Source organism: Perognathus longimembris, chromosome 7, assembly GCF_023159225.1.
Source record: "Perognathus longimembris pacificus isolate PPM17 chromosome 7, ASM2315922v1, whole genome shotgun sequence".
In the NCBI taxonomy this organism is placed as follows: Eukaryota; Metazoa; Chordata; class Mammalia; order Rodentia; family Heteromyidae; genus Perognathus; species Perognathus longimembris.
This window is the reverse complement of record NC_063167.1, coordinates 56,014,331-56,086,419: the sequence shown is the minus strand read 5'-3', so window position 1 is coordinate 56,086,419 and position 72,089 is coordinate 56,014,331. Positions and strand designations below refer to the sequence as shown.

Here is a 72,089-nt window from a genome sequence, read left to right as displayed (position 1 = left end):
GAGCATTCAAATGTATAACCTCTTTGAACAGCTATCTTACAGTATAACAAAATGAACATGAGAAAGCTGGTACGTGAGGGGGATGAGGTCCAGGGGAAAGAGGTTGATGAATAAAGAGAGGAATGTTGAAAAAATGCAGTCACTTTATTCAAGGCATACATGTGAAATGGAACTAGGAAAATTGAGGGAATGGATGAGATCGAGAGAGTTGGGGAATATGACAAAAAGGGTGACATTGATCAAGAGGGATTGTACCCATAAACCAGCATGGTAAATTGAAACCAGCTAGAGATAATTAAATAAATTAAATTAAAATAGGAAAGAAAAATAGATACATTACATACAATAAAATTTGGGTTAAGATTATGTTTTAAGGCTGGGCACTGGTGGCTCATGCCTATAATCCTAGCTACCCAGGAGGCTGAGATCTTAGGATCTTGGTGCAAAACCAACCCAGGAAGGAAAGTCAGTGAGACTCTTATCTCCAATTAACCACCAGAAAAGTGGAGGTGGTGCTGTGGCTCAAGTGGTAGAGCACTAACTTTGAGGGGAAAAGCTCAGGGACAGCACCCAAGCCTTGAGTTCAAGTTCCATGACCAAAAAAAAAAATTACATTTTAAAATTCTTTTCTGTGGTAAAGGCATAATAAGCCCCCTCTTTCCTCATACTTTACATTGGGTAGAGACAATGTGAAGTAAGCTTGAGATTCTTGGAGTGAGAAATGCCATTGTAGCTAAGTCACAAGAAAAAACCTACAGTCATAGCCAGCTTGCATTCCCTTGTAGATAGGGAAAACTTTCCTTCCTCTTGAAGAGTGACTAGTGAAATCATCCATTTGTAGCTGACAGTTTCTAGTCCTGTTTCACTCATTCATAGGTTGATGACATTGTTCAATCCTTTTTCCTTTGTCTCAAGCTCTCAAAGAATCCATAGAAATACACTAAAACTAGTAGTTATTTCCAGAAAATGGTGAATAATTTGATCTTTCAAACACCTCAAATTGTAGATCAGGCCTGAATTAGCCAATTTAGTTGTTTAATTAATTAACCATGACCACAAGGCTTGACAACTATGATACTGTAATTGTGATAAAGACTTTATTTTGTCTGGCATACATTATTCTGACATATCTGACAGTGAGTAATATTTAATCTTTGATATTTTAAGAATTCATGTTTTAAAGGAACTCCAAAAAACATAAAAAGCACTCAGAGGCATAAAAGAAATTTGTCAGCCTAAGAGAAATATTATATATATCGTTCTGAATTTTTTATTTTCTGTGCTCTATTTTTACTTTATTTTTAAAAGGCACATTTTATACAGCATGTTTTCCACCGGTCACCTTAGCTTATTAATTCTGGAAAACTGGTTCCTTGAATTCCTGGGCTAACTTTACATACTTTCAGACCAATGTTTTGACATGATTTGCTATGGGAAAAGCAATTTGAAAAATTAGGTATAGCAAAGAAAAGGACTGCAGACAGGGCCTACTTTGTAGTAGATAAACATTGGCTACAGATTGCTCATATCCATCTCAAGAGTAGTCACATTTCCTCCCTAGTTTTTTCCATTTATCATCCTCTCACTTAGTTAACGACAATCTCAGACACAAAGATGAAACCATACTTCTTTGGAATGTGAGAACAAAGCACATTTTTTTATGGAACAAGCATGTAAATTTTAAAAATAAAGCAATCATATAAATCATTTCATCTAGTCTTCTATGTGGTTTGATTCAAATCTTTCTTATTTGCATCCTTTTTTTGAGGCAGGATTTGAAAACTGGCTATGCTTGAACTCTGGATCCTCCTTCTTCAAACTCTCAGGTGATGAGATTATAGACATATCCTCCATACCAATTTATTCCCTTGAGTCATTCTTTCAAAGATCAAGAATGAATAGTTGCATTGATAAATTGACCAGCTGAATTGACCAATTGACTATTTTATGATTTCCTGCTCTAAAATTAAAAAAAAAATGTAACTAAGTTAGTTGTATTCAGAAGCAGATCAGAAATTACAACCAAGAAAGGATATAGTTTGCAAGATAAACAGAAAGCCCACAGATTGGGAGATATTTACCAGCCATACAACAGACAAAGGCTTCATATCTAAAATATACGCAGAACTCAAAATATTCCTCCAAAATTCCTCCAAAATAAATCCTCAAAAAACCAACAACCCCCTCAACAAGTGGGCTAAAGACCTAAAAAGAAACTTCTCTGATGAGGAAATAAGAGTGGCCAAGAAACACATGAAGAAGTGCTCTACATGACTGGCTATAAAAGAAATGCAAATCAAAACAACATTGAGATTCCACCTCACCCCAGTAAGAATGTCCATTATCAGGAAAACTAACAACAACAAATGCTGGAGGAGATGTGGCCAAAAGGGAACCTTATTACATTATTGGTGGGAATGTAAACTTGTTCAACCACTCTGGAAAGAGGTATGGAGGTTCCTCAGAAGGCTAAACATAGAGCTCCCCTACGACCCAGCAGCCCCACTTTTGGGCATCTACCCAAAAGACTACAAGCAAGACCACTCTAAAGCCACTAGCACAACTATGATCATCGCAGCACAACTTGTCATATGCAACCAACCCAGATGCCCCTCAGTAGACAAGTGGATCAGGAAAATGTGGTACATATACTCAATGGAACTCTATGCCTCTATCAAAAAGAATGACATTGCCCCATTCATAAGGAAATGGAAAGACTTGGAAACATTACACTAAGTGAAGTGAGCCAGACCCAAAGAAACAAAGACTCTATCGTTTCCCTCGTAGGGACTAATTAGTTCATGTTTAGGCTAGTCATAGCAGAAGATCACAATAGCGCAATGTCTATGCCCTTATGAACACATAAGATGATGCTAAGTAAAATGAACTCCATGTTATGGAAACAAGTGTTTTATCATTGTAATTATTTTCAACATTCCATGTGAAATGGTACCCTTTTTGTTCTCTTGTATTCCCTTCCTATGGTTGTACCGCCACTATCACTGTATCTGATCTTAGTACCCTGGATACTGTATATATGTGTGTTAGAACTAGGGAAGGGAAAGGGAATACCAAAATTGAAAGACAAAAGATAAAAAGACAAATGATTCCAAAAGCAATACTTACAAAACTATTTGGTGTAGGGCTGGGAATATGGCCTAGTGGCAAGAGTGCTTGCCTCCTACACATAAAGCTCTCAGTTCGATTCCCCAACACCACATATATGGAAAACGGCCAGAAGGGGCGCTGTGACTCAGGTGGCAGAGTGCTAGCCTTGAGCGGGAAGAAGCCAGGGATGGTGCTCAGGCCCTGAGTCCAAGGCCCAGGACTGGCCAAAAAAAAAAAAAAAAAAAACTATTTGGTGTAAACCATCTGTACAACTCATGGGGGGAGAGGGAAAGGGGGAGGGGGAGGCGGGGGGGGGGGAATGAGGGAGGAGGTAACAAGTTGAACAAGAAATGTACTCACTGCCTTAAGTATGAAACTCTAACCCCTCTGTAATTTACTTTGACAATAAAGGGGGAAAAAAGAAAGAAAAGAAATTACAATCAGGAACACTAAGAAACTATTTTCCTGCTTCGTATACGAGGCAAACACTCTTGCCACTAGGCCATATCCCCAGCCCCAAACAGGTATTTTTTTTTAATCCATAGTAGTTTTCAATAACCCTTAAAATAAATTTAGAATGAATCAAATGCCTTTGGGCAAACAAACTTTTACTTGAACAGTCCAAATTTACAAAATATTTCAAGTATTATTGTTTTAAAGAAGTGCATGTATGAATATACTATCCTGAAGGTACAAAATGCCAAAAGCAAAAAGGAAACACAGAAGCCCCATAGCCTTGTAAGTTTACAAATACCTACAACTTGGTGATTCCTACTGCATCTTCTTCCTCCTGCCTGAGTGCTGATTTAGTCAATTCCTTCTGATATGTCTTCTTTCTTTTCTTTCTACCTTCCTTCCTTCTTTCCTTCCTTCCTTCCTTCCTTCCTTCCTTCCTTCCTTCCTTCCTTCCTTCCTTCTTCCTTCCTTCCTTCCTTCCTTCCTTGTCCTGGGGCTTCAACTGCAGGCCTGGGCCCTGTTTATGATCCGAGCTAGCATTCAACCACTGGAGACACAGTTCCACTTCTAGCAGTTTGGTCATAAATTGGAGATGCAACTCTCATGGACTTTCCTGCCCTGGCTTGCTTCAAACCACAATGCTTAGATCTCGACCTCCTTAAGCAGATGGAGTAACCAACATGTGCCATTGGCTCATTCTTCTTTTTGATATTTCTTTAGATTCAAAAAAAGTACAGATTATCTTTAAAACCAGATATACAAATGTTTGTTATCTCATTTTTTACCACAGTTAAGTAATTCAAAGAGTAAAACTATTTAACATTCCCTGGACAACAACTAAATTTACTGAAGAGGCTCAACTATCCTACATTCTGTCTCGTCTTGCCAAAACAATGTATCAGTGCAATTCTCCTCACTATTCTTTGTTTCTTGGGCTTTGGTTACCTTGTTTTTCAGTTTGTGTGGTTTGGGTTTCTTTTTTAATTTGTTTTGTCTGGTTTCTATTTTTGCTGCCACTGTTGTTCACAAGCATGATTTCCTACCACATTAATATTTAATAGTAACATTATGATGTGATGAATGCACAATGCAACTCAGAATTCTGTGAGGCATTATTTTTCTACCTCACTCCATTGTAAAGTAGTGGCAACAATATCTGTTTCATGGGGGGTGCACTGTTGAGGATTAGAAATGTCTACCAAGTACAATATCTGGGATGGAGAATGCTTTAAAAATTCCTTGCCATTCATTCTGCCCTGACACACACCTCTCTTTCTCCCAATTTGGTATGAAAGTACATAGTATCAACTTAATGCCAGATAACTTTATCAATCAAACATCCTCTAGAAATTCATATTTCTTTTTAAAATATACACTCATTCTTATTAATTATGTCTTAAATATCTTTACAATTTAGATTAAAAGTAGCTGAACATGTTTCTGGAGAAGTAAAAATGCTGACTAACATTTGTATATTCATACACACATACATATTCATATATAAACATGTATACATATGTGTAATAGAATCCTTTAGTCATCCTGATGATATTATCCAGGTGGAAGTTTTATGAATGTTTCAATATACAGCCCTATACATTAGAGAATTAGAAGGGGTACCTTAGTCATTCTATAATACTTAATTTTTTTTCCATACTACACTGTAGCCTGGTTTCTGGGAGTCTGACATGTTAATCCTGTCCCCTTTACTTCCAAAAAAAAGTTTCTTCAAGTATAGTTTTTTAAAATGACAGAATAAACTTGTGGAGGAGGTGAGTAGGAGGGAAAAACTGGGAGAGAGCAAGGGAAGGGGTGACATTCTCTCAAAAGATATGTACTCTTTACCTGACATGTGTAACAATAACTCCTCTGTATAACACCTTTACAATAACAATAAAAAATGAAAATAAATGACACAACATTGCTATGGTATAATGATGCCACAATCAAGACCAAATTAACCAACTGATACGTTTATACATCCAAAATTCAAAAGCAAAGATTATGATGTTTGAAATTTGACAAAGAAGCTTGTATAGTAAATCCAGTGAGTCTCAGAATACAAGCACAGTTGTTTGTAAACACCCATAGTAATGATGAAAGGAGACTAAGAAATCTCAAGAAGTATCAAATAGTGTACAAGCTGCTTACATGCTCCTGAAAGGAGTCACAAAAAAGATAAGATCATGAAGACTTTACTTGCTTATTTGTCATATGGAATGGTTTTTATCTGGTACTGTTTCATGCAAAGAATGAAAGCAACTAGAAAGTCAGTAAAATAGTCATAATTTATCTTCTGGAAGAAAATTCTAAATTCAATGTAAGTGGTCAACGTGGTGGCCCTTTGGAAAACAAAATGGTAGAACAAACCCAGTTTAAAAAAAAATCACATCAAACATGAAGACACTGGTCTTCAGTAGAGCAAACTTTTGCATTAGGACTCAGCAACCATCTACTTACTATGTCTTCAACATCAGAATAATAAGGAATGGCCTGTGTCCATATGTACAAAATATCATTAGGGAAGTGGAGTTATAATCACAGACTGCCAAGAACCAGCTTCAGCAGTCGACAGGCTACCAAGGACTGTGGAGTTGGCACAGGAATGAGAGAAGCGGAGTCAAAAGTGACCAGTTAGTCTCCAGCCCAAATAGCTCAGAGGTCTTTTTTTTATACTATTTTTAAGCAGAAAAAAATGGGTACATAAAAGCATCTTTCACACATGACTCCAAGGTTTTTTTCTTTTTCAGGAAACTCTTACCAATTGTTTGCATATTGCTAAGCTGTCTATAGTTATTTTAACATATCCTCTCCGACCAGACATTGGGTTTCTAACCACAATAAAGCTTTGGTCAGAGGTGTAAGACATCTCTTTATCTTAAAGCTTGCAGTTTCTGCATTATTTTTTAAATTTATCCTACCAAATGCCAAGTAAGTTAACCAAATATTTAACATGCTTAGTAATTGTAAAATCTCAAAGGGCTTCTCTCTTTTCTGTAATTGTGCTTTAGAATCCATTACCCTTTTACTTCACTGTCAGGTTCAAAATAGGCATAAGTACATCTTCTTTGTGGATATTTTCCTGCACACATTTCCTTTTTTGAGAACTATTGTAACTGTTTACCCATTTTTCCTTTTCATGTTGAGTCAGTCATTGTGCACCATGGTTTTCCAGACTGCCTTATTCTCTCCCAAATAGAAAGATTTGTCCATCTCACTGTTTTGCCGTTAATCCTAACTTCCTTTTCTCCCTCATGGTCGTAATATTCTGTCCAAAATCTTTCCAGTCTGAGTGTGGTCAACAACTTTTCCCCATTAACCGCTGCTCCTGTGGGGGCCTTCCAAATCCTACTTCCTATCATATATTCCTCATAGAAAGGTCCCCCTATAGTGGGAATTAAGTTTCTTTTTTGTGGATAGAGGTTGTTGTTGTTTTTTTAATTTTATTTTATTGTTAAGCTGATGTAGGGTTACAGTTACGTACCTACATACATAAAGTACTGAGTACATTTCTTGACAAACTTATTACCTCCTCCTTTATTGATTTATTTATTTTTCTTATTTATTGTCAAAGTGATGTACAGAGAGGTTACAGTTTCATATGTTAGGCCTTGGGTACATTTCTTGTACTGTTTGTTATCTCCTACGTCCCCAATACGAAGTCCAAATTTTTGGATTTAAGATGGATTTTTCTAGCTCTTTAAACTAGGGGCATAGGAGGATTCTCTGGGTCTTTCTCTTCATCACTAAAAGATATCTTTTTAAGTTGCTTATACAGCTCTCCTTCAGGTTTATCCGGTTGCAGCAATCCTGGGCTTTTAACAGCTGCCATTTCCCCCACTGGTGAGGAAGTAGTTATTTTTGTGTCAGTCACATAGTCATGCACTTTCTTCACTGCAATGCCCTTATCTCTCAGAAAATATGTTACAAACACAAATATACTAATTATAAAGCATGTCTTTTGCAATTCGAGGAGAAGTAGGAAAAGCAGACGCCGTCTAGGCCCCGGGAGGCTTTTCCTCCCCCGATCCATGTCAAACGGATGGAAGGTGAGGTTCCTCCAACAGACTTTATTTCAGATGGTATTGATATTTTGAAACTTGATATTTTTGCATACTTGGAGGTTTACTCAGAATTATAGTAAAATGTTGAATTACCAGGGTTGTTATAATCTTCTAAAGAATCACTGGTGCTTGAGAGATCAACGGCTTTCAAAAGCAATGTTATAATATGATAAATGATCTTCTTAAAAATCTATAAGGATTTTTCTTCCAAGACTGTAGATATCAAAATCATGTTTTCTGTTCTCCTATGGTTCTCTATTCCACAAATAAGGAATGTGGGAGGTGGTTAAGGTGAATGAGAGCAATACCATCTCCTAGGCTAAGTGGTCAGAACAAACTTCTGCCTGAATTCTGAAGTGCCTAACAATCACAGTTTTTTTGGGCACAAGCAAATCATTCACAATGTGTTTATATTTTAGTAAAATGTGAGTGTAGTGGGATAACTCAGTAGACAACCAACAGCCTGTATTCACAAGAAGAGAAGAGGTTCAACAGCATGTGTGAGAAACATGGAACCAGAACCCAGCTGATTCTATAGTTGAACTGCGTCCATATACAGAGGCTTAGCAACCTTATAAATACACCCCCTTTCACCTCAGAGACTTGGAAAACTCTTCCTGATCACCACAGGCTCCTGATTAGTGGATTCAGGGGGAGGAGGTGTGTACCACAAGTCAGAACAATTCAGGAGGCATAACTTGATAGTGTGGCAAATTTTATCTTCTGGGAAATGTCATTATTTCATAAGCTTTCAACAAGGTATCATACTTCACAATTTCAATAGCTGCCTAACCACAATTTAGAAAGCAAATGTCTGTGAATAATTTCTGACTCTAATTTGTTAATTCTCAGGGTAATTTTTTAGCACTCTGTTTTACATTGTCTTTTGAGTATCTGTGAGGAAATCATCAATTTTATCAACATAAACTCATAAAGTGGTGACAAATGTCACAATATTAAGGAAACTCTCTCATGGCTGTTTTCCAGGTTTCTAATCATTCAAGTTTTACAAATTAACATATTTGGCACTGAGAGTTCAGGTTGTTGCCCTTAAAACATTGACTATTTCAAACATTTCAAACTAAATTTATACAAGTTACAGAGTCCACTGATACAGTCTTCTTTAGCTGGTAGAATTGTGCCTTGTAAAATACCATGTTGGCTTTTATTGTTGTAGCTTCTCTTCTGTGTTTTTTTCTTTTCTGACCTCAAAAATACCATTTATTGGGCTAGGGATATAGCCTAGTGGCAAGAGTGCCTGCCTCGGATACACGAGGCCCTAGGTTCGATTCCCCAGCACCACATATACAGAAAACGGCCAGAAGCGGTGCTGTGGCTCAAGTGGCAGAGTGCTAGCCTTGAGCAGGAAGAAGCCAGGGACAGTGCTCAGGCCCGGAGTCCAAGGCCCAGGACTGGCCAAAAAAAAAAAAAAATACCATTTATTTGCACTAGGACTAGGGAGTTTCTATTAAGAAATGCCTTTAGAATAAGTGTTGTGTCCATGAGTATTATTTAGGTTCCATCTGTTTATTCTTAGCTGTCATTCTAATTACTTTGAGTAACACTCATATTACTATACTTGTCTCAGGAGAAAATACTAATATCACATTTTATTTGGAAAATAAATATCTCCCTAGAAAGCCAATGACTGATTAAGGTTTTATTTAGCTACAGCGGGAAATTATTTTAACACCAACTGGAATCCAAAGAGAGTGGAAAATATGGGATTAAAGAAGACTGTGAAAATTGGAAGTGTAGGAAGGAAAATGTAAAACTAATCCAGATGGCCTCAAACTCTCCCTTTAAAAAAGAACCAGTAAAAGAAAGAAAAGCTTCGGCTAGAGTGATTAAAATAAGCAATATTCCCAGAGATTAGTATGGGAATTCTATTTATTTACATTCTGAGAAAACTACTGAAAGATTTAAGACAAACCAAACCTTTATTTTTGGATAAATATTTTATTGTTGATGTGTTCTGAACACATTTTTCCAGATCCAAATTGTTTAAAGTTGGGAGTGGGAAATTAGGATGAGTAAAATTGTGAGTATCAAAGTTGTTAACTTTTGCATGTTCAAAATTTGTCTTGCTTCTTTGAATGTTTCAAGTCATGCCAATGGCTGCCTGGTCTGGTTGAGTAGGCCAACCACTGCCAAAGCATGTTCTTCAGATTCACAGTATCTGGGATCCTGCTATGAATAAAATTCTCATCCAGACTTACAGAATTAGTCAGTAGAAAGGGCTCAGCAATCTAATTTAGTAAACCCTAATATAAAATGAATGCATGTTAATGTTTGCTAGCTCTCAATCCCTGAATGGGCTTATCCCTGTAGCTTTAACACTTCATCTTTGTTGTTTTTGTTTGGTCCTGGGGCTTGAACTCTGGGCTTGGGCACTGTCCCTGAGCCTTAGGCTCAAAGCTAGCAATCCACCACTTTGAGCCACAGCACCACTTCTGGTTTTCTAGTGGTTAATTGGAAATAAAATTCTCATGAACTGTCCTTCCCTGGGCTGATTTTGAACCAAGATTCTCAGATTTCAGCCTCCTGAGTAGCTAAGATTACAGGTGTGAGCATCCAACACCTGGCTTCTTTACTCTTCTTTCTTCTTCTTTCTTCTTTCTTCTTCTTCTTCTTCTTCTTCTTCTTCTTCTTCTTCTTCTTCTTCTTCTTCTTCTTCTTCTTCTTCTTCTTCTTCCTCCTCCTCCTTCTCCTCCTCCTCCTCCTTCTTCCTTCTTCTTCTTCCTCTTCCTCTTTCTTCCTCTTCCTCCTCCTCCTCTCTTCTTCTTCTTCTTCTTCTTCTTCTTCTTCTTCTTCTTCTTCTTCTTCTTCTTCTTCTTCTTCTTCTTCTTCCTTCTCCTCCTCCTCCTCCTCCTCCTTCTTCCTTCTTCTTCTTCCTCTTCCTCCTTCTTCCTCTTCCTCCTCCTCCTCTCTTCTTCTTCTTCTTCCTCTTCTTCTTCTTCTTCTTCTTCTTCTTCTTCTTCTTCTTCTTCTTCTTCTTCTTCTTCTTCTTCTTCCTTCTCCTCCTCCTCCTCCTCCTCCTTCTTCCTTCTTCTTCTTCCTCTTCTTCCTCCTTCTTCTTCCTCTTCCTCCTCCTCTCTTCTTCTTCTTCTTCTTCTTCTTCTTCTTCTTCTTCTTCTTCTTCTTCTTCTTCTTCTTCTTCTCCTCCTCCTCCTCCTCCTCCTCCTCCTCCTCCTCCTCCTCTTTCAAATTTATTATCAAGGTGATGTACAGAGGAGTTACAGTTATATACATAAAGTGGTGAGTACATTTCTTGTCATACTTATTACCCACTCCCTCATTTTTCTCCCACCTTCCTCCTCCCAGTCCTCCCTCTCAGGTTGTACAATTAATTTCCAACATATTGTCTTGTGAGTATTGCTGTTGCATTGGTTTGCCCTTTATCCTTTATCTCACCATTTTTATATTTTCCTTCCCCTCCCTAATTCAGGTAAATTTATGCACAATTCCCAGGATACCAGAATCAAATACGGTGACAACAGAAGATAATCCATGGAGGGGGGCGAACAAAACTAACAAGTATGACAAGAAATGTACTCACTGCCTTATGTAGGTAACTACAACCCCTCTGTATCCCCTTGACAATAAAATTAAATTTTTAAAAAGAGGAGAAAAAAGAAAACCTCTTTATCAACTGAATATTTTCCTTCTAAATTTCTTACATTGAAGTCCAAACCCCCAGCTTACATAGAATTTATTTTTTTTATCTTTAGGATCTTTACAGAGAAATTAAGATTGGATAACGTCACTAGAATTAGTCCTAATCTATGTTTATAATGTGACCACTGTCTTTGTAAGAGAAGATTGAGGCCTCAATATACTTAGAGCAAAGACAAGGTAAAGACAAAGGAAATAGATGCCATCTGCAAAATAAGGAGACACCTCTCTGAAGAAGCAACTGGAACCATACACAGATCCCAGACATCTGGCCTCAATCATTTTAACAGAAACTGTTCTGTTGCTCTCATTCATCCAGGGAAAATCACTAGCAAACAAAGATGCTGCTTAATCCACTTGGGCCATTTGGAAAGCCTATGCCCTTGGCCAAAGCAGACACCTGGTAAAGGAGAATGGGAAAGAATGTTAACAAGGGAGACATTGATCAAGGGGCAGTGTATTCATAAATTGCTTTGTTAAATGACAAGTTATAACTACTTAAATATAATTTTAAAAAGAAAAAGAGGAGAAATAGTGTTAAAATTATCTTCACTAAGAAATCCGATGGTAGGTCTTAATGTCATCACTAAATATGAAAAGTAATTTTTTTAATTATCTTATGGCCTAAACTATAGTTCCCCAGACCAAGTTTATGACAGAGGCCAAGTGAAGGCCAAATGCCAAAAGGCCTACTGGAATCCATCCAACATGATATTCTACAGAAAATGTAACAAAAGCCAAACAACCATCTGCACATGGTAGCCACACCACACCTGGAATGGCTAATCAAGACATGCAGTATGAGGATCACTGAGTCTGGGTCTGGGAAAAAGCACAACACTCTAAAAAAAAAAAAAAGAAATTTGAATTAGTTTTATTTTTAAAATATTTGAGAGAGTTGCTTAACTGGAAAAGCTATTGCCTAGAAAGTGCAAAGGCCTGAGTTCAAGCCTGAGTACCTCAAAAAGGAAAATCAAGATTGCTATTGGTTGGGCTGGGGATATAGCCTAGTGGCAAGAGTGCCTGCCTCGGATACACGAGGCCCTAGGTTCGATTCCCCAGCACCACATATACAGAAAACGGCCAGAAGCGGCGCTGTGGCTCAAGTGGCAGAGTGCTAGCCTTGAGCGGGAAGAAGCCAGGGACAGTGCTCAGGCCCTGAGTCCAAGGCCCAGGACTGGCCAAAAAAAAAAAAAAAAAAAAGATTGCTATTGGCTAAGTTAGATCACTAGCTTATAAATTCCAGTTTATATATCTAACTTTACTGATTTACAAATGATTAAAGCATAACTTGCATGAAAATAAAAAACAGTTGAAGGTTTTTTAAAAAAGCTTCAACTATAGAAAATGCAAAGAGGGGCTGGAAATATGGCTTAGTGGCAAGAGTGCTTGCTTCATATACATGAAGCCCTAGGTTCAATTCCACAGCACCACATATATTTAAAAGGCCAGAAGTAGTGCTGTGGCTAACGTTGGCAGAGAGCTACCCTTGAGCAAAAAGAAGCCAGGGCCAGTTGCTCAGGTCCTGAGTTCAAGCCCCAGGACTGGAGAAAAAAAAAAAGAAAAAGAAAAGAAACTGGAGGAAAGAAGAAAATATTTATAATCTTTAAGGAGGAAAAATGTTTTCTTTCTGTCCCTGGCTTCTTTTTGCTCAAGGCTAGGACTCTACCACTTGAGCCACAGCACCACTTCCGACTTTTTTCTATATATGTGGTGCTGAGGAATCCAACTCAGGGCTTCATGTATATGAGGTGAGCACTTTACCACTAGGCCATATTCCTAGCCCCAAATGTTTTCTAAATAAAAATCAAATCAGCTAATCCTTAAATACTGCTCTGTTTAAGCAAAAATACAAAACTTTTATTATGGTGAAAGATACCAACAGTACAAAATAAAATAGCAGCCTGAGTAAAAAGTATTTCCAACATGTCTAAAAAATAAAGGCTTAATATCTTTAAGGTACACAGTCATCCTACAAGCCAATATGAAAAATATTGACATATTAATATTGATAAAGTTGTGAACTAGAAATTAATCGAAGTGAAAATGATTGAAGAATGAATGAAAAACTGCTCAATTTCATTCATATTGGGAAATAGAAGTGACACAAGTTATAACTCAATATTATTTAATTTTACCAAGTAGATTGGTTAAAGTTGAACACTGCTAAAACACATTGTCGTGATGTCAGTAACTGGGCATTTCCTTTTGGAAGAGGTGACATTGCCCATTTTAGTACCACATACGTCAGGCAAATGAGTGTACCTTAACCCAGACACTTCACAAAGCTCAATTATGAAAGCATGAGGGCATACACCCTAAAGCAGCACCATGTGAAAGAAGGAAAAATTGGAAACAAAAGCAACTATTCATCAACAAAAAATTAAATTATGACCTTATGTAATACTATCTAGATATTAAAATATTTTGGGGGCTGGGAATATGGCCTAGTGGTAAAATACTCCCCTAGTATACATGAAGCCCTGGGTTTGATTCCTCAGCACCACATATATAGAAAAAGCCAGAAGTGGCACTGTGGATCAAGTGGTAGAGTGCTAGCCTTGAGCAAAAAGAAGCCAGGGACAGTGCTCAGGTCCTGAGTTCAAGCCCTAGGACTGGCAAAAATAAATAAATAAATAAATAAATAAATAAAATATTTTGTATGTGCTTACTAAACAAAAAATTGCAGAACCAATATATCTATTATGATGTCACTTTTTAAACTAAAATTATGTAAATATCTACTAATGTAAATATACAAAAGTCAACACAACAATTGAATACATTTTACAAATATAAATGGAGGATAACTTGGAGCAAATTAAATATGACATATTGATACTGTACCTCTTTGTTTTAATGTACCTCTTTTTAGTCTTTTTTTTTTTTTTTTTTTTTTTGCCAGTCCTGGGGCTTGGACTCAGGGTCTGAGCACTGTCCCTGGCTTCTTTTTGCTCAAGGCTAGCACTCTGCCACTTGAGCCACAGCGCCACTTCTGGCCATTTTCTGTATATGTGGTGCTGGGGAATCGAACCCAGGGCCTCATGTATATGAGACAGGCACTCTTGCCACTAGGCCATATCCCCAGCCCAATGTACCTCTTTTTAAAGTGGAAATTTTAATGTACTCGAAATCCAAAAGGTAGATTATGTAGATTTCAGTAATATTGCCTCTGCTTTATTATGAACGAATCACTTACAGAAAGTGTTATTATCCTTTTATGATCAACCTAGGTTAGCTGAAAATTTGGTAGCTTCTACAGCATAATACTCTTAACATCTTTTCTCATCATCGAACATTATATCTTTACCAAATTTCTTTTAGTTGACGTTTATGCAGACAGAACAGCCAGACATTCTGTGCAGGGACTCCTTACAGCAACTTAGAACAAATCAGGTGGTTTACATTCCAATATTGCTTAGGTTTGAGTCTAGCCAAGTTTCTGATTTACTTCGTGAGCTTTCATGTTTGGTTTAAATAAAGAGACTGTTCACATTTGAAGAAAGTAAAGAAATGTAGTTTGATCTTGTGCCAAAGCTATTGTACTACTTTGAGTTTTCTGACAGTTTCATAGCATTCAGCAACATGAGACATAGCAGGGAAAATACAGACTGTCATAAGAAAATTAAACATGCAAAAGCAAAAATACATTTGTTTCTCCCATAGAGAAATAATCATTTCAGTTGTAGCTGCAGCTAAACTCTGCTTGGATATTGTATAGAAATGTATGTTTTCTGTATTTTTCAGAACCAAAATTTCCCCTGTATGGTCTATAGAGTTTTTTGGATTCTAGAAGTTCTTTGAAATAAACACAACTCAAATGGAGTCCATTCTGCCTTATCTTTATGGACTACAAGAGTATGTTCCTGAATACTTATGAAGAAAAAATCCCAAATGTTTTCATACCATTATGTACTTAATGAAAACCAAAAAAAAAATCATTTAAAAGAATGAGGGAAGAATGCAGTCAAATTATACCACTGTTGTAATTACTATCAACATGCCATGTGAAACCGTATCTTTTGTATTTTTTTCTTTTTTTCTTGTCTATTTGTTTGATTGTTTTGTTTCGTTTTGTTTCTCTTGTACTCCTTTCCTGTGGTTGTACTCCCGCTACCACTACATCTCATCTGAATACCCTGGAAACTGTTTATATGAGTATTAGAACTGGGAAGGGAAAGGGAATGTCAAAATTGAGAGACAACGGACAAAAAGACAAACCATTCCAAAAGCAATACTTACAAAACCATTTGGTGTAAATCAACTGCACAACTCTTGGGGGGAGAGGGAAAGGGGGAGGGGGGAATGAGGGAGGAGGTAACAAGTTGAACAAGAAATGTACTCACTGCCTTACATATGAATCTGTAACCTCTCTGTACCACACTTTGACAATAAAGAAAAAAGTTTAATTAAATAAATAAATTACAAAAAATTCAATGCATATAGTACAAAATTAAGAAAAGTAAGAGAAGTAGTGGGTCAGGAGGGGTGGGTAAGAATGTTAAAAAGCGTGGATAAGAAATGTATGCACTGCCTTACATATGAAACTGTAACCCCTCTGTACCACACTTTGACAATAGAGAAATAAATAAATGAATGAAGGGGACCAATATGCATTGTGTTCAGGAACTGCTTTGCTAAATGGCAACTCTTTTGTACAACTACGTAAAGATAATAATAAATAAATAAGAAATTTTAGAGAAAAAAAGAATGGGTATTATTTAAATGCTATTAAGAAGTCAAGATGAATTTTAACCTGATATTGAAATAGTGTTGTCTAAAAATTATTTTTTGTTTTCCTGGCATGGCCCTAAGATACACATGCCTGCCCCCATTAAAGTGAGCAGGGTGTATTAATTGCTTTGGCCAGAGATATGTAAGTAAATATGCATTCCTTCTAGCAAGAAGTTTTAATAGCTTGCATATGTCACACTGTGCTCTGTTTTCTTCTCTCTAGCATGAACAGAAATATACAATGGTGGCTATTTTATTACTTAAGTACAAGAAAAGTGATTATAGTGGCTAGTTCCCCTTCTGAGTAGACAGGACCAAATGGAAAGACAAAAACCATAGCACTGACATTTTGGAATTGCTGTTTATGAGCTAGCCTACCTGTGTGTAAACTACAGATTTTGAAAATGATTAGATCTGAATGATAACCTGCATAGGTAAGATGAGGCACTGGTGAAAGGAACATAAATGTTGCAGAAGAACAAGAAGGAAAACAAAAGGCAGCAACAGAGACCAGGCTGAAATTCCTCCTATCTATTAGTAAATAAAAATGGGAGCTTAGATTTTAATTTTTTTCCAAGGTTGTTTTGCTTTTTGGGTTTTTTGTTTTTGTTTTTGTTTTGGGGGTGTGTGCGTGAACATGCACACGTGTGCACATGGCGGGGGGCAGCTGTCACTCAAGGTCTGACCACTTGACACACACTGTCACTTCCTGCTTTTTGCTGGTTAACTGGAGATAAGAGTCTCACAGACTTTCCTGCTTAGGCTGGCTTCAAAGTGTGATCCTGAGATCTCAGTCTCCTGAGTAACTAGGATTACAGACCTGAGCCACCTATGCCCAGCTTGAATTGCCAAGCTTGATATTATCTTCCTGAAAATAACCTCTCTTGATAAACATTCCAAATTTATTATAAAATCATTTGAAATTTGAAGTCAATCAGCATTAAAATTACATGAGTTGCACATGGATACAAATAGCAACATATACACATCACTATTTAATCCCTTATACAGTCTAGGTATGAAAGCATAAAATACATTTCTTCACATAAAAAGGAAAAACGCATTTCACTTTTCATTATAAAGTCTCAATGATGAGTAGAAGTACAACATTATTTTTCAGGCGGTAAATTCTTCTGAAAACAAGATGAGCAACCAAGGGGATACATATTGCTACCACTTGTTTGTTCAAACATGGACAATCAATTTGGAGCATAGCTGGTAAACTGCTGAAGCTAGAAAGAATTTTGACAAAAACCCCTTCTATTTTAAAAAGTGCTCTTATTTAGGTTCTAAATTCAAATTATGCACAAAAACTGAATCAAACTTTTTTTTAAGTCTGCAAGTGAGCAAAGGAGACTATTTCCTAAACCAGAAACATCCATATATGTGTATATTAACAGCTTTACAGAAAATTAGAAGCAATTCTTCTGTCTCTAGAAAAATACTTAAAGAGATGATTTCTATCATCTAACTGAAATCAGTAGAAAATCTCATTCTCTTAGAAGTACTCATAGCTAATTACTAGTCAGAATTCTTTTTACATTCACAACCATGAAAACACATACACATTTTCATCTCCATTAAAAATAAATCACATTTAAGAAAGTCCTGGTTTAGGCCTATGTGGCCACTTTCCTAGAAAAACATAATTCTCCAGAAATCATATGTCGGAATAGTAGTGTGTGCAGTGGTATGATTCTAATTAATGCAAAGAAAATCCAGTTATTCTGATGCTCTGGAAATAAATTCTGACACAGAGCTTAAAGCACTCAAACTGATGAACCTGTGGAAACTATTACTAATATTTGTTTGAAGACATCAGTACAAATACACTGCCACTTGAAATATTTAAGAAAGTTTTTGGCAATGCTCCCAGGTAGGGTTCATTGTCCAGTGAGTTATCTATCTCTGTGCTGCATCTATGGAAGAGAAACAAAATTACAAAGTGAAACATTTCCTTAAAAAGCCAAACACTAAAAAAAATCCATTCTTTTACTAATATTTTTTTCAATTTTTGATGTCTAAATTATGGACTTAGCATCATCTTAAGACCAACTTGTTTTCCTGAAAGCAGATAATACATACTCCAGATTATACACAGTCATCACTTTGTCATTCCCCAAAGTCTAGTATATCTGCATGCTAAAATTTTTGGGTCAAGTTATTCAAGCAAGCAAAGAAAAAGTCTGCATTATTAGTGGGAAAACAGGGAAGATATTCCTGTCCTTTGGTCTCTGGTTAACCATTACAAACAGCTACCTGTATCTGACTAATTTCCAATCTCCTCCTCAACATTAGCAACACAGGCTTTAAAAGATATGACCATACAGAGTTGCTGCAGCTGCCATCAGCAGAATGTTCTGTGTGTGTGTGTGTGTGTGTGTGTGTGAGAGAGAGAGAGAGAGAGGGAGAGAGAGAGAGAGAGAGAGAGAGAGAGAGAGAGAGAGAGAGAAATGTACTAGCTAAGAGAGCCTTTCAACATCATGTTTTATGTTTCTTTTATTCTCTGACACAGAAATGATGACTCAGTGTTTAGCACCTTCTGCCAATCAATGCTCCTTATATATACCACTGGGGATTTGTGTATTTACTTGTACTTTTCATGGTAGAGCTCTTGAGGAACTGCAATCTGCAAGTTACCTATATCAGAGCTAAGACAGATCTTTCATCCAAAATTTATTAAATACCAGTACACTACATATTTCAGAATAAAGGGAGATTACTTAAACATTGCAAATCCAAAAGTTGCCAAAAATACCTTCAAACAACAACTGATCTCCATAATAATAAAATTGATCAATTGTACTTGTCAAGATGACAAGAATGGGACCATTTAGAAGAACCTGGCAAAACCAGGCCAACCTCCTGTCAAGCAGATCTGGCAGAGTAGCAGTGGTTAAAAGCCACCATGAGTCCTGGTTATATAAAGACTGGTGAATCAGACATAAAGACTCGGGACTCTGTATTTACTAGAAACTATTAGGAATAGGTGCATAGCAGTAATCCCAAAATTGCCATTTCTTTGTACAGGAATTATTAAGGTGTTTGTTCTCTAGCAAATAAAGTCAAGTAAATGCACCAGGCCTCAACAGATTCATTTATTCCAAAAGGATGAATCACATAGGGAAACTCAGTTATTTTCTACTTGACTCATGTAGCATTATTTCATTCTACCTCCAGATGTCAAAAACAAGTGGGAATATACATCCAGGCAGCTACCTTAAATTTTAAGGCCAAATCTGACCAAACTGCTTTATAAAATTACATGCTGAGGTCTGAATTTTCTAGTTGGGCTGTATATATAGCTATCTTGTTAAGTGAAATTTCACCAAAACTTTTCTTAATTTTGTTCTAGCCCTACACTGACTGCCCAACTAAATTAGGTGCTTGCGGGTTTATTTTCTCTGTAACTGGTGACTCAGAAATAGCAGCAACCTTTAAAGAATTTTTAATGGAGCTGAGCTCCCAAATGTGTAAGCTGATGATATGTGCTCCGCAACAGCGCCTGGCAAGCTTGTAGAGATTCTTCAGGACAGCCTTCCGCAGAAGAATATACACCCAGGGATCTAAGATTTGATTCCATGTTGCCATGCGAAGAGCAAAAAGTATTGTTTCACAGGTTTCTAGAGAATTATTTCCATTTATTCCAATGTTGGCCATAGTTGCCTAGAAAATAAAGGAAACAAGAAAAATCAGTTGATAACAGACATTTTTCAGTCTTACAGTTTTTTTTTTAGTAGAATGACAATTATTCTACTATCCACAAAGTGATGTCACTTTGCACAGTAATAAGTGATGGCACTATCACAGGAACTAGAGTCTGTTAGATTTAAGTTGACATTAAAGCTACAAAAATGAGAGCTGCCATTGTCTTTTATCTGTGCACACTCAGAATGACTCAAGGGACTAGCCTTCTCATCCTTCTGGGATAGTCATCTTAAAGCCAACATATTTCTGAATATTTCAGTGAAAAACACTAAAGGAAATAGACTTTGTTCAAATACAAAATCAACTACAAATAAGTTAATAAACCTGAGCACCTGTAATCCTAGATACTCAGTCTGCTGAGATCTGAGAATCATGTTTCCAAGCCAGCCTGAGAAGAAAGCCTATGAGTGTCTTATCTCCAGTTAACCAACAAAATGCTAGAAGTAGAGCTGTTGCTCAAGTAGTATAGAAATAGCCTTGACCACAAAAGCTTAGAGATAGTCCCCAGGCCCTGAGTTCAAGTTTCATGGCCACATAAATAAATCAATGAATTCATCAATTAACAAGTCATTATAAAGAATGAATTTAGAATACTTGATCTTAATTGTACAAATTGGAAAGTTCTTTCAAATTAATAATGGACATTGCTAATACCAATGTCTCAAGGTGGGTATCTATCATCCAAACTTTAATTTGGCTGAATTATTCCTGTAAGTGTACAATGGAACTCTCTGGAACTTCATGAAAATGAGTCCACTCTCACATTTCCCTTGTGATTTCCATTTCCTGACCAAGTGTGACTGTAAAGAGATCATTCTGTGGAGCCTGTTCCATAAATGCCCTCAGCTATGTATCAGAATAAATCAACAAGGCCAGCTTTGGCTTCTAAGTCATTGTATCAAAGAACAAATAACAAATAAATGAATAAAATATTAAAATGAAATTTTAATTATGCTTGGATTGTTGATGTTCTATTAAGAGATGATAAATTCTTTTAGAATTTACAAACCAAAATCAAACAACTGTTTACAGAAAAGTCTTCAGCTAGCTCCTTGGTGATGCACCTAAAAAAATATACCTCTAGATTGCATGTCTCCTAAATATACCCTATGCTCCAAATCTGAGAGAAAGCCTCACTTGTCCAGATATGCTTTCCCTTCTAGGCTTTTACACTTTCATTTGCTTTGAACCTCTATCTTCATTTCTCTGTCTGACCAATTTTTATTCATCCAAGTGCCACATAAAAATGAGCTATTCCCATGTAACTATCTCCAGCAAAGTGAATCAGCAGTCCAGGTTGTATTCCCACAGCCACTTGTCTCTGCCTCTGCCTCTGCCCTGTTACATCACAACAATACATAATCATTGTGCATTTATCTGTGTATCTATGAGCACCTTTTTAAATGTTGTTTTGTTTTATTTTTTTCACCTGTTCTGAGGCTTGAACTCAGGGCCTTAGATTTTTTGCTCTACCACTTGAGCAATAGCTCCACTTTTGTCTTTTGAGTGGTTTATTGGAGATAGTCTCACAGACTTTCCTGCCTGTATTGACTTTGAACCATGATCCTCAGATCTCAGCCTCCTGAGTAGCTAGGATTGTGGGCATAAGCCACCGGCACCAACTTTTTTTTTTTTTTTTTTTTTTTGGCCAGTCCTGGGGCTTGGACTCAGGGCCTGAGCACTGTCCCTGGCTTCTTCTTGCTCAAGGCTAGCACTCTGCCACTTGAGCCACAGCTCCACTTCTGGCCATTTTCTGTATATGTGGTGCTGGGGAATCAAACCCAGGGCCTCATGTATACGAGGCAAGCACTCTTGCCACTAGGCCATATCCCCAGCCCCAGCACCAACTTTTAATGTCTAATATTTAATAAAAAAGTTGGCACATAAAATGTACTAAGTAAATGTTGCAATAAATTCAATTATGTCTTTATTTCTTGAATCTGTTTCTAAAAGCACAACTAATCATCAGAGAAATCTCTGACCATCCATCACAAAGGTTTAGTATTGTGCATCTAAAAGTTTTACTATAGCAGCACTCACTAGTGAAGAATTCCAGTGTACTTTGTTGGAATAAAAAGTATTAAATCACTCAGGAAATGATGTCTTTTTTTTTTTTTAGGAAATGATGTCTTTCAAAGGAAAATAAATGTACCAAACTTCAGGCCTATATAATTTGTAACTAAATTGGACTATGACAAAAAAATAGTGTTTTCTGCACACATTATCTAAATCAAAACAGACTCATATTATTGCTCATATTATTCAATAGGATTAAAGTAATCACTCTTTAGAGGCCCAGTTCCTCCTAGAAGAAAACAGCGTCAAAACTTGTCAATTGGAGAAATGTACTCACTGCCTTACATATGTAACTGGAACCCCTCTGTACATTACCTTGACAATAAATTTTTTAATGTCAATTAGGTCAGATATTTTCACTTTATGTATTTTTCTTTATTGATCAATTATCTTCTATATGCCTAGAAATATGCTAGGCACCAAGGACTCAATGTTAACTTAAAATTTTTATTTTGGTACAATGATGAAAAGATAATTATTTCTTCACAAGTATAAAAGTTTATGCACTTTCAATTAACTATTAGATATGTTCATGGGTATCTGCCTCATAGCCCAGTCAAGACACTAATGTGGGGAACAAACAAGCTCAGTATAATTTCAAGGAACAATTTAGCATTGGCTTTAGAGACACACACTTTTATAGACCTGCAGTTAGTAGGTAACTGCAAATAGTAGTGTGGTCACCAATGGTGCAATGAAAATGAGTCCTGTTTGAGAAATGTACCCAAGGCCTAATGTATGAAACTGTAACCTCTCTGTGCATCACTTTGACAATTAATAAGAAAAAAATAATAAATAAATTCGAAAAAATTTGAAAAAAAGAGAGTTCTGTGCTGAAGCACCCAGCATTCTCTTCAAAGTAGTTTCCTCTCTCTATCTCTTTTTTCTGTCTCAATTCTCCCCTCTCCCCTCTCTTATTTTCTCTCTTCTCTCTTTTTGTGTCAACAGTATAGAGAAGTTGATTTAGAACCTAGTTTGATTATTTAGCTATTATTATTATATTGTTAATGATAATATATTTTCATGATTCAGGACTATTGATGTATAAGAGATAAAATATGGTAATTTCACATAATAGAATGAAACGCAGTCATTAATGCTGGTATTAACTTTAAAACTCACAAATTTTTACTAAATACATTTTCTTTTTTTTTCTTCAAATTTTTATTATCAAACTGATGTACAGAGAGGTTACAGTTTCATACGTTAGGCAATGGATACATTTCTTGTACTGTTTGTTACCTTGTCCCTCATAAATACATTTTCTATTTAAAAATTATTAGGTTTCATTAGAATAAAAAGACAGGTGGGTATCAATGTTCTCACTGGTTAACTCTAGACAAAGAATGAAGAAGTTTGATTCTTGTTTTTCTGTTTATGTCTACCTTACTAATTTTTAGATCATTTACAAATTGCATTTGTAGGATATTCTTTTTCTCCTGCTAAGGAGTTGGTGGAAATACACTGAATGGCTGAAGAGTTAGAAGCCATGTGGATTGTTTATGCACATGTGTGTATGTCAGTGAGCAGGAACTGAAGGTGCCCAGAATTGCCTGGAAAACTCACTTTACAAAAATCTGGCAGGAGATATGTGGAAGCTGAGGTCAGGATGAGGAATGTCTGAAAGCTGAGCCGACAAACACAATTTGTAGTCATTCTTCCTAGACCCTGATGACAGGCCCTTCCTAGGCTTTGAGAGCATTCTTCCCTGACTAGCCCACCCAGGCTTACATTCCAGACAGCTGTATACAGATTCCCAACAAACACACAAACTTTCTTTTCTTTTCTTTTCTTTTTTGTTTTTTACTTATTTATTGTTTAAGTGATATACAGAGAGGTTATAGATTCATAGGTTAGACCTTGGGTACATTTTTTGTACTGTTTGTTACCTCCTTCCTCATTCCCCCCCTCCTCCCCCTTTTCCTCTCCCCCCATGAGTTGTTCAGTTGGGTTACACCAAATGGTTTTGCAAGTATTGCTTTTGGAGTTATTTGTCTTTTTATCCTTTGTCTCTCGATTTTGAATTTCCCTTTCACTTCCTTGCTTCTAATACCAGTCTAGACAGTATCAAGTGTACTAAGATGAGATCCAGCTCCTTTGGGACACAGCAAAGGCAGTACTCAGAGGAAAATTTATAACTGAGTGCCTACACCAATAAACTGGAGAAACAGCAACTGAACAACTTAAGGAAGCACCTTAAGGTCCTCAAAAGAGAACAACAAGCCAAACCCCAAGTCAATAGATGGAAGCAAATAATTAAAATCAAATCACAATTAAATGACTTAGAGGAAAAAAAATCATCAAAAGAATCAACAAAATGAAGAGTTGGCTCTTTGAAAAGATTAACAAGATAGACAGACCTCTAGCAAACCTGACCAAAAAAGGAGGGAGCACACCCAAATAAATAAGATCAGAAATGAAACCGGTAACATCACTACAGAAACAACCAAAATCCAGAAAACAATAAGGGACTATTTTGCAAACATTTATGCCAACAAATTCGAGGACCTAGAAGAAATGGATGATTTCCTAGAAAAAATTGATGCCCCAACCATGAAGATTTAAACTTTCTTTTTTTTTTTTTTTTTTTTTTTTGTTGATCATGGGCCTTGAGCTCAAGGCCCGGGCACTGTCCCTGAACATTTCTATTCAAGGCTAGCACTCTCACACTTGAGCCACAGCTCCACATCTTTTTTTTTTTTTCTTTTTATGCCAGTCCTGGGCCTTGGACTCAGGGCCTGAGCACTGTCCCTGGCTTCTTTTTGCTCAAGGCTAGCACTCTGCCACTTGAGTCACAGAGACACTTCTGGCCATTTTCTGTATATGTGGTTCTGGGGAATCGAACCGAGGGCTTCTTCTATACGAGGCAAGCGCTCTTGCCACTAGGACATATCCCCAGCCCCAGAGTTAAACTTTCTAAAGAGACCCATATCCAGCATTGAAATAGAAATGGCAATAAGAATTTCCCATCCAAGAAAAGCCAACATCCAGACGGATTCACAGCAGAATTCTTTTTTTTTTCTTCTTATTTATTGTCAAAGTGATGTACAGAGAGGTTACAGTTTCATATGTTAGGCATTTGATACATTTCTTGTACTGTTTGTTACCTCCTCCCTCATCCCCCCTCCCCCTTTCCCTCTCTACCCATGAGTTGTTCAGTTGGTTTACAGCAAACAGTTTTTCAAGTATTGCTTTTGTAGTCATTTGTCTTTCTTTCCTGTGTCTCTCAATTTTGGTATTCCCTTTCACTTTCCTAGTTCTAATACCAGTATATACAGTTACCAATGTACTCAGATAAGATACAGTGACAGTGGAGGTACAATCACACCAGAATTCTACAAGGCCTTTAAAACAGAACTCATAGACTGCTTTTATTATATTCAGGAGAAACAGAACTCACACCAATATTTCTCAAACTCTTCAATGAAAGTGAAAGGGAAAGTTCACTACCAGACACATACTATGAAGCCAGTATAACCCTCATCCCAGAACCAGGCAAGGACTCATCACGCAAAGAGAACTATAGACCGATTTCCATGATGAACATTGATGCAAAAATTCTCAACAAAATTCTGGCCAATAGACATCAACAGGTCATAAAAAAAATCACATACCATGACCAAACTGGATTCATCCCAAAGATGCAAAGTTGGTTCAATATACGCAAGTCAATTAATGTAATCCACCACATCAACCGGAGCAAGGTAAAGAATCACATGGTTTTATCTCTGGATGCGGAAAAAGCGTTTGATAAAATCCAGCACCCATTTATGCTAAAAGCCCTGGAAAAACTGGGATTCCAGGGAACATTACTGAATATAATCAAGGCAGTTTATGACAAACCAGCAGCAAGCATAATTCTAAACGGTAAAAAGCTAAAGCTATTCCCTTGAAAATCAAGAGCAAGACACGGATGTCTTCTCTCTCCCCTCCTCTTCAACATAGTACTAGAATTCCTAGCCAGAGCAATTAGGCAAGAAGAACACATAAATGGGATCCAAATAGGAAAGGATGAAGTTAAACTTTCTCTCTTCACAGATGACATGATCCTTTACCTAAAGAACCCCATAGACTCTACTCCCAAGCTACTACAGCTGATCCAAAACTTTAGCAAAGTAGCAGGATATAAAATAAACCCTCAGAAATCAACGGCCTTTCTATATGCTAATGACCCGAAGACCAAGGCCAAAATCAGGAAAGCAACTCCTTTTGCAATAGCCTCAAAAAACATAAAATACCTAGGAATAACCTTAACCAAAAAAGTGAAAGACCTCTATGATGAGAACTTTAAAACCTGAAAGAAAAAATTAAAGCGGAACTAAGGAAATGGAAAAACTTCCCATGCTCCTGGCTTGGGAGGATTAATATAGTTAAAATGGCAATATTGCCAAAGGCTATCTACAAATTCAATACAATACCCATTAATATCCCAACACCATTTTTTTTTAATGAAATAGAGAGAGTAATCCAGAAATTCATATGGAACAATAAAAGACCAAGAATAAGAAAAACAATCCTAAGCAAAAAGAACAGTGCTGGAGGAATTACAATACCAAACTTCGAACTGTATTATAAAGCTATAGTAATAAAAACAACTTGGTATTGGCACCGACACAGGCCTGAAGACCAATGGAACAGAATTGAAGACCCAGAAATGAACCCACAGAACTATGCCTACTTAATCTTTGATAAAGGAGCTAAAAAATAGGATGGAAGAATGATAGCCTCTTTAACAAATGGTGCTGGCAAAACTGGTTCAACACCTGCAACGAATTAAAACTAGATCCTTATATATATATCACCCTGCACCAAAATCAATTCCAAATGGACCAAAGACCTAGAAATAAAAACAGAAACCCTAAAAATACTAAGAGAAGGAGTAGGAGAAACACTTGGGCTCCATGGCACAGAACAAAACTTCCTTTACAAAGACCCAGAAATGCTACAAATCAAAGAAAGGATGGACAAATGGGACTGCATCAAACTGCAGAGCAAAGGACATAGCTTGCAAGATAAACAGAAAGCCCACAGATTGGGAAAAGATCTTTACCGGCCATACAATGGACAAAGGCTTCATATCTAAAATATCTACAGAACCAAAAAAATTACATTCCTCCAAAACAAACTGCAAAGAACCAACAGCCCACTCAACAAGTGGACTAAAGATGTAAAAACAGACTTCTCTGATGAGGAAATGAGAATTTCCAAGAGACATATGAAAAGATGCTACATCACTGGCCATAAAAGAAATGAAATCAAAACAACATTGAGATTCCACTTCTCCCCAGTAATAATGTCCTTTATCAACAATAAAAACAATATAATAAAATAATAACAATAAAAAATGTTGGAGGGGATGTGGCCAAACGGGAACCCTACTTCATTGTTGGTGGGAATGTAAACTGGTTCAGCTACTCTGGAAAGCATTATGGATATTCCTCAGAAGTCTAATCATAGAACTCCCCTATGACCCAGCAGCCACACTATTGGGCATCTATCCAAAAGACTACAAGCAAGACCACACTAAAGACACCAGCACAACAATGTTCATCACAGCACAATTTGTCATAGTTAAAATATGGAACCAACCCAGATGTCCCTCAGTAGACAAATGGATCAGGAAAATGTGGTACATATACACAATGGAATTTATGCCTCTATCAGAAAGAATGACATTGGCCCATTCGTAAGGAAATGGAAGGACTTGGAAAACTAAGTGAAGTGAGCCAGACCCAAGGAAACATAGACTCTATGGTCTCCCTCATAGGGGATAATTAGGTTTAAGCTAGTCACAGCAGAGGATCACAAGAGCCTAATAGCTATGCCCTTATGAACGCATAAGATGATGCTAAATGATATGAACTCCATGTATGGAAATGAGTGTTATATCACTGTTGTGATTACTTTCAGCATGCCATGTAAAACTGTAGCTTCTATTGTTGCTGATCCTCTTGTATCCCCTTCCTGTGGTTGTACCTGCACAAACTTTTATTTCATTTCCAATGGCTATCCAGCACATGGAACTAAACAATATATGCTAATTTTTAAATATCTTCTTTGAAACTTGATATATTACTTGGTATATTACAGAAACTTGATATATTCATCTTTAGTAATTAGAATTTTAACCAAGAAATTAACAGGACCAAGACCAAATGGTTTGACTTAAAAAATATCAATCCATTAACCAGACAGTCTTTATGACATTAAGTAGTAATATAGGAAAGAAACAATAATGTCAATCAAATGTACAAAAAACTGAGTTTTATGCATGCCCAGTATTCAAACAGCAAAATATGGGTGCTACAATAAAATATTCATAAACCTGGGCCATAAAATGCAATTCTATCACCAAAATTAACAAATCACCTGGGCTACTTTATTCATTGACCACAGAGCCCCTCCCATGTTAGGTAATGTTATTATTCCAGCATATTCTACATTGTACACATTTCTTAACTGAGGTCAAGATACTAAAGATCATTTACAAGAAAAAGCAGTGGTAAGCCAGTCATTAGGTACACAGCTGTAATCCTAGCCCTTGTGAATCCAAGACAGCAAGATCACAGGTCAAGTCCAGTCTAGCTAGTACAACAAGACACTGTTTTAGAAAAATAAACAAAAAGAGAGAAAAAAAAACAGCTGTGGTAAATTCAAGAATCATTGAACCTTTATAAAAGTACGTCAGTCTAGCAGCGAATAGTTCTTAACTCTCTACTCTATCCAAGCATTGTACTTGATGCCAGTGATACAGAAAAATTAAATCTAACAAGTGCTATGTTTTTCTTGGCTTTTAAAGCCATCTGGTTTTTATTTGTCTCTGGTATTACACTATAACCTTCTTGAAAGTACTTATTTTTGGTCTGATAAATTCTCTGCTATATCCCCACACCTGGCATATAGCCAGGGCATTTGTTCAATACATTGAATGAATGAAGACTTTATGAAGAGAATGGAACAAGAAAACAGTTATCATGCTGTAATTAGCACAGCTCTGCAGGCAGAGCTATTTACTATTACATATCATGATAGGTACAATCATTTAAAAGTGTATGTTTTCCCCTTTTCCTAACACATTAACATTCCAGTTATTCCGATGTGACTAATTTTGAGCTTATGGTGAATCTGCTACAATTTGACTGAACTTTTTCTTAAAACTACTTTTAAAGTAAATTTAATATAATATATAATCCAATCCTTCCTGGTGGAATGTCCCACTTCTTAGGTGACAAACATTATTTTTTAGAATTTTATCAACATCTATTTTATTGTAGTACTGAGGCTTGAACTCAGGTCCTCATGTTTACTCATTGCTGTAACACCTATTTTATTTTTTTCTCTTTCCTTTTTTTTAATTTTAAGTTTTTATTATCAAACTGAATTACAGAAAGGTTACAGTTTCATACATTAGGCATTGGATACATTTCTTTTTCTTTTTCTTTTTTTTTTTTTTTTTTTTTTTTTTTTTTGCCCGTCCTGGGGCTTGGACTCAGGGCCTGAGCACTGTCCCTGGCTTCTTTTTGCTCAAGGCTAGCACTCTGCCACTTGAGCCATAGCGCCACTTCTGGCCATTTTCTATATATGTGGTGCTGGGGAATCGAACCCAAGGCTTCATGTATACGAGGCAAGCACTCTTACCACTAGGCCATATTCCCAGCCCTGGATGCATTTCTTGTACTGTTTGTACCTAGTCCCTCATTCCCCCTCCCCCCTCCCCCTTCCTCTTCCCCTCCCCCCATGAGCTGTTCAGTTCATTTACACCAAATAGTTTTGCAAGTATTGCTTTTGTAGTTGTTTGTCTTTTTTTTTCCCCTGTGTCTCTCAATTTTGGTATTCCCTTTCAATTTCCTAATTCAAATACCAGTATACACGGTTTCCAATATACACAGTTAAGATACAGAGATAGTGTAGGTACAGCCACAAGAAGACATGGGACGTTGAAAGTAGTTACAACTGTGCTATAACAATCATTTCCATAACATGGAGTTCATTTCACTTAGCATCATCTTATGTGTTCATAAGGGTATAGCTATTGGGCTCTTGTGATCCTCTGCTGTGACTTGCCTAAACCTGTGCTAATTATTCCCTATAAGGGAGACCATAGAGTCCATGTTTCTTTGGGTCTGGCTCATTTCACTTAGTATAATTTTTTCCAATCCTTCCATTTCCTTACAAATGGGACAATCTCATTCTTTCTGATAGAGGCATAAAATTCCATTGTGTATATGTACCACATTTTTCCTGATCCATTCGTCTACTGAGGGGCATCTGGGTTGGTTCCAGATTCTAGCTATGACAAATTGTGCTGCGATGAACATTGTTGTGCTGGGTAACACCTATTTTAATATGAACGATCTCTTTTAAAACTTACACATCATTCTTATATGGTCATTGGAGCAGGTGCTTCCCACTAGACCCTCATAGTCCAAGAAATAGATCCCCTTTATTCCTCCTTTCTATCAACATTGAAGTTCAGAGTTAATTTATTTAGGAAAGAATGTGCATAAAAAGTAGATTCCACTGAAGTGTAATTTATTGTCTAAATACTAAATTTTAAATTTTGCACTTAAAAAGCTATGGAAGGCCAATGCTGATGATTTAACTACTATCTAGCCTCATCATATAATAAAAAAGTCATCTGGAAAGCTTTGCTTCAATTCCATGAAATCTCTATCTTCAGAGAAGTTTGATCTGTGATAATTTGGTTCTATGTGTTAGTTTGTCATGGGTGAAGCATTATGTTATATTAGAGTTTGAAAGATCAGAACATCTCCAAGTATTTGCAAGTGAGAAGTTTAATTTTAATTTAACTTCAATGGCAGTTTTTTGGTAAGGATATTCCATAAATTATTGACCCTATCTCAATTCAACAGGTTATTTTTAGACCTAAATATCTGTAGTGACTTTATAGTCTTTATTACTTGGAATTGGTGTCAGCTCCTCACAATTGCTAGATAAGCATTCCACTACTTGAGCTACACTCAACTCTTGCACTTCTCAAATTTTATTTTCAAGATGAGGTTTTGCTAACTTGCTGATTTTGTTGACCTCCACTTCTTGAGAATGTGGAATTACTGGCATCTACCAGTAATATTCTTGAAAATGAAATATTTTGTCCTGGAAACAGTGACTATAAGAACCTTCAGGGGAAAAATACATTGGTGTAATTCCAGAATAATATACTTACCAAAAAAAACTTATAAGCTACTCAGGAGGCTAAAATTCAAAGGATAATGGTTCAAAACCAATTTGGGCAGAATAGTCCATGTGGCAGCATTTCCAACCAACCATAAAAAATAAATAAGCCAATCTGGAGGCATGGCCAAGTAGAGACTCTCAGCTGAGCAAATTCAAGCTAGTTTCAAATCCTGGAATCAAAAGCAAAATGTATAAAACTAAATACTTCTTTAAAAATAGGATTTTCCATGCATTTCTACATTATTGATTATAGATTATTATACTCCAATTATATTTCAATTGTTTCTAATTCATTAACAACAACTCAGATGGAGAAATTATTTTGCACATAGTGAATGATGTGGAGGTAAGACAGAAATCTTACAATAGGGGGCTAAAAGGGGGACAAAAGTGTGTGGCATTCCCTTAGTCCCAGCTCTGGAATCACTTAAAATAATGCTCACAATCAAAGTAGGCATCAGGAGTGCAAAACATATACATGTGCAAAGATTCATGCTTTTCTGCTTTGATTTGTTCATAGAGAATTAACAGATGGCCCAATTGACAGCACATACCATTTCTACCTAAAAAGATCTTCAGAGATGCAAAGAAATGAGAAAATAGAACACATTACAGGTGTGCTGCTTCCTGTGAAAAGAGACAATCCCAAACCCTAACACTTCACAAACATCTTTACTCTTGCATCGCAGCAAAGGAAATGATCTGCAAAATAAACAGGGGAATGTGACTCAAGAAAATGTGACTCTTCAAGAAAAGAATAAATGAGCTGGGTGCCAGTGGTTTACACCTATAATCCTGGCTACTCAGGAAGCTAAATATAAAGATCGTGGTTTGAAGACAGAATTGGCAGGAAAGACAAGTGACACTCTATTCCCAACTAATCACTTAAAAATCCAGAAGTGGAGCCGTGGCAGAAGTGTTAGAGCACTTGCCTTTAGTAGAAGAAGCAAAGGGACTGAGTTCAAGCTTCAGTGCTGGCACAAACACAAAAAAAGAAGGAAATATAAAGTTATGTTAGCAGTCTACATATGTATATATACATATATAATATGTAATTATATGTATAAATATATATTTACTAAAAAAATTACTTTCCTCCAAAACAAAACCGCAAAGAACTAATAGCCCACTCATCAAGTGGGCTAAAGACCTACAAAGAGACTTCTCTGATGAGGAAATGAGAATGGCCAAGAGACATATGAAAAAGTGCTCTACATCACTGGCCATAAAGGAAATGCAAATCAAAACAACATTGAGATTCCATCTCACCCCAGTAAGAATGTCATATATCAAGAAAACTAACAATAACAGTTGTTGGAGGGGATGTGGCCAAAAGGGAACCCTACTTCATTGTTGGTGGGAATGTAAACTGGTTCAGCCACTCTGGCAAGCAGTATGGAGATTCCTCAGAAGGCTAAATGTAGAACTCCCCTATGACCCAGCAACCCCACTTTTGGGTATTTATCCAAAAAACTACAAACAAAATCACAGTAAAGCCACCAGCACAACAATGTTCATCGCAGCACAATTTGTCATAGCGAGAATCTGGAACCAACCCAAATGCCCCTCCGTAGACGAATGGATCAGGAAAATGTGGTACATATACACAATGGAATTTTATGCCTCTATCAGAAAGAATGACATTGCCCCATTTGTAAGGAAATGGAAGGACTTGGAAAAAATTATGCTAAGTGAAGTGAGCCAGACCCAAAGAAACATGGACTCTATGGTCTCCCTTATAGGGAATAATTAGCACAGGTTTAGGCAAGTCACAACAGAGGATCACAAGAGCCCAATAGCTATACCCTTATGATCACATAAGATGATGCTAAGTGAAATGAACTCCATTTTAGGAAAATGATTGTTATATCACAGTTGTAACTACTTTCAACATCCCATGTGTATCTGTAGTTTCTACTATTGATGATGTTCGTGTATCACCTTCTTGTGATTGTATCTACACTATCTCTGTAATCTTATCTGAGTGTATGGGAAACAGTGTGTACTGGTATTAGAATTAGGAAATTCAAAGGGAATACCAAAATTGAAAGACAAAGGGTAAAATACGAGAAACAACAACAAAAGCAATACTTGCAAAACTGTTTGGTGTAAGTGAACTGAACACCTCGGGGGGGTGGGAAAGGGGAGGGGGGAGTGGGGTATGAGGGACAAGGTAACAAACAGTACAAGAAATGTATCCAATGCCTAATGTATGAAACTGTAACCTCTCTGTACATCAGTTTTATAATAAAAATTTAAAAAAAATAAAGTTGTTAGCAGTCTACATATGTATATATGCATATATAATATGTAATTATATGTATAAATATATATTTACTGTAGATATAATTTAGAAATAAATAAATCATATAGAATCTGTATATTACATAGAATACAATTAAATTTTAATTGTAGATTTAAATACATGTATACGTACATATATTTACACATACATAAATGCTCACAAAATTTACAAAGGTGGTTGCTTTTTTCCTGATACAATCTTAAAAAAAAAGTCACAGAGTTGTGACTTGCCTGCCTGTGTTCACATTGCTAGAAAGTGATAAAGGCAAAACCATTTCTCTCAGGTTTCAAAGTCTCTGATCTTTTACTGTCTCATCCTGAGGAATGAGGCTTGTGTTGATATATTAAGTTTATGAACAAGATGGTAAAGTGATAATACCTAGCATTAACTATGTACTAACTATATACTGAGTACTTAGTATACTTTCACACTATGTTATTTTGCTGATATCAGTAATCCTGTTGCCAATGACAAGTAACAGTATCCTTACTGTAAGTATTGTTCCCAAGGCACAAGGAACTTAACTTGTCCAAGGTCACCCAATTAGAGCATGGTAGTGTCATGATTTGAGGGGCAGGATCTAGCTAGGAATTCATACATTGGCCTATTTGGCATTAATAGATCACATCTTATACTCTCTACAATTCTATTTCTGTTTTTCTATGTCTAGTTGTCTTTCTAGCAGATTCTAGCATGTTCTAATCTTTTATTTCACTAGCATCATTTTTAAAATAAAAAACCAATGCTGAAAGGGGTGACATTGATCAAGATATAGTGTATTCATAAAACATCTCGTTAAATGACAACTCCTTTGTACATCTACTTAAAGATAATTTTAGAAACACAGTGTCATTGGTCCTCCTGCCTGTTTTTGTGCCAATAACAAGCTTTTTTTTATTATTACTATAGTTTTGTAATCCAGCTTGAAGTTTGGTAGTTATAGTCCTCCAGCACTCTTCTTCCTGCTTTGGATGGTTTTTGCTGTGCAGGGTCTTTTATTGTTCCATATGAATTTTTGGACAGCTTCTCCTATTTCATTAAAGAATTGTGTTGGGGGGCTGGGGATATAGCCTAGTGGCAAGAGTGCCTGCCTCGGATACACGAGGCCCTAGGTTCGATTCCCCAGCACCACATATACAGAAAACGGCCAGAAGCGGCGCTGTGGCTCAAGTGGCAGAGTGCTAGCCTTGAGCGGGAAGAAGCCAGGGACAGTGCTCAGGCCCTGAGTCCAAGGCCCAGGACTGGCCAAAAAAAAAAAAAAAAAAAAAAGAATTGTGTTGGGATAATGATGGGTATTGCATTGAATTTGTAGACAGCCTTTGGCCGCATTGCCATTGTCACAATGTTAATCCTCCCAATCCAGGAGCATGGAAGGTTTTCCTATTTCCTTAGTTTTGCTTTAATTTTTTTCAGGCTTTTAAAGTTTTCATAGTAGAGGTCTTTCACTTATTTTGTTAAGGTTATTCCTAAGTATTTTATTTGGGGGGGGGGGACTATTGCAAAAGGAGTCGCTTTCCTGATGTCAGCCTTGCTCTTCACAATGTTTGCATACAGAAAAGCCATTGGTTTTTGAGCATTAATTTTATATCCTACTACTTTGCCAACGTTGTGGATCAGCTCAAGTACTTTGGGAGTAGAGTTTATGGGGTTCCTTAAATACAGGATCATAATATCTGCAAAGAGACAGAGTTTTACTTCACCTTTCCATATTTGGATCCCCTTTGTATTTGCCTCTTGCCTTATTGTTTTAGCTAGAAATTCTAGTATTATGTTGAAGAGGAGTGGAGAGAGCAGACATCCTTATCTTGTTCCTGATTACAAGTAAGATCACACTAAAGCTACCAGCACAATTATGTTCATTGCAGCACAATTTACCATCACTAAAATATGGAACCAACCCAGATGCTCCTCAGTAGATGACTAGATCAAGGAAATGTGATACCTATACACAATGGAATAGTGTGCTTCTATCAGAAAAAATGACATGGCCCCATTCGTGAGGAAATGGAAAGACTTAGAAAAAAAATCACACTAAGTGAAGTGAGCCAGAGCCAAAGAAACATAGACTCTATGGTTTCCCTCATTGGTAATAATTACTGTGTGTCTGGGATAGTCCTAGCAGAAGATCATAATAGCTCAATAGCTATATGCATATGAACACATAAGATGATGCTAAGTGAAATGAACTCCAAGTTTTAGAAATAAATGGCTTATCTTTGTTGTTGTTATTTTCAATGTACTATATGAAATTATGCCTTTTTCTTTTGACTTTCTTCCCCATGGTTTTACCCCTGATGTCACTGTAACTGATTTTTGGTATCCTGGGTATCAGAACTAGGGAAAGGGAACACCAAAATGGAGAGGCAAAGAGTAAGAGGCAAACCAATGCAACAAAAATACTTATAAAACAATACAATATGCTGTCAACCAACTGTACAACTCTTGGGGGAGTGGGAAGTAACTGGGGAAAGGGAAGGTGGAAGAAAACAAGGGAAGAGGTAGCAAGTTTGATAAGTTTGATACTCATTGCCTCACATACGAAACTGTAACCCCTTTGTGGATTACTTTGAAAATAAATAAATAACACAATGCCAATACATGTTTGCTCCAAATCTCTTGTGCCCACACCACAAGTTATAATTGACAAATTAACTAGAATAGGTTATCACACATAACTTAGTTGTCCATCAGAAACCACTTGTCAATCATGATGAGGGAGTTATTATACCCAGACAGAGAAGAGCTGTCTGAATCAAAATTTAAGAAGCAATTTTAGAAAATATTATCTAACAAATGGAAAATAATAGAATAAGAAAATAACCACTATCCTTTTCTCCCTCTTCATGTGTACTCCAAAACAAATGAAATGATTTTCATTTTAGTAGCCTCTTCCCTCTTATCCTTTAGATTGGAATTCAGTTAACCTTTCCAACTTCATTTTTAAATTATTTTTAATGCGAATGTATTTGTTATTCTAGCTCCTATCTTTAGTCCATCATTTCTATCTTCATCAATGTAAAAAATGTAAAAATCAATAGACAAAATTATAAAAGTCTCAGATATCAAATATATATGATTGTATATATACCCTGTCTTTTTATAACAGGAATTTAAGGCACTTTAAGCTTTTAACAGCATTGGAAATTCAGACTCTTTCAAGCTATGATTACAGCCATTCAACTTACTGTTAGGCTAATAAAATATTGCTTAAGCTCCAAATATAGACATAAGACACTTCCATCTTAACAAAAAAATTTCCTAAAATGCCATTGCCAGAACAATCATTAACATCATATCTATAAATTAAAAAGAAAACAGCTAGTTGGCAGTTAGCTGCAATATTGGAAGTGCCTTGTTCCATGAGTAAAAGACTATTTGGCTGCTTGTAACATTCCTTTTAGAGCAAAAGCAGACACTTTGCAAAAGCAAGGTGTTTCAGTAAACTGTCTTTAAGTTTATTGTTTTTCCAAGGAGAAATTGCCAAACAGCTTAATTGGTTTATTATACAGTAGTTTGGAACAATATCCCAAAACATTTTCTAACTTGTCATTTAATAGGAATTTTTATGTAATAGGTGTCCCTTTAAAAATAAATAGTAGCCATAAATTTTAGAAAAAAAAATAAATATTCACAAAAAGCTAATTGAAGCTTTAACTCAAGGCTTTTTGGAAACTTTCTGGATATTACCATACAGAGAAACAAATGAGACTAGAAAATAACAAAAAGATACTTAAAATAAAATCCATACACACTTCTGGTCAGGAAAGAAATGGTCATTTCTGATTATCCCGTCATGTTTCATCATTGTACTTGAGGCATTGTACTTTGATTACTCTGATGAGACAACTTAAGATTTTCTTGACTTAAAAAAAAATCCTGGGATCCTTTTCCAGTTCATAAGTGTGATGATTGGATTCTCATGTGTTTGTGCGACATCTGCCTCCCTCTAAACCTTGTTACAATGTGGCCACATTACCTGTCTGACATGAGAAAAAAAAAATCCTAAACTACTTCCTCTAAAGTTTATATATAAAATCTTAATTTTTTGTGGTACCTAAGTAGCAAGCTAAAAGGCTTCTTTCTTAGTTATATTAATAACTAGATAACTAGAGTTCTCTAGATAACAACTGACTAGCTTAAACATTTGATCCAACTCATTCTCATCCCTGTTTTTCTTTGCCATTTGAATATACATGTTATGGGCCTAGATCAGCCACAAAGTTCCATTTATAATCCATTTGCTCTGTGACACATCAGTTACCCCACATGGTTCTTTCTCTTGCCACATTGTCATATATTTATTTCTCAACTGCACCTGAAGCACATGCCATAGATTAATAAAACCATCAAGAAAAAGACTATCTTCTAGATACTTCAGGAGAAAATGGGCAAGGACTGTCTGCTACATAACTGGCATTGAAATAAATACCAAATGAAGGAAGGAGTAAATGAATGAGAAGAAATTTTAGGATTCATAGAAGTTACTAACTGTGACTCTTCTTTGACTTGGGGTTGAGCACATAGTAGAAGTATAGTCTTTACTTGGTATTTAAACTCTGGAACGCACAGAACTATCCCAACATGCTTCAGGGACTTCATCCTCATCATAAATTAACAGCCAACCTTTATTCACCAAATTTCTTATGCCCTTATGTTCAAAATACAATAAAAGAAATATTTTGTATATTGTGGGAATCCCTTTTGCAGGGAGGTAGGGGAAGGTATCTTCTTTTCTCTTTTTGGTAAGGTTACTGAGGTGATAAACTTAATCCTTAAAAGTTTAGCCCAAGCACATCTCTATCTCTTTGGCATGATTTCAGGAATGCAATTACAATGATGCTTCTACATCCCGCTAACTGCCACTTCAGAAAGAACTCAGAAAGTCTGTCATTTACTAATGCATTTGTATAATAGTCATAATCAACAAATTACAGTAAATTCTTGTCAGTTTAAGAACATTGAAAACAAATAAGTCATCAACTGCTGCTTAAATATTGGTTTTACTACAAGAAACTTGCTACCAGTATGCCATTTAAATTTTTAAATGAAGATTCTGATTTTTATCTAAGATCAGAACCTTCACAGTGAAGATATGTAATTACTAGGTTAATGTTCTTTCTAGAAGAAAAATACTAACTAGCACCAATAATATTCTTATTTTTTATTTTTAATGGTTTAATTTAGTCATTATTCCACTTTATTTTATACAATATTCCACTTTACATATAAATTCTCTAACAAAAGTTCACTAAGTTTCCTGATTTAAAATTTTATCTTGATTCTTAGCACAAAAAGTCATCCTTGGCCACTTATGCCCACAACAGCTACTAATCATGGTGATAAAGTTTTATCAAGAATTTAACACCATGAAGAATTGCATTCTATAACTTTCTACTAGTTAAGCAAATCTTAAGGTGGATAAACTAATAAGAGGTTAGCACCAGCTTCAAAATTTAATGAGAAGGTGAATTTGTAGAAGAGTATGAAGCTTTTTGTGTGCCCTTTTCATGGTATTTGGAAACGAATTCACATTTGGGAGTGTATAGAAGCAAATATCTAGGAGAATATCATGGAAATATGAAATTGCATCAAAGAAAGGAATTTCTTTTCAGTACTAAGGTTCAAACTCAGGACCTTAGGCTTGCTAGACAAGGCTCTCCTAGGTAAGCCATATCCTCAACTATCTTTGTGGTAGTTATTTATTGAAAAAATTCTGACTTTTTTACTTGGGCCAGCCTAAACTCCAATTCAGTCCATATAATTCCTGTTTCTACTTCCTATGTAACTGTGATCATAAATGCTCACTGCTTCTTTCACGTTTTTCGGCTGGGAATGTGGCTTATGGGTAGAGTGCTTGCCAAGCATTCATTAAGCCCTGGGCTCAATTCCTTAGTACCACATAAACAGAAAAAGCTGGAAGAGGCGCTGTGGCTCAAGTGGTAGAAAGCTAGCCTTCAGCAAAAGAAGCTTGGGGACAGCACCCTGGCCCTGAGTTCAAGATCCAGGATTGGCAAGAAAAAATATATATAATCTTTTTTTTTTTTTTTTTTTTTTGCCAGTCCTGGGGCTGGGACTCAGGGCCTGAGCACTGTCCCCGGCTTCTTTTTGCTCAAGGCTAGCACTCTACCACTTGAGCCACAGCACCACTTCTGGCCTTTTCTAGTATGTTGTGCTGAGGAATCGAACTCAGGGCTTCAGGTACACAAGGCAAGAACTTTTGCCACTAGGCCATATCCCCAGCCCCAATACAATCATTTTAATGATAAGGGAAAATCCACAAAAGGAGCATACTTACTTGTCTAAGGCCAAACATTTAAAATAATGAAAATATGGCTCCAAATTTCAATAGTTTTTCTAGTCCTAGGGCTTAAATTTAGGGCCTGGGCCATGTCATTGTGCTCAAGGCTAGCACTCTACAACTTCATCCACAACTCTCTTCGGGCTTTTTATGGGTTAAATGGCAATAAGAATCTCATGGAGTTTCCTAAGGTAGCTGGTTTTGAACCTTGATCCTCAGATCTCAGCTTCTTGAGTATGTAGGATTACAGGTATGAGATAGCAAGTACTCAGTTTCCAAATGTCAGATTCTTAATAGAGAATTTCTAACTCATATGTGTGTATGAAAAAAATCTCCATCTGTAACACTACCTGAGACAATTAACACATAAGGAAGAAAGATCCATTCTGGCTCACCATTTCAGAGGTTCCAGTCTGTGATCAATTGGCCTTATTGTTTGAGGCCTGTTCTAGCATAGGAATCATGGCAAAATTATATGGTAGAGGAAGGTCCTCGCCTAATGGCAGCCATAAAGCAAAGAAGTAGGGAATTGGAACTGGGGTCCCAAAAATCCCCTCCAATGGCATGACCCCAGTGACTTAACACCCTAAAAGTGTCACAGGCCTTCAATTCACAGGCCTTCCAGATATAGGCAAGATCCATATGACAGCAATATGCTTTCAGATAAGCATCAAAGAATAAAAAACAAAAATACAATTCTTAACAAAGATTGCACACAACTTCTAAAATGACACTGTAAAGAAGTCTTAGCCTAATCTCCTTAAAATTCTAAATACAATGAGATTCACATGACTATGCTACATTACCTGTCCTTATCATATCATATAATACCTTTAAATGTAGACCCATTCAATCTGGTGACGCAGGAGCCAGAGAGATTCCCAACATGAGAAGATTCACTGCATACTTTTTGTTTTGGTTAGGGACCACTTTAGAGAAAGAATACAGGCTATCCTATGCAGAAATTAAGCCATCAGCTGACAGGGCCACATGAATACAAGTGTTATTTCTCTCGTGGGACTATCGAGCAAAAGATACCAGATCCAAAATGCCAGGAACCTTTTCCTGGCTCTGACAAATATGTGAAGGAGCTCTGAAGAGCATCCTTCACCTAAGACACAATGTAAAATCCCAATGCTACACTTTACTTCAGCCATATGAGAGCTGAGCAGAGTACCTGGTTAAAGTCATCCAGATTTCTGATATACAAAACAGAACTGAAAAAGGATGCAATGGACATTGTTTATGCTGCTCAGCTCATGAGAAATTATTGCCCATGAGTAGGAAACTGATACTTATGAAGAACTTAAACTTAGGGACCTTAGTGAAACTTATGTACCAAATATCAACTTAATAAAAATGTAAATGCATTTTAAAACCTGGAAAATGACCATAACTACTTAATACAGTATTGTAATTGCTTACTGGTGTTATTTTAAAAAGCAAAAATAGAAAGAGAGATGTCAGAATTAGAAGAAAATAATATATCAGAATTAGAAGAGAAAAAAAGAATAACTTGTTACCTGGAATAAATGATTAGAATCAACACACTTTTTCTCATTAAGACTTCAGCAAATCTAAGACTGTATTAGTCCGGTTTGCATTAGGACAATAAAGAACCTGAGTCAATGAGTTTATAGAAAAGATGTTTACTAGGTTCAGTTTGGGAGGTGAGCATTCAAACAGCATAGCACAGACTCAGTGCCCATACTTTGCATCATCTCAAGACCCATGGGGAATGGTCACAGCAGATGCCCACATGGAACAATCAAGTATCCATCTCAAATCAGGAGCTTGGAGAGGAGAGTTGCCAACCTCAGGTTGTCATAACAACCTTGTTTCAAGGCACTACAAAGAGGTACACAAGTTTTACCTCCTGAGAACACACCTTCACCAACCTAAGGAGCTCCCTTCTAGGAGTCACCTTGCAAAGTGTCCATCACCTCCCAACAGGGACACACTGAGTACAAAGCCTTTGTTTAGGGACCTTTTGGGGACACTCTACATTCAAATCATAACAATAACCAATTTATTGTATTTTATTTATTTATTTATTTTTTGCCAGTCCTGGGCCTTGGTCTCAGGGCCTGAACACTGTCCCTGGCTTCTTTTTGCTCAAGGCTAGCACTCTGCCACTTGAGTCACAGCACCACTTCTGGCCATTTTCTGTATATGTGGTGCTGAGGAATCGAACCCAGGGCTTCAAGTATACGAGGCAAGCGCTCTTGCCACTAGGCCATATCCCCAGCCCAACAATAACCAATTTAAAAAGAAAAAAACAAAAACAGCCAGGCACTAGTGACTCACACCTATAATCCTGGTTACTCATGAGGCTGAGATCTGAGGATTGCAGTTCAAATCCAGCCAGGCAGGAAAGTTCATGAGACTCTTATGTCTAATTAACCACCAGAAAACTGGAAGTAGTGCTGTGGCTCACAGTGGTAAAGAACTAGCACTGAGCAAAAGAGATTAAGGCCCACAGCTCAAGCCTTATGACTGATTAAAAAAAAAAATTAATAACAGAAATATTTCTCTATACTAACAACTCCAATGATAAAAAAATAATGAAAAATACCTCTCAAACTATTGTGCATAGTATAAATGATCTGAAAATTAACTTAATCAATAAATAATATTTTAGAAGAACTGAAAAGTTAAATTTCTGTATTTTTCAAATTTTACCTCTATTAATAACATATGCCAAACCAATGGTGACAAAATATTTAGAACAGTGACACCAATAAATCAAAATAGTAGCAGCAGTAAATAATTTATTCAGATATATAAGGATGCACTAAGCTGGACAAGAGCTTGGCACCTTACAGTTGTTGAGTATTGTATTTCTCTCATCAAATTAGCTGGATTTGACAAATATTAGCCTACTTTCTCTATGAAGAATTTACCTCATTTACTTATGTGATTGAAGAGAGGAAAAAGCACAGCTGGTATATGAGAGAAGGAGCTGGAGAATGGGAAATAAAGACAGGGTTACTAGCCTACATGGTCACACCACACCAACAGGATGCTAACAGGTAAAATGTATAGCTCAGAGTGCTTCTCCTTGCATGAACTCAGAGCCATTCCACAAATGTGAATGCCAGGAACCTTGTCAATATCTGCCTTGAAATTACAAAATTACAGGGCTAAACAGAAACTTCTTGTGAATCTTGATTTCCAAGGAATTCAAGCGATAAAGCATGTGAACATACTTAGTAAGTATTTTGACAAAGTTCACCAGAGTGATGTCAAGAATCATGAAAAACAGCAGAGGATCACAAGAGCCCAATAACTATACCCTTATGATCACATAAGATGATGCTAAGTGAAATGAACTCCATTTTATGGAAATGATTGTTATATCACAGTTATAACTACTTTCAACATCCCATGTGTATCTGTAGTTTATACTGTTGATGATATTCTTGTATCACCTTCTTGGGTTGTACCTACACTATCTCTGTAATCTTATCTGAGTATATTGGAAACCGTGTATACTGGTATTAGAATTAGGAAATTGAGAGGGAATACAAAAATTGAGAGACAAAGGGTAAATTAAGAGAAACAACAACAAAAGCAATACTTGCAAAACTGTATGGTGTAAGCGAACTGAACACCTCAGGGTGGGAAAGGGGGAGGGGGGAGGGGGGTATGAGGGACAAGGTAACAAACAGTACAAGAAATGTATCCAATGCCTAACGTATGAAACTGTAACCTCTCTGTACATCAGTTTTATAATAAAAATTTTTTAAAAAAGAATCATGAAAAACAGGTTAAAAATGTCAAATTATCTTCAACTTATGAACACACTCAAGACAGGTAATGAGGAAACCTCTGTATATATAAATTTAAGGCCAATCATCACCAAATTAGGCTTACCTTTCATTCATATCAGTTAGAAAGGTCTCTGTGAACCTAGACATCAGTCTGACATGTACCAAAGTCTGTCTTCTTGCCCTTCAAAGATGGTCAGCAAATACTCAGGAGATGACTGTCTTGCATGACTGTAACATGGCACTCCAATTCCATTGCCATCTTTCCAGTTTATTAATTCTGTTATTTTTCCATCAAGTTATCACGTTTTGTGGTATTATTTGCAATAGCAGAAAGCCAGGCCCTCTCAAGAAGTTATGTGAAAGAGGTTTTTGCCAAGTATAGCACAAAAATGACCTCACTTTAAACAACATGGTTTTTCCCAGAAATAATCAAGAGGGCATAATTAGAAATGAAGATTTATATTCAAGTAACTTAATAATGAAGACAGGCTAGATTAATTTTTCAGGTCCCTCTGGTTGGACTATCCAGTACTAGATACAAGATCCCATACTCCTCTAACCCTCAACTGCAAAAGTCCAGACAAAGGACAAAGGGTGAACTAATGCAACAGCAGTACTTACAAGACAATATGTTATAAACTAACTGTACAACTTGGGAGGTGGATTGGGGAAAAGGGAATGTAGAAAAAAATGAGGGAGGAGGTAACATGGATGACAAGAAATGTACTCACTACTTGATGTAACTGTAACCCCTCTGGACATCACCTGGACAATAAAAATTAAATTTTTTTAAAAAGCATACTATGTGATTGGCACCTTGGAGAAGAATTGGCCATGCTAAACACATTCTTATTAAAAGGCAAGACTCAGGAATCAAAGAGGTGGTATGAATCTATAATAACATTTGTTACAAGTTTATGGGCATGAAATAAGTCTGAAGCAAAGAGATCAGTTAATCCAAGGAAGAAGAGAAAAAGAAAGTTTATAAATCAATGGTGACATGAAAAACTTGGATTTCCAAAAGATAATTCTGCCCCATAAGAGTGAAGCGCTCACTCCACTGTACCCAAAGACCTGCAGAGACCACAAGGGACTCAAATGCATGGCTTTGCTCAAAAATTTGGCATAGACTCCCTAAAGATGAAGTTGCTCAGAAAAGATGTCTTTTGGAAGGGTGAGGGCACTTACTCACAGGTCCATCTGGAAGATTCTATTCATGCCTTCCCAAATAGACTACCAATTTCTTTGAGACTAGGATTCCATTTTAGTTACATTCATATACAACCATGTAACACATGCACACCTGCCCATGGCTGCCACTAATATAAGGCACAGGAGCCAAAAAGACCCCGACACATGGCCATGGTACATATTCAGTAAATGCTTTCCAAGTAACCACTGAAGATTTTCTAGGGTCATAATAGAGGAATAAAAGATAAAAGTCCATGCAAGTAAAGTAACATAGGTGTTATATTTAACATTTCTGCAACAACCTACTAAGCCATAAGGAGAATTTTTAAGTGTTTATATTGTAGATAGTGAGTTAATCTTTATTTGATAATGTTTTGTTATTTGCCTTACTTCCCAACATAAGTTATATAGGTATAATTTATTTATTATTCATATATCAAATGAAATTTCCAGCAAAGAATTTCTGTCATAACCTACTCCATCAGAATCAATTTTCTATCCATCCAAAATGATCTTTAATCACTCATCCACTTGTATGTGTCCTTCTAATGGCTTCCAAACAAAGTTAAGCAAACTCTTCATGGCTTTTAAAGTCCTACACAATCTAACCCCAATCTTCCTCTGTATGTTCAAATCCTATCCACCTTTACCTGGGCCCTCGTGCTTCTGTTAATGGTATTGTCTCCTGTTACAAGGAGATTAATCCCTACCTTTGAGCTTTGATTCTAGGTCTTCCTTCCATCCAAATACCATGCTTCATGACTGGCTTCTTTTGGACATACAGAGCAAAGCTCCTGAGTGAAGCTATATTTGATCATCCATTCTAAAAGAGTCCCATCCAAATCCTTAGTCACAGTATTTTCACTTTTTGAAATCATCCTGTTAATTTGTTTGTTTTCCTTTTATCTATCCTTCTAAAATGACCCTAGTCCTCTACTTCCACCACCTGCAGATAAATTCAATCTCCTCGACAAAAAGAGATACCACCAACCTTGAACACCTTGAACACCATCTGACAAGTGGAATATGCCAAAGAGTATGTCTGCACTAAGGTAATATCTCTCGCTGTCTTTAAAAATTGAGGATTACAGTATACTGTATATACAAATATGGCTGGGTATGATTGCAAACAGTAGTGTCTGACAAAAAAAACATCAGATTTTGCAAGATATTTGGGACAGTAAACAGAATGTTCAGTGACAACTGAACACAAAATTGAGACAAAAAAAAATTCTGCTTTGTTGAAATCATAGTTCTGAAACTGACTCGTCCTGACCACCTCTGGTTTTAATCAAAGTCTGACTGATTCCCATCAGAACACTCAGCAGGCAGTGGCTTGTCTCCTCTGGATGGAACTTTAACCTTTCAGTGAAGAAGAGGAAAAATACTTCTTAAAGGAAATACAAAAATGGTACAAAATTTAAATACTCAGCACTAGCTAATAGGTCTATTTTTTTAATTTATAAGTTTCAAATTTACCTCAATAAATTAGACCCAATTTGGACTGGGAATAGAATAAAAGTAGGAAACTTCGGGAATTGTCAATCCTCCAGAGGGAAAAGAGAAGTCAAAATTAATTTTTGAAAAAAATGTTTGAAGACAACTATTTAAGCAAAATGTATTTGAAGGTAACACTTTGAATTGGGTCTTTTTCAGCATAATATCAGAATATAAAATAATACTCCTTTTAATTGTATTTATTGTTCTCTTCAAATCAGCCAACTTAGTATTTTTGCGTTTCCTTCATGTCAAAAGAATCTTGGCTTCCATCTGAAGACATTTCAACTCTCAACTAAAATTTCAAATATAGTTCACGGCTGAAAATGTGTAACTGCTCATGATACAAAATGTATATAATGTCTGATATTATAGGACAAAAACCTTTTAAGTAAATTTTCTGAACATAAATAGTCATAAATGTTTTGCATCTGCAAAGACAAAAAGGGAAAACATTCAATGGATTAACTTCTGTAGAGCACTTTGCCCTGTCTAGTGTCCAGGGCTAAATGTGAAAGATATGTATATGGATTTTAAAAACTAATTTACACTAATGACTTTTTAAGCCGCAAAATAATACTTGTAAGAAAGAGCTCTGAATTTAAAATGACCATCACCTTTACATGTTTATTATTATATTTCATATATATATGAACTTTTTTCAAAAAATGAAATCCTTACATGACATTCATGTGCATTTCATTACCGTAACCATAAGGATTATGTTTCATTCCCTAATTTCATTTGTGATGAAAGGATTCTAAAGAATGAGCTGCATTTTCCTTGAACCTTTCCAAACAGTGTACTAGGCACTGAAGGAAACAGAGTAGAAACATATGCCCTTGGCCCTGTCACTAAGGAGGTCCCTATTTACTAGGCAGATGAGACACACAAAACAAACAGTACAAACTGTATTATATTAAAAAGAGGGAAATACAAACTAGGATAACGAAAGGGGGGCGTTGTAGAATACTACAAGAAAAATGGAAGGGAAGGAGGGAAGAAATTAACCTCTTCTCTAATAACGAAACAGATTTCAATCAATATAACATGCTATGATTATTCTTAAATAAGTGATTTTTAGATACCAACCACCACATACATTTGACCCCACTTCATGTGAAATCATGTAATTTTGGCATTTTATTCATGAAATACTGGATTTTCTTTAAGCAATTTAAAAAGGAAAACTGTTTTGTAGTTTAATTAGCATTCAGATATGAATGTTCTGATTTTAATTATGAAAACATTATTTCTCAAACTTTTCTTAATGCATTAACTTTTACTAGCTCTAAGAATAGACTGCCCCCATCAACAGGACATTAATCCTCTCTTCAGGCAGGTAGGATATGTCTGTCTTTGAGTGCAGAGGCTAGAAGAGAGATTTCTCCTTCTAATCACAAAAGAAGATGGCCAACAATTTCCCAAAGAGACCAGATCACTTCAGAAGACAGGAAAAGTGAAATTAATTCCAAACTAAAAATCTTCATCCGTATATTGCAATTCTCTTAGGCGGATGGGTAGTAACAGAGAAATTCCCTAGGACTTCTTGGGATCTATGGCTTTACTCAGTGCTTGAAAACACAGGGAATTATTCAGAAATCACTGTAACACATGCCTTCTAAGTGATTGTTGCTCTTTATACTGTTCAGCAGATCAAGAAGCTCAAAGGAAAGCTGAATTGAGTTGAGCTTGAGTTTTTTGACAATTATGAAAACTAACAAATCCATGAGAATGGTGGTATATCTTGCCTGACAACAAGATACAAGCCTATCAAAGGAGGAATTGGAGACAAGGTGTTGTTATAGCTAAAAGATGTTACTCCTTCCTCTTCACAGCCAAACATAAAGTGGTCTCCTAACATGGAAATCCATATCAATCTATAACCATCTAAATAAGCAGACTGACACTTATATTTTGTCCACTTAACTTACCTAGATAACCTGTAGTGGTTAATTAGGAGAAAATATAAAACACATAGAAATTACTCCTAGACAGATAACTATCTTTTCTACCACCCAGCAAAATAGCCCTGACATTAACATTTAGAGCTCATCCTGCTATGAGATTGGAGGGAAGAATGTAGAGCTCTCTTCTAAATGCCATGCACTTAAAACAATTTGCTAGTTAAATTGCTTGATGAGCAGCAGTCATTATTTATATTCTTTTGAAATAAAAGTTTCACTTAGCCATCTTTGGACTTGCAACAGAAAAAAATAATCAACAGATAACCTGTAACAGCTTCAAAACCTACCAACATTTATAAAGAGAGAGAGAGAGTTTATTTATTATATCAGATACTATTTCTTATTCAGGGATAGCATATAGGAAAAATGTGGAATTCTCAGTCACAAAAAATATGTTCTTATAAAAGCATATGAAGATTAAGCTATCAGAAATGAATTATGTACTCACTACAGTGAATATAAGCATAATGACAGATTATCAGGTGCTGTTTCCATTATAATTTGGAACTAAGCTTTTATATGAGTAAATGATGAAAAAGAGGGCATGCAGATACATCTTTCATTTTCTATGCGATTTTAATCTAGTTTTACTCAAAAGGCACATTTCTTATTTAAGTGGATTCTGAGAATATTATAGGAAAATAATCTCAGAAATCTCATCCCAGTACATAGGTCATGAATAATGACAAATTTAAATTGTGGCAGACTTGGAAGAGGCCAGTTATAGGTACTAAGTAATGCTGTGGTCAACCTCAAAATACTAAGACTGGGCAGAACTGATCTTTCTATGCTTTTCTGTCTGCCCTCTTCTTATTTAACCTCATTCTTTCTTAATTAGCAAAATTAAATCAGCTACTAGGATGCTGGCAGCAAATTAGAAATTTTTAAAAATGCTCTGCATATTAACTTTTAAAATGTCAAAAATTTGGAGCCAATTAAAGAAGGATTGAAGTCATAAGAGAAAAAGAAATAAAATCTCTACTTCTGCAGCTTGAATATTGCTGTAATCCATTAACCCAGCACTGAGCATGTATTACATTATACCAAATTACTGAAACACTTCATCAGTACAGATTGAAAGTCAAATTCAATAAAAAGAATAGCTTATATCACTCACTTCAGTATCTTATAGACAAAAGTATAATGTGGAAAATATACATACTAAATGTTCCATATTAAGGCCAACTTTCATAATTTATTCAGCATATTGTAAGAGCCACAAGTTGGGTTCTTTTGAGGTTTTGGTTGGTTGGTTGGATGGATTTTCTCCCCAATACTGAGGTTTGAATTCAAGACCTTGAACATTCCAGTAGGTGTTCTACCCCTTGAGTCACACCCACGACCCAGAAATATGTCTTAATATAATAATGACAACATTGACCTCTTTAGTTAAGACATGATCAAATGTTATATTTTGCTTTCTTCATGCCCAAATTCTACTATAAGAGCCAAGTTAGCAGCACCATATATACCTGCCAACCTTGGCAAAAGAAAAACAGAGTTGAGGGGTCTCTGACACTGGAAACTGGAATATTTGAACCCCAAAGCATGCCCAGTGAAGAAGACTATGACTCATTCCCCAGGCTGTCTTTGGTGTAGTGAGGGAGTCACAGCTGCTACACATTCATTATGAGGATTGGGATGAATCCGGAGGATGGTGCACCAAGTAACTGGACTGTAATAACATGTATAGCAGGAAATTACAAAGCCATGATGAGGTTTCCAATAACACACCAGGGGAAAATTGATATTAACAAGTTTCAAAATGCAGGAAAGTAGCTAAAAAGAGCATTAAACTTCTTTGGATACCTATTGCAGAAATTTTTGTAGAAAAGAACAAAAATATATGCAGAGCACAAATTTTTACATAGTAAGGATTTCATATAGGGTGAATAAGCAGGTAGAAATGCAAACCTGAAAAAAAAAAAACCTTTCTGAAGTTAAAATAATATTAAGCCAGATTAAGAGGGACTTGAATGCAAGCAAAAAAGATAAAAAAGAAATGCAAATTATTATATTCACCTCATACAAAAAGTGAAAAGAGAAAGAAAAGAAGGATGCACGTAGAGGTTGGAAAAGATAATGCAAAGTTCATAGATACAGTGAAGGAACTAGAAAGTAAACTTCTGAGAGTTTATGTTGGAAATATTTCCCAAGGCATCTATCAATAACTTTTACTTTATTATCTTTCCCATGGCAAAGTCAGTTGAAAGTATAGAACAAGGGGCTGGGAATATATGGTCTAATGGCAAGAGTGCTTGCCTCACATACATGAAGCATAAGTTCGATTCCCCAGCACCACATAAATAGCAAATGGCCAGAAGTGGCGCTGTGGCTCAAGTGGCAGAATGTTAGCCTTGAGCAAAAAAGAAGCCAAGCTAGTCAAGCTCTGAGTCCAAGGCCCAGGACTGGCAAAAAAAAAAAAAAAAAAAAAAAAAAAAAAAATTAAAAAAGGAATAGATCAATATGTGAATTTATGTGTAAATTAATTTATGAGTAAATTAAAACATAAATGCATTTTTATTTTCATAATTCTTATGGTTAAAGTTCAGTACAAATTGTTTCTGTTGGGTTTAGTCCATGTCTAAAACCTTCTTAGCCCACATTCTTAGAAAATTAGAAGCTTCTTGTGATGCTTCATTTCACTGCTTTTCTTCTCTGAGTTAGTTTGCTTAGCAATAAAAAGTATAAAATACTGATTTATTTGTTAAATATTTCATATCCAATGTAAATTTCCTTCCATTCATTTTATTACTTGAAGAAAGTCACCTGATTTTTAATTTATTACAACCCACTGTATTCTATTCTTTTTAAACCCTGACCCAAATATTACAGTTTCTCTTAAGTACACTTTCTATCACTAGGACTTATGTACATTATATCTCATCTTCCTTTGGCTTGTACAATTTAAATTACTTGACTTTGTATTACATTTTAAGTAGTTATTTTACTACAAGATATCCTTTGGAACATTATCCCTTTTATAAACAGTCAAAAATAATCTCATTCACAAACATTCATAACAGAATAGACAAAAGTTACAACAGAGTCTTCATGTTTCAGTTTCCAACACATCTTTTCATTTTTCACAAGTACTATTGATTAAAGTCATAAATATTATGAACAGTTAAGTCATAATGATTATTATTTTAGCATGTAGCACATTGCTAGATGCAATAAGAGGTGCTCAACAAGTATGCCAAATCAATTAACAAGTAATTATTTAAGAATCTCCAAATTAGACGTGACAGCTCCTCTCTGGAACATCCATTACTCATTATTACATAATTTTAAAGTGTCTGATTATTTCATTGACAAATGTATCATGTGGCAGCATTGCTACTTAAAAGTAATAGCCATAGTCACAGTAATAGCACAATAAGTGAAACTCATGGTTCTTACTAGGTATCCAACACTTTAAAATGTTTCCCATATGTTAATATATTTAATCCTGACATAAAATCTATATATAATACTATTACTAAATTACTTTACATATAAAAAATAAAAAAAAAGAGTGCCTTGAATTACATGGCTTGCAATTGAAAGAAATAAGACTTGAACTCAGACTCTACAGCATCTCTCTAAAAGCTAATATCCCTACATTATTTACTGTCCCTAAGTTATAAACTCTTTCAGAAAAGAGTTTTATCTTTTCCCTAAGTTATAAACTCTTTCAGAAAAGAGTTTTAGGGGCTGGGAAGATGGCCTAGTGGTAAAGTGCTCGCCTCGTATACATGAAGCTCTGGGTTCGATTCCCCAGCACCACATATATAGAAAAAAGCCGGAAGTGGCGCTGTGGCTCAAGTGGCAGTGTACTGGCCTTGAGCAAAAAGAAGCCAGGGACAGTGCTCAGGCCCTGAGTCCACGCCCCAGGACTGGCAACAAAAACAAAACAAATAAACAGAAAAGAGTTTTATCTTTTACTCCCTGGTACCCCTCAGTCCCAAGCATAATGTCTAGTGATTTCAATGATTTTTTTTTATAATTTTAACTGGATTCCAATCATCTACAAATTAATACTGTGTAAGTTTATAATGATTATATTTAAAAATTACTAGAGCAAGATGAAAGAATTAACAGGGCATGTCTTTACTAGTGATGAAATGAAATAGGAAGCAATGACCGAAATTTCTATTGAAATTGGCCAGAAAAACTTTCTGAAGCTCTGTGCCTCATCCTTTTCCCCCACAACCAATTCCTTTTAATGGAGAAGATAATGGGGAAACATCTGAGCTAAACACTGAGGATTATTTTTGGTCAAGATGGTGGGGAATAGCAATATTTATAATGTTTTTAGATTTTGTTGTGAATTTACTGTGTGGTAATTACATTGTTATGAATTTTAAGAAAGCCAAGTCATCTAATATGATAGTATCTCCGATTAAGTACTATTACTATAACCAGATCACAGATATGCAAACGTAGCTTAGAGTAACTCCAAAGTCATAGTTAAGTAGTAATGAGACTGAGGTTCATCTTCCCAGTCTGTCTCTGAATGGCTATACTATTCTCAAGGGAATTGACTTGAGACTATGCAGCTAAAGCTAAAATAATCCCATTTGTTTAATCTAATTGCCCCTGTCTCCTTCACCATCACACTACAACCACATCTCAACATTCCACAGTCTGAATTTTATTTGGGGTTCCAATAGTTGAAGGGGAGTGAAGACAGCCACCCCCCTGTCTATGTAAACCACAGCTTCATTCACTCCTCTATGGCATTATACCCAGATGGTGAACAGAGTGACAAGTTTATATAATCTTTGAAATGTATATTTACTCTGGTCAAAAAACAAATTTCTCTTGAAGCTTTCTCTGAATATAAATAAATGACATTCTTATACTAAGGTCTAGAGCCATGTGGCTCTAACAGCATTCCAGAGCAAACATAATAGGAATGCATTGAATATACTTCCTATAAAAATGAGTATAAGCAAATCAAAGTAAAATTGGCAACTCGGGGAGATTTCAGGCACACCATCATCTTGAATTGTTCCTCAAATGTGTTAGGGCTTCATAAAAAGCCCCAAACACATTAAGTTAGATTTTTATACCCATGAGGGTATAAATTTATACCACATGTTTCTGATTTGTTTATACTTACATCAGCCAAATAATGTTTTGTAAGTGTTGTCTCCACATCTATGACATCTTTGGGCATTTTTATAAGTCTTTCTCATTAAAAACAGGAAGTCATATTTTGCCAAGAGTAAATGAGCTTAAAATAACAAAATATTCCCAACCACCATGCTCCTTTTAAGCTACAGATCTTGGTGTAATTTTTCAACCTAGCGATGTCTATTCTAAATGATAAGTCTATCTTGGGCAAATTTTACACAATCTATTCTCATGGAGGGAAATGATACTCTTCTTGAAGGAGTCCAATTATATATATGGGTTTCAATACATAATTTTTTCTAATCATGTTCTAAGCCATGCATAAATGATTTACCTTTAGGTAAGTTATCAACACAGTTCTGAACCCTTATTCTAAAGCATGCTCTTCAGGAAACTGACCTGGAGACAGAGATCTGCATGCAGGAGACTTTCCAGAACATGCAAGACAGTGAGGTAGCAGAATTGGGCAGCCTCAGAGCCACGTGTACATGCATGAGAGCTCAAAAGATACCTCAGCATGAAGTGTCCTTCACAAAGGTCCCAAGTGACCCAAGGCACACGTGTTTTGCACCCTCCCATTCACCTGTCCTGCACACAGAATGACTAGAACATAGGCAAGGCAGCTACCCTTAGCTGAAGAAAATCTCCATGAAAGCTCACCCAATGATCAGGCCCACTACAAAAGGTCCTTTAGGCTTTTCAGAATTCACATTTACAAATATAAAAGGTAGCTAATCTTTTCATTTCATTCACAATACCATTTGAGACAGACATGTAGGTATAAATCATAGGTCCATGGATATATCCATCTATTCATTCAATCTACTGGTGAAGTCATCTTAGCAAGCCCACCTTTTGGCAAATTTCAACATACTGCATTAAGATTTCATTTTCTGACAATGAATATGCACCATCTGCAAATTATTACTGAATTTTCTCCTTTTGTCCTCTCACAGGACTCCCTCAAAAATAAAGTAACCAAATATATGCAAGTCAATTAATGTAAGCAACCACATCAACTGGAGCAAGGTAAAGAATCACACGGTTATATCTCTAGATGCGAAAAGGCATTCAATAAAATCCAGCACCCATTTATGATAAAAGCCCTGGAAAAATTGGGATTCCAAGGAACATTTGTAAGGAAATGGAAGGAATTGGAAAAAGTTATACTAAGTGAAGTGAGCCAGACCCAAAGAAAAATGGACTCTATGGTCTCCCTCATGGGTAATAATTAGCACAGGTTTAGGCTAGTCACAGCAGAGGATCACAAGAGCCTAAATAGCTATGCCCTTATGAACACATAAGATGATGCTAAGTGAAATGAACTCCATGTTATGGAAACGAGTGTTATATCACTTTTGTAACTACTTTCAACATGCCATGTGAAACCGTAGCTTCTATTGTTGATCCTCTTGTATCCCCTTCCTTTGGTTGTACCCGCACTATCACTGTATCTCATCTGAGAACACTGGATACTGTATATGCTTGTATTAGAACTAGGAAAGTGAAATGGAATATCAAAATCAAGAGACAAAGGATAAAAAGACAAATGACTCCAAAAGCAATACTTGAAAATCCATTTGGTGTAAACGAGCTAAACAATTCATGTGGGGAGAGGAAAAGGGGGAGGGAGGAGGGCGAATTGAGGGAGCAGGTAACAAACAGTATAAGAAATGTACCCAAGGCCTAACATATGAAACTGTAACCTCTCTGTACATCACTTTGACAATAAATAAGAAAAAAAGGACAGTAAAAAAGATAAATAAATAACTAAATAATAAAGTAACCAATAAAAAGTTAAAAAATACATTATGAAAAAAATGTCTCCATAGGAAAAAAAAGCAGGATTAAAACGATGGGGAAAATCAATCTAAATTTCTATTGTCCAATATTTTCCTTTACCTCAATACTTCCCATCTAGTACTTGGTTTATTAGTTTATTAATTCAACACACATTGACTAATGGCCCACTATCTTTAGAAACTACAATACAAACAACATTAAACTTCAACATAGAGGACTACTGAGACTAACAAAAGAAATGACACATAATCAAATTATGGTAAGATCATAAAAATAAAATATCAAGCCTAGTTTATCTATGGAATTCATTTATATTCTAGCCCAGACTCAAGCTTCAAAATGCCCAGGATTCTCCCTGACTCTACTTAGAAATCCTCTGAAAAAGACTTTCTCCTACTCAAAGTTCACTAATCCCAATTTTAAAAACCACAAGTATTAAAAATATTCATGGGCTGGGGATATAGCCTAGTGGCAAGAGTGCCTGCCTCGGATACCCGAGGCCCTAGGTTCGATTCCCCAGCACCACATATACAGAAAACGGCCAGAAGCGGCGCTGTGGCTCAAGTGGCAGAGTGCTAGCCTTGAGCGGGAAGAAGCCAGGGACAGTGCTCAGGCCCTGAGTCCAAGGCCCAGGACTGGCCAAAAAAAAAAAAAAAAAAAAATTCATATATTGCCTGTCAGTGAGGGCCTACTAGGAAAAAAAGATCAAGCTGAGGGCAAGGAGGATGTTCCTAAACCTACCAAATAGGTCCTGATCTCCCTTCAGAGCAAATCCAAAGTGGAGACAAGTCGTGGAATGAGCCTTCCTTTACATGAGAATCACTTAGCAACTACGTATGACACAGAACAGGTGCCCAGCATTGTTCCAGGAACTGGAGATGAAACAGTCCACAAGGGACCATCTTAAAGAAGCTCTCATGCAGGTGGCAAAACCAACAATTACTAGATGAGCCAAAAATATATACCCATTACCAGCCACTATTAAGTGCTGTGAGGAAAATAGAACAGGAAAGAAGGAAAAAAGCACTGTGTAAGATGGCATAAATAAGGTGATATCTAAGCCATCAGAAATTGGGAAAGGAGAAAGACAGAGGAATATCCAAGGACAATGCCAGGACTCAGGGTAGACGTGTCCTGTCAATTCTCCCAGAACCACTTCTGACCTGGTATTCTCACTGGCTCCAGGTGACTTATACCATGCCCACCCAAATGAACTCCCACCAATAAAACTCTGTTATCTCCTAACTATGCCTTAGTTTCTTTCCCTGATGTAAACTTTGAGTTCTATATCTGAGTTATTGAAGAACTTCATAGACGCAGAACCCAGATGTCAATAGATCCTGTATCCAAACAACTTCACTATGACTTCCATAATCCCAACAAAAAGATGCTCCCCCTTTACAAGTAAACCCAGCTAAAGTTACCTTTGAAATCTGTAGCAATTCAACAATAAACCTAAGAGACCTCTTTTCCAAAATATGAATTAAAACTATAAAGACCCATTGTTTTAATTTTAATAGAATCTGTCTTATTTGTTGTGAACAGAACCAATGGTTAATTCATTATATTTTTAAATTTGGAGAAATTTTAACTATCGTATGTGTATATATATATATACATATACATATATATTCAAACACATACTTTCTATATGCACTGTAAGTACATATACACATACTATTTATGTATATACAATACTACACACAAATACGCATGTAATATATATGAGTATGTGTATGCAATTTCCATATTTTCTTCTCATTTAAAACATACCAATGAACATCTACTCAATGTCCTTTAATGTTGAGGAAGGAGCACAAACAAACACAGGTTCCTATTACATTATTTTTAAACATGGTGATAAGAGAATGATCTTCCCATAAAACATTCTAAGATGTTCTATTGCTCATCAGTCACCAATAGCTCCTTAAGCCTTGGTCATTATGATTCAATACCTTTAGCAACTTCAGTCAAAGTTCAAATAATCCTCCAATTTTTCAATCAGTATCTGATAATCACCCAGTGACTAAATGATATTTAACTACTCAGATTAGAAATACTAACAAAAATGTGACAGCATTAGGAAAAAATCAAATTCCAGCTTTATTTTCTCAAGAGAACACATTTTTTAGTAAATAGAACTACACAAGAAATTATTTTACTCCTCATTTTGTTTTCTCAATTAAAAATGATCCCATAGTCATGAAGCAATGGTAAAACAAGTATATGACCATCTAAAAGACAGCTAAAAGTTCATAGTTCATAATTTAGAGTTCATGAATTAGAAAATATATTAAAACTATCATTCAGTTTCAGTATTTACCTCTTACTTACAAAACTCAGAATCCATATTCTGGTCAATCATTTCCAATCTTTTGACATTCATACTACTTAAGTTACAGTCAATCAGTCAACAAGTATTTATTGCTCTGTTCAACTGGTAAAATACACAGGCAGAGACTGAAGGTCATGGCTTAAAGTCAGCCCAGGCAAGAAAATCTATGAGGCCCTCATCTTCAACTAACCATCAAAAAGTTGAAAGTAGATCTGTGGCTCAAATGGTGGGGTGGTGGCCTTGAACAAAAAAGCTTAGGGACAGCATTCAGGCCCTGAGTTCAGTAACAGAACAAAAACATGCACTAGGAACAGTAATACATAAGCTTATTTTTCTGCAAAAACTTCAAAAAATTTAAAGTCTACTACAAAGAGAATGAAAATAATTTTTCCTATGCACTAAAGCTCCACATGAAAAATTAATAAAGTATGCAGTTATACATTTAAGTAGACTTAAAAATTATACTACTATTGACAAACTTTGACACTCATGTTCATCAAGCACAGACAGCAATAACTGTACTTTATTCACTCCTCCTCCCAGGCATACACCTCTCCTTTCAATTCAGTTTGAAGCTAGCAAAAGACAGCAGCTCAAACTGTGTCTAGATGTTCATCCAAAAGACAAATCCTGTTATCACACTTACCAATCATACAGAAAAGGTACAGCACGTAAAGGAATGTGTTAGCCTGGAAGCTGTTACCATTATCATATATCTACAGGAATTTTAAAGTTTTGTTTCAGTCATACTTCAAAAAGTGAAAAAAAAATCCATCTACTACTTCAGATGGTATACAGTTAGTTGGGAGACTGACCCAGGTGTATCATGAACTCAAGGCCAGCCTAAAGTACAAGGTGGGTAGGAAAATACGGACTCAGAAAAATCTATGCGGTCTTGCTAAACATCGAATTAAAAAAGGAACATATTTCAACTGAGGAATTAGGAATAAATGTTATTTTGGTGTTTTCAAGCCTGGGTTCTTCTACTAGGATTACATTTATACCTGTCTGGTGACCTTACCTGAATCCCCATAAACACTTGTGTCCAGACCACAAGAGTTATAAATCTTTTGGTCTTCATAGACCCAGCTCTCCATTAAAAGAAACTCAGAATGCAAAGAATGTGTGAAACAACTCAAAGGCTCAATCCACTAAGGAGTATCAGTGGTATGCTGTGTTTAACTCACAAATACATTTTCACACTTCAGAGCATTTCAGAAGTATCACTTGTCATGATTAAAGAGGAAATCAGAGCTCAGAAGATATTTCATGAAAAGGAAATTGTTTCCACCAGACAGGGTAAAAGAAATATGAATCAACTTGTACTATCAATTCTCACAATGAAGGAAACCAAAAATCCCGGAAGGGGCTGGGAATGTGGCCTAGTGGTAAAGTGCTCATCTCGTATACATGAAGCCCTGGGTTCGATTCCTCAGCACCACATATATAGAAAAAGCTGGATGTGACACTGTGGCTCAAGTAGTAGAGTGCTAACCTTGAGCAAAAAGAAGCCAGGGACAGTGCTCAGGCCCTGAAATCAAGCCCTAGGACTAGCAAAAAAAAAAAAATCCCCAAAACAAAAATCCAGGAAAAGAAATCAAAGGAAAGTATAAATTTTAAATACCCATGGCAAGAGTCTGAAATGTTACTTGCTCGATAGTCTTACATTAGGAATCAGTCCATTACTCCTACATCTTCAAGGTTGAATGCTAGAGCTAAAGGTTGATTTTTTATTCCAGAGCACTCAGAACAAATAAACAGAACACAGTTATTACTTCATTTCCTAAGATTGCTTTTCTCTCATTAGCTGCACTGTCTCATGGCTTTAAGATTCTCTGCAGAGCTCTGACCTTCATCTTGAAGTTTCATTAATATTTTCAGCCTCATTTTTCTCATATTTTTCACTTTCCCTTCACTAATTCCAATTCTATATGTTATTCCCAATGTTTGTTAAAACAAACCTCTGTTGTTCAAGTCAAATAATTATGCCACAAGCACAAACTACAGCCTCATTTTGATTCATCTAACCTAAGCATATCTTTGAAGGTTGCCAGTAATTAATAGATTCAGTTTCTGTTGAGTAGAGCCTTCGGTCTGGCTAGTTTAGAAACAACATGGAAATAAAGTTTAAAACCTAAATTAAATTTGAGAGGCAATCAAACAAGTAGAAATAAAGAAATGTTAGTAAGAAATTCCTTCATAAAACAAAATATAATAAACCCTACCCTGGGCAGTAGCAGCCTTCACTAAACATGTGTGTCAAAATCATCTGATGGTTTGTTTAATAAAACAGAACTGGCAGCAGTTCTTGGAGAATAGGATGTGGGAAAGCTGTGTTACTAACCAGCACTTTCATGCATCACCTTAACCTTGAAAATGACCTTTGTCTTGGTTCAATATTGTCTCTCACCTCCTCTCCTGCCTCATTCACTTCCATCTTGTGTAACCTGTCGTCTTACTATCTCTGGTTACCAGCCTGCTTCTCCACTGCTGTTAGGATGGGGGAGGGGATGAACACAGCCTTTGCTAGACCTCCTACAGAATGATACTTTTTTCTCCTTCATGGCTTGGTAAAGTATTTGGAAGAATTGAGGTCATATCATCTCTCCTAAAGTTTTTGGGCTTTCATCTGGAAGGTAAAGTGAATGATGTATGTTTGCTGCTAGTTCTTATCTTTAGCCTCGATCACTGAATTAAAATGCCAAGGGCTGGGGATATAGCCTAGTGGCAAGAGTGCCTGCCTCGGATACACGAGGCCTTAGGTTCGATTCCCCAGCACCACATATACAGAAAACGGCCAGAAGCGGCGCTGGGCTCAAGTGGCAGAGTGCTAGCCTTGAGTGGGAAGAAGCCAGGGACAGTGCTCAGGCCCTGAGTCCAAGGCCCAGGACTGGCCAAAAAAAAAAAAAAAGAAAAAAGAAAAAATGCCAAGCTATCACATCTGACTGCCGAGTAAATGTTTTTTAAAGGGATGAAAGCAAAAGAGAAGAATGTTGGCCCTCCTGCCAGTCATATTTTTCCTGCATCATGAAGATTGTTTGGAATTAATTAACTAGTGGTATCGGTACTTCAATTACCCATACAGTTCACCTAAACTCTCTAGTTATCTCACTTTCTCAATATACTTTGAAGTTGAGTCCTAGTCGTTACATGTTTTGAAGAATTCAGAAGTTACTATGCCTTGTCAACAATAATAATAATAATAATAATGCCTGTTTCATTTTATACAAGAATCTGGTCCAATTGATTATAGCTAGCCCTACATTCACATTTTAGAAACTAATCATATTTAGCATGCTAATATGTTATTTCTGTTAAAGCTACACTATACTGCATACAAACAGGCAACTCAATGGTTTCTTCCAATTTAAGGCCTATGGAGGAAAAACATAACCACATATGTCATTAACAGCTTAATTCTAAGTCAGAACTGAAATGAGTGCTGGAATAAATTTTATATAAGAGAAAATGCTTGAATTTTACAAATTGAAATCACAGACCATCAACTTTGATAATAACAATAAGCCTTATACAGACTGTAAATAAACACAGGAAAATAGAAACTGTCAAAACTTTAGATTCTTACCAGAAATGGACTCCAGCAAAGGCAGGAGACACACATTATGGCCAGGAGCTGGATAACCATTTCAAAATGATGAGATCTTCCTTGTCTATGCTGCTGATTTTTAAATTTAACTCTTAAAAGTGTAATTCCTGTGATAGCATTGCACAAGAATGAAACACCAAGAGCCAAAAGGCCCAGAAAAGAAAAAAGTAGGAGATAAAATCTATCTTCCCAGTCTTCAATGTATTCTGTTTTGTAAAAACACCAAGTCCTTGATGCTTGAATTTTATAGTCTCGGTGCCCAAAGATTGGCAACAAAGCCACTAACACAGCAAACAAACACACTGCACTCAACATCATCTTCACATGTTTGGATGTAATCTTCGTTGAATGAAAAATTGGTTTGGTGACTCCAATGCACCGCTCAATGGCCATCACACTGCCTAGAAAAAGTGGGCACAAACCAGAGAATACCATACACATACCAAAAATACTGCAGAGGATGTTTGATTGATTGAATCGAATCCAGTCTTTATCAGATGAATATACAAAGACTGCTATTGCTCCGTTGATGAGATGACCAAAGAAGTCTATGATTACCAAGCCACTAGCCAGAAGCAGAAATGATGCTTTGGACTTCTGTCTAAATCTCTGATAGGCCTTCATGAGAATGGCAATGGCAAGACTGTTGGATAAAATCCCCACCGTCATGAAGATGATTGAAAAAAATACTGAAAGCCGGTTTTCTGTCTGGCACGTTGTGTTTGAAAGGAGCCCAGCTGCAGGAGACACTGTCTGTTTGGAATTGTTCATGGACATTGTTGTGGAGATAGATGTTGGCCCCTCAGCTCATCTCTCTGTCACAACTAGACAGGCTCGGAGTCCAGGCATCTGTATCATAAGGAGAGAAAAATTATAAACACCAAATGACTTGTTATCTGACTTGAAGAACAAAGTGCCCATGCACCTTGTGATGGGCTGGGATTTAATTGGCCTATGGTAAGCAAGGTTGCATCACACTGAAAGCAGAATCCATCAGCCTCGGGTTCTTATCCATTTGGAGAAGGAGAAAAAAAGTTGCCCACATTGATAATGCAGCTGGTTAACTTTCCTCTACAAGGAAAAAGAGAGAGAGAGAGAGAGAGAGAGAGAGAAAGAGAAAAAAGAAACACCTCCCAAATGTCCTCCTGACACTTGAGAGACATCTGAAAACTTTTAAGGATTACAAAATCACTAGCAAGAGTCCAAGATTCCATTTAAAGCCAGTAAAACTTGCTAAAGAATAACGATCTATTGAAATAAATAAATGGTTTCTTTAGAAAACAAACTTATTTTTCTTTTCAGAATGGGCTCTGTCCTCAAATTACAGTGTGCCCTTGGTGAACCACCTTATGTCAGCGAGCAAACAATCTCGGTGATGTTCAATAAGTGTTTCTCAACATGTTTCTACCACCCGAATTGCAGGATCGCACGCCACACATGCATTGACCCAGGAAGGCAGAGGGGAGAATATTCTGTCTGAGAGGGTTTTCTGGTCTAGCTTCTACCTGCGCAGAAATCCTTTATGCGGTACCGGGTTTCTGTCCTCCAATTGAGCTTATTTGCCTAGGGACTGTGTTAAACTAAAACTTTTGAATAACAAGATCCAAAGCGCAGTATTATTGGTGTCCTTTCCCTAGGGAATTGAGGTCTGAGTCACTGACACTAGACACAAAGAACCACAGCCACCTCGCCAGAAACGAATTGGACTGGCGTTGCCCAAGCAGCTTTCCGGGAGGCTGGGAAGACAGCCTTTCTTTCCCAGGACCAGCCAGCCCAATCTCACTCACCCAGTTCGACTTTGACCTGGTACAACCTCTAAACACCCAGCCCCTGCTTACATCGTCCCCATCCCAACTGAATGAAAGTTTTGTGCCACTGCTCAAATGCCAGAAAGTTGTTCTGAAAGGCCCACACACCCCCAGAGTAGGAGATTCCGAGTGTCACTCACCCGGAAACACGCCTGGGCGGGCGGGTGGGAGGGGGGGAAGATTTCTCTCTTTCCTTCCGTTTGCCTCTTTCCTTTCTTTGAGACTTCTCCCCACCCCCGCCCCCGCCACCAGATCCTTATCCACCCTGCTTACAATCGGCACGGATCAGCTCTTCTTTCTCACCAATTCCCACAGCCCAGCGCAAATCTAGTCCAAAGTTGACACCAAGCACAGGCTAAGATGCCTTCTGGCGCGGCCCACTGCAGCCTTCGCCTGGCATCTCCGCGTAAAGAAGAGCCCAAGGAAGATAAACCCGAGTCAGGTGGAGTATCCAGAGGCTCATGGCGTGGAAATCCAGCTCAGGCAGAGATGGTTACCTTGATATCCCGGGCAGCCCACTGGCTGTCAGCGGAGCAGCCGAGCGTGCTGCCTGGTGACCCATGGCACGCCCAGTCCCGCGCAGGTTGGGCGAGCGCAGCGCGACGCTCGGTCTCGGGCAGCGCTTGCGTCCCAGGCTGGTGCCCTCTGCGCGCTGGAGCCCTCCTGCGGAGATTGTGCTCCACTTCTGCCGCTGCCTGTCCCGCCGCGCTCGCCGCTGAAGAGGGACTAAGGACTCACTCTGGTAACCGCCCGCCCCGACCTCTTGGCGCCCCTCTCCGCCCCCTTTTCCACCCAGATGGAGACGCTAAAGCGCCCCACACAGCGGCTGTTGCCCCTTGCAGCCGCCAGACCAGTTTATCCCACACGTTTTGCTTCAAACACACTTTGAAGAGGCCATTTCTGAGCATTCAAGATAGGAATCCCGAGATGGAAATCCTGAGTGCCAGGAATCCTGTGAGTTCTGAAGAAAGTCCAGGGACTCGTTGCTGCGCCAGTGTCCAAACCCAACTTCCTACAAGCTCAGCCCTGAAAGGATATGAAGAACCAGGTGGGAAAAGGCTAGGCATTTGAGCGAGAGCTCTGTTATCCGGAAGGGGTGAAACAGGTACCCTAGTTAGGTGTCTAGCTGGAAACCCTCAGGGCTTTAGAGTCCATTGTTGCTCAAAAGGAATTGAAAAGCGAGGGGTACACAACCCTTTCGTGATCATAAAGCTCGACTAGAGAGAAAATTTCAGGTGGTATGTGTACCTACTGACATTTGCATCTAACACATTTTGCAGAGATGGGTTTATAATAAAGTACACCTTTCTCATTAAGAATTATGACTCTTATACTACAATTTTATAGTTTCAAGTCGATTTATGCTGTGATTTGAGCTACTTGTATATCTTTTTTATGCTCCTCGCAAGTCGATGTCTATTAATTGTACTTCATTTTTTTCAACCAAATATTTATGTGAGTCTTTCACCGACTTTCACTTATATTTGATTATGTAAAACGTTGCTAGGTGGGAAAAAAAACAGCGTTACGTGGAAATAAACTGCATTTCTTCATTTTAGAAGCTAAAGGCACCTCAACATTCCTGGAAATGAATAAGGACCATAAGATGAAGACAGGAGATAAAAATAAATTAACCATTAACCATAGAAAAGAATGACTGCTCAGTTCACCTCTGTCTCAGTTATTGAGATCTTTTAAATTGTTGTGACTATAACTTGTAAAACTGTTACTCGTGTGTGGTCAGAGAACTGAGTGTTTTAGTTTATTAAGTGTTTTGGTTTACATCTGGATGACAAGTATCCAAAAAGCAACTATAAAATAAGCTAATAGAAATGTGACACTACTGCACTGCTCTGTCTTGTAGTGAATTGATCGCATTTTATTTCATTTATTGGTTTATTTATGTCTGTTTCCCTGAAATGAATTCCTGTGCAGGTCCTATTCATCTGTTTATCTCTCCATCTTCACCTAGGCTAAACTGCTAGCCACTTACCAAACATTTGGATGAAAAAAATGGCTGTACCATTGTCGTTCTACAACTTTAAAATTCACAAGCTTTCTCTGGAGCACCTCAGTAACACCAGCTGCTATAGCTACTGGGTTAAGAAAGTAAAGAAATTCTCACTCATTCATCATCAACTCATAGGAGTCATTGTGTAATGAATTTTGAACAATATTCATTTCTTTTTCAAAGTACTACATGAATTGCATTATTTTCGCAAACTTACTTTACATATTTTGTTGGAATTCCTAAAATGCCTTCATGCCTTTTTCTCAAGATAAGAATACATTAATTACTATTAGTATAGAGGAAGAGTAAACAATTAACTATTTCCTAATTTACACATGTGTTGTATCTGGTCATATGTAAAGCAGATCTAATCCCTTATTCATTGTTTCAAAAGATAGTCCTTAAAAACTGATGCTCTACTGTGCTCTACTGGATAAATGCCCAGAAGTGGAATTGCTGGGCTATAGGGTAGTTTTATGTTTAGTTTTTTGAGGACCCTCCATAGTACTTTCCAGAGTGATTGAATAACTTTCCATTCCCACCAACAGTGTAATAGAATTCCCTTTGGCCACATCCATGCTAGCAAGCATTTGTTATTGTTCTTTTCTAACTAGAATGAGGTAGAATTGCAGTGTTGTCTTGATTTGCACTTCCTTTATGGCCAGAAATAGTGAACATTTTTTTTATGTGTCTGTTGGCCATATTTCCTTCTTCTTCTGAGAAATCTCTCTTTAAGTTATCAGCCAAATTATTAACTGGGTTGTTGTTTCTTTGAGGGTTTGTTTCTTCCGGGCTCAATTCTTTGAGCTCCAAGTATATGTCTGATGGATAGCTGATAAAAAAAAAAAACTTCCCAATCTGTGATCTGTTTAGCGTAACAGCTTTGCTGTGCAGAAACTTTTAAGTTTGATGTATCCAATCTTTCTTTGATTTGTTATGTTTCTTTGATTTTTTCTGTTTCTGGATTTTTACTTAGAAAGTTTTGAACTGTGCCTAGGAGCCGTAGTATTTCCCCACGCATGCCTGTAAACTTTTCATGGTTTCTGGCCTTACATTGAAGTCTTTGATCCATTTGAATTGATGTTGGTGCAAGATGTTATATAGATATCTAGTATCAATTTCTGCACATGGATATCCAATTTTGCCAGCATTATTTGTTGAAGGGGCTTTCTTTCTTCCAGCCTATATTTTTGATCCTTTATCAAATATTATATAGCTATAGGTCTGTGGGTTTATTTCTGGGTCTTCTATTGTGTTGCATTGGGTTGCAAGTCTATTTTTGTGCTAGAACCAAGCTGTTTTCATTACTACAGTGATACACTAAAGCCACCATCACAACATCTTCATTCCAGCATTACTTACCATAGCCAAGCTATGGAATCAGCCAAGATGCCCCTCAATGGATGAATGGAGCAAGAAAATGTGGTATATATACACAATGAAATTCTACTCATCTATCAGAAAGAATGTTAAGTGAAATAAGCCAGACCAGAGACACACAGGTTACATGGCTTTCCTCATTAGTGGGAACTAGAATGTGCCTACAAATCTAGAATTAAGCACACTGGGTAGCACCAAAATGGTTATAAGTGCAGTAACTAAAGTATAACTGAATCTATGGAGAACCCAAATAATATAATTCTTTAGAAAGATGAAGTCAAAGGCCAACAAAATGAGTACTAGAAAATGGGTACCTGCAAGGGACGTGGGATATGGGGTCAAAAGGAGACAAGTAGAAGAATGAATGGGGGAAATGAGTAGAATGCAGGTAAGAATGTATTGTATATGCCACAGAACTGAGGAAAATAAGGGAAGGCTTGGGTAATTGGGTGAAGATGTTAAAGGGATGGCACAGGTCAAGATGCATTGTATACATAAATTGCTTTGTTAAATGGTAAACAAAATTCAATATCTAAAATTGAGAGAAGTTAGAGAAGGGGTAAGGCAGGAGGGATGGGTGAGAATTTTAAGAGGTGACACTGATCAAGAGGTATATATTCATAAACTGCTCTGTTGAATGGCAACTCCTTTGTACAACTACCTAAAGAAAAATGTATTAAAAGAAAAAATAGATGAATCAGTCGATAAAGAAAACTACTACACCAAAAAGAAAGTGAGAGGCTGATAAAGTTCCTTCAGAGAAGTTTACAGTCTAACAAAACTGTTCATTCAATAAATATAAAATAAAATAAAAATAAAACTATCCATTCAATAAATTCACTGAGAACTTGGGCCAGTACTTGGCCTTCTCAGAAGCGAAGATACCATTTGTGAATAGAAAGTAGGTGCCCCCTGTTTTTTATGGCTTCTACACCTGGAGGATGCACCTACTTTTCTGGCATGCAGGACCATAATCTTGGTGTGATTTTAGGAACCTCTACTTCCCTTGTGTTACATGGAAACAAAGCTGATGCCAGGTGTCTACAGGGGAAAACTTACCAAAAGTGTGTGCTTGGCACTCTAATCAGGATTAGATACAGAACATTTCACTCAGAAACTGCACACATTTATTAAAGCCAGAGAAACATGGACTCAATGATAATGAGGCTGGAGTAAAACTGTATAAAAATCAAAAAGACTTTGGAAATTCATTTTTTTCCACATTCTTGTCATTAAGTACTTATGCAAGGTGCTTTCATTTTGATATGTCCATATATGCATACAATGCACCTGAACCTGACTTACCTCTCCATCACTCTCCTGCATTTCCTCTCCCCACTTTCCAAAACAGTTTCACAATTTTCATGTCCTCATGAAAGTACATAAAATATTTTGACCATGTCCATTCTCTTTCACCCTTTCCATTTGTTCAGAAAACATACCACAAATGGGTTGGCATAATCAAGTGAAATTTATTGTCTTATAAGTTTGGAGGTTGAAAGTCCAAAGTAAAAACATCAACATAGGTTGTTTTTTATCTGAGGGCTGTGGAGGAGAATCTGTTCCATGACACTTGCCTATCTAGTAATTTTCTGGCAAATGTGGGCAACACTTAGCTTGTAGGGACATCACACCTGTTTCTATCTTCATTTTCACATACCATTATCTCTGCTACATCCTGACATAGTCATCTTTCCATAGACAATTCAGTCACATTGGGTCAGAGTCTCACCCTTCTTCAGTAGGCAGGTAATAACTAAGTACATCTGCAATTGCTTTGTTTCCAAATAAGTAAATACTCTTCTCTGGGATACAAGAGATTAGAATTTCATTGTATCTTTTTGGAGCAAGACACAATTCAACCAAGAAAGAATTGTGTCAGAATACCACTAATATACATGGTACAAACATATGCTTCTCTTCCCATTCAGTGCATTCCCCACATAGAAAGGTTCTCAAATGATATGCCATCATTTTCGTTTGGTTTTCTGTTTCATTACATAAATAAGCAGATGAACAATATATTGTTTAATTTTCTTTATTTTGTAACTCCGTCTTTTGTAACTTGCCTTTGTGATGCATGATTTCAGAAGGCATATTGATGTATGCTACATTAATTTACTTATTCATTAATTTTTATAGTATCCACATATTAAGATATCCAAACTTTTAAATGTATTCTTTCATTGCCCATTGAAGTTATTTTCTGTAAATTGTATTGAATTCATGCTGTGTAGGCATTTCTCTAGGATATATACCTAGCCCAAAATTACTGAGTCACAGAGCATGCAAAAGCTCAACTTTATAAGACAATGTCAAACATTACCTATCAATTTCTATTCCCCCAAGTTGTGTATTTGGAGTTCTCTTCATCTACTTTACAGCAGTGCTGGCAACTGTCTAGATTTAAATTTTAAAATGACTTCCTATTGTGAGATTAAATTATCTCTCCCTGTTTATGGATGTTTGTTCTGATAAAAATGTCTGTTCAGGGGCTGGGAATATGGCCTAGTGGTAGAGGGCTTGCCTCATATACATAAAGCCCTGGGACTGATTTCTCAGTACAACCAGAAGTGGTACTGGGGCTCAAGTGGTAGAGTGCTAGCCTTGAGCCAAAGGAAGCCAGGGATAGTGTGCAGGCCCTGAGTTCAAGCCCAAGGACTGGCAAGAGAAGAATCTATCATCACTCTTTACCACTGATTTATTAAGTTATCAACTTAATGATTCATTGTGTATTTTGGATATTAATCATCTATAAATTACCTGCTTTGTACATAGATTTCCAAATCAATTTGTCTTTTATATTTACACTGCCTTTTCTTTAGGTCCAGACAGATTCACTGCAGAATTCTACAAGGCCTTCAAAACAGAACTCACAACAATATTTCTCAAACTCTTCAATGACATTGAAAGAGAACGTTCACTACCAGACACATTCTATGAAACCAGTATAACCCTCATCCCAAAACCAAGAAGGGACTCATCACAGAAAGAGGACTATAGACCAATTTCCTGATGAATATAGACGCAAAAATTCTCAACAAAATTCTGGCCAATCAACTTCAACAGGTCATCAAAAAAATCATACACCACGATCAAACTGGATTCATCCCAGGGATGCAAAGTTGGTTTAATATGCGCAAGTCAATTAATGTAATCCACCACATCAAGCAGAGCAAGGTAAAGAACCACATGGTTTTCTCTCTGGATGCAGAAAAAGCGTTTGATAAAATCCAGCACCCATTTATGCTAAAAACCCTGAAAAAACTGGGATTCCAGGGAACATTACTGAATATAATCAAGGCAGTATATAACACACCAACAGCAAGCATAATTCTAAATAGTGAAAAACTAAAACCATTCCCTTTAAAATCAGGAACAAGGCAGGGATGTCCACTCTCTCCCCTGCTCATCAACATAGTACTAGAATTCCTAGCCAGATCAATTAGGCAAGAAGAAAATATAAAGGGGATCCAAATAGGAAAAGATGAAGTTAAACTTTCTCTCTTCACAGATGACTTGATCCTTTACCCAAAGAACCCCATAGACTCTACCCCCAAGCTACTAGAGCTGATCCAAAACTTTGTCAAAGTTGCAGGATATAAAATAAACCCTCAAAAATCAATGGCCTTTCTCTATGCTAACGACCCAAAGACTGAGGCTGAAATCAGGAAAGCAATTCCTTTTTCAATAGCCCCAAAAATCATAAAATACCTAGGAATAACCTTAACCAAAGAAGTGAAAGACCTCTTTGAGGAGAACTTTAAAAGCTTGAAAAACGAAATTAAGTCAGAACTAAGGAAATGGAAAAACCTCCCATGCTCCTGGATTGGGAGTATTAATATAATCAAAATGGCATATTGCCAAAGGCTATCTACAAATTCAATGCAATACCCATTAATACCCCAACACCATTTTTTAATGAAATAGAGGAAACAATCCAGAAATTCATATGGAACAATAAAAGACCCAGAATAGCAAAAACAATCCTAAGCAGAAAGAACAGTGCTGGAGGAATTACAATACCCAACTTCAAGCTGTATTATAAAGCTATAGTAATAAAAACAGCTTGGTATTGGCACCGGAACAGGCCTGAAGACCAATGGAACAGAATTGAAGACCCAGAAATGAACCCACAGAACTACGCCTACTTAATCTTTGATAAAGGAGCTAAAACAATCGTACGGAAGAAAGATAGCCTCTTTAACAAGTGATGCTGGCAAAACTGGTTCAACTCATGCAACCAACTAAAACTAGATCCTTATATATCACCCTGCACCAAAATCAATTCCAAATGGATTAAAGACCTCGAAATCAAAACAGACACCCTGAAAACACTAAAGGAAGGCATAGGAGAAACACTTGGGCTCCTTGGCACAGGACAGAACTTCCTTAACAAAGACCCAGAAAGGCTACAATTTAAAGAAAGGTTGGACAAATGGGACTGAATCAAACTGCAGAGCTTCTGCACAGCAAAGGACATAGCTTGCAAGATAAACAGAAAGCCCACAGACTGGGAGAAGATCTTTACCGGACATTCAACGGACAAAGGCCTCATATCTAAAATATATGCAGAACTAAAAAAATTACCTTCTTCCAAAACAAAACCGCAAAGAACCAATAGCCCCCTCATCAAGTGGGCTAAAGACTTACAAAGAGACTTCTCTGATGAGGAAATGAGAATGGCCAAGAGACATATGAAAAAGTGCTCTACATCACTGGCCATAAAAGAAATGCAAATCAAAACAACATTGAGATTCCATCTCACTCCAGTAAGAATGTCATATATCAAGAAAACTAACAATAACAATTGTTGGAGGGGATGTGGCCAAAAGGGAACCCTACTTCATTGTTGGTGGGAATGTAAACTGGTTCAGCCACTCTGGCAAGCAGAAGGCTAAATATAGTACTCCCCTGTGACCCAGCAACCCCACTTTTGGGTATCTATCCAAAGAACCACAAACAAAATCACAGTAAAGCCACCAGCACAACAATGTTCATCGCAGCACAATTTGTCATAGCTAGAATCTGGAACTAACCCAGATACCCCTCAGTAAACTAATGGATCAGGAAAATGTGCTACATGTACACAATGGAATTTTATGCCTCTATCAGAAAGAATGACATTGCCCCATTTGTAAGGAAATGGAAGGACTTGGAAAAAATTATACTAAGTGAAGTGAGCCAGACCCAAAGAAACATGGACTCTATGGTTTCCCTTATTGGGAATAATTAGCACAGGTTTAGGCAAGTCACAGCAGAGGATCACAAGAGCCCAATAGGTATACCCTTATGATCCCATAAGATGATGCTAAGTGAAATGAACTCCATGTTATGGAAGCGATTGTTATATCATAGTTGTAACTACTTTCAACATCCCATGTGCATCTGTAGCTTCAACTATTGATGATGTTCTTGTATCACCTTCCTGTGGTTGTATCTACACTATCTCTGTAATCTTATCTGAGTATATTGGAAACCGTCTATACTGGTATTAGAACTAGGAAATTGAAAGGGAATACCAAAATCGAGAGATACAGGGTAAAAAAGACAAACAACTACAAAAGCAATACTTGCAAAACTGTTTGGTGTAAGTGAACTGGAAACCTCATGGGGGTAAAGGGAAAGGGGGAGGAGGAAGGGGGGTGTGAGGGACAAGGTAACAAACAGTACAAGAAATGTATCCAATGCCTAATGTATGAAACTGTAACCTCTATGTGCATCAGTTTGATAATAAAAATTTGAAAAAAAAAATAAAATGTAAATACTGATAAAAGAAAGAAAGAAAGAAAGAGAAAAAGGAAGAAAGAAAGAAAGCCAAAACAGAAGGACTGCCTAGAAATATCTTAAATTTTGCCTAGTGGCATTTCAAAATTTGTAACTACAATTACAATACATTTGAGGGTATTTAGCCATTACATTGTCTTAAAACCAATAATATTATATGTTATTAGTGGCCATTTGTTGTAAGGAA

At 36.8% G+C, this 72,089-nt stretch overlaps 1 protein-coding gene and 1 non-coding gene across 5 annotated transcripts; one reads left to right on the top strand and one right to left on the bottom strand.

Moving 5' to 3' along the window:
• Positions 1 to 18,447: 18,447 nt before the first annotated feature.
• On the bottom strand, positions 18,448 to 63,437 carry Ptgfr (prostaglandin F receptor). 4 transcript variants are annotated; one of them, XM_048351641.1, is made up of 4 exons: positions 63,222 to 63,437; positions 60,896 to 61,765; positions 23,388 to 23,441; positions 18,448 to 19,703 (listed from the first exon to the last, which is right to left on the bottom strand). In XM_048351641.1, the coding sequence occupies exons 2-4, from the start codon at positions 61,691 to 61,693 to the stop codon at positions 19,395 to 19,397; spliced, it is 1,161 nt and encodes a 386-aa protein (XP_048207598.1). In that variant the 5' UTR covers positions 61,694 to 61,765; positions 63,222 to 63,437; the 3' UTR covers positions 18,448 to 19,394. The 4 variants fall into 4 exon arrangements, with proteins under 4 accessions (XP_048207598.1, XP_048207599.1, XP_048207600.1 ...); XM_048351642.1 differs by lacking the exon at positions 63,222 to 63,437 and adding an exon at positions 63,028 to 63,215; XM_048351645.1 differs by having other exon boundaries at positions 19,595 to 19,703; positions 23,388 to 23,448.
• LOC125355834 lies at positions 37,206 to 37,310 on the top strand. The gene has a single exon (XR_007211760.1). It is a non-coding gene; the product is annotated as a small nucleolar RNA U13 (small nucleolar RNA).
• Positions 63,438 to 72,089: the final 8,652 nt, after the last annotated feature.

Excerpts from the sequence above, each read along its gene's own strand:
- Ptgfr (XM_048351641.1), bottom strand. The coding sequence starts at position 61,693 with ATGTCCATGAACAATTCCAAACAGACAGTGTCTCCTGCAGCTGGGCTC. Across the intron at positions 23,442-60,895 it reads TTTGCTGGAGTCCATTTCTG|ACATTCCTCATCCTGACCTC; the intron begins GTAAGAATCTAA and ends CTCAGCTTTCAG. Across the intron at positions 19,704-23,387 it reads TCCTGCCAGATTTTTGTAAA|GCAACTATGGCCAACATTGG; the intron begins GTGAGTTTTCCA and ends TTTATTTTCTAG.